This window comes from Xenopus laevis, chromosome 6S, assembly GCF_017654675.1.
Source record: "Xenopus laevis strain J_2021 chromosome 6S, Xenopus_laevis_v10.1, whole genome shotgun sequence".
NCBI lineage: Eukaryota > Metazoa > Chordata > Amphibia > Anura > Pipidae > Xenopus > Xenopus laevis.
Window position 1 is genome coordinate 27,124,003 of NC_054382.1, and position 72,089 is coordinate 27,196,091.

The 72,089-nt window shown below is 37.7% G+C and overlaps 2 protein-coding genes across 8 annotated transcripts; one reads left to right on the forward strand and one right to left on the reverse strand.

The window, feature by feature from the left end:
• Nucleotides 1-1,926: 1,926 nt before the first annotated feature.
• LOC108720096 (protachykinin-1) lies at nucleotides 1,927-23,634 on the forward strand. 4 transcript variants are annotated; one of them, XM_041567484.1, is made up of 10 exons: nucleotides 1,927-2,350; nucleotides 2,845-2,995; nucleotides 7,916-8,018; nucleotides 9,648-9,671; nucleotides 11,587-11,634; nucleotides 14,704-14,748; nucleotides 15,514-15,558; nucleotides 17,046-17,090; nucleotides 17,438-17,484; nucleotides 23,453-23,634. In XM_041567484.1, exons 1-10 carry the CDS (start codon nucleotides 2,052-2,054, stop codon nucleotides 23,468-23,470), a joined length of 825 nt encoding a protein of 274 aa, XP_041423418.1. In that variant the 5' UTR covers nucleotides 1,927-2,051; the 3' UTR covers nucleotides 23,471-23,634. The 4 variants fall into 4 exon arrangements, with proteins under 4 accessions (XP_041423418.1, XP_041423419.1, XP_018124976.2 ...); XM_041567486.1 differs by lacking the exon at nucleotides 1,927-2,350 and adding an exon at nucleotides 2,361-2,662; XM_018269487.2 differs by lacking the exon at nucleotides 17,438-17,484 and having other exon boundaries at nucleotides 1,946-2,350.
• A 6,763-nt stretch (nucleotides 23,635-30,397) lies between these two features.
• On the reverse strand, nucleotides 30,398-56,616 carry tac1.S (tachykinin precursor 1 S homeolog). 4 transcript variants are annotated; one of them, XM_041567258.1, is made up of 7 exons: nucleotides 56,391-56,616; nucleotides 55,935-56,176; nucleotides 42,493-42,592; nucleotides 41,532-41,555; nucleotides 39,928-39,951; nucleotides 37,489-37,542; nucleotides 30,400-30,946 (listed from the first exon to the last, which is right to left on the reverse strand). In XM_041567258.1, exons 2-7 carry the CDS (start codon nucleotides 56,037-56,039, stop codon nucleotides 30,894-30,896), a joined length of 360 nt encoding a protein of 119 aa, XP_041423192.1. In that variant the 5' UTR covers nucleotides 56,040-56,176; nucleotides 56,391-56,616; the 3' UTR covers nucleotides 30,400-30,893.
• Between the last annotated feature and the right edge of the window lie 15,473 nt (nucleotides 56,617-72,089).

A 72,089-nucleotide genomic window follows, 5' to 3' on the forward strand; every position in this document is an offset into this window, starting at 1 on the left:
TGGGAACCATACACATTTGTCTTGCCATATTGCATTGCTACACTGCCTTTTAACTAAGGTTAGTAACATTCCTTATTTCACCATATACTGTATATAACTCTGCCTCCTTTCTGATTTCTGTTTAATATTAAGTTAAAAACAAGAATATTGCATCTAGGGAGCAGAACCCTAGAGAGATATCAGGGGAAAACAGAATAAAACGGGGGTTGATATTAAATATGTAATTATGTACTGGACATTAAGAGAAACACAAAACATTAGGGGGCCCATTTACTTAGCTCGAGTGAAGGAATAGAAGAAAAAATACTTAGAATTTCAAATGGTCGAATATGGCTACTTTGACCATCGAATAGGCTACTTCGACCTTCGACTACGACTTCGAATCGAACGATTCGAAGTAAAAATCATTCGACTATTCGACCATTCGATAGTTGAAGTACTGTCTCTTTAAAAAATACTTCCACCCCCTAGTTCGCCACCTAAAACCTACCGAGGCCAATGTTAGCCTATGGGGAAGGTCCCCATAACAATTTTCTGATCGAAGGAAAATCCTTTGATCGATGGATTAAAATCCTTTGAATCGTTCGATTCGAAGGATTTAATCGTTTGATCAAATAATTATTCCTTCGATGTAGGAATAGCACTAAATCCTTCGACTTCGATATTCGAAGTCGAAGGATTTACATTCGGCAGTCGAATATCAAAGGTTAATTAACCCTCGATATTGGACCCTAAGTAAATCATTGTAATAAAAAAATTATTTTTGGTTTCAGGTAAGTCAATACAATCACTTGGGGGTGCCTAACATTTGGCACCCCCAAGTGCATGAAGCCTTTAAATTTTTGTGTGGGAAAAACGCAAGCAAAAACACCAACTGATTCCAATGCATTTGTGCAAGAAAAAGCAATAGGCCCATTGACTGCATTTGGTGCAATAAGAAAATGTTCATGAAATGTTGGGTTAAGGCAAGAGATGTAAAAGGGTAATATTTACTTAAATATTAAAATTCCAGTTTGATAAGATTATTTAATAAGCCACTTAATTTGATATAAACTGTCTATTGATTAAATATTCATTCTGGGGGTATAGTTTTCCTTTAAGGGGTGATATGATAATTATGTGTAAATATATAAGGGGATCATATAATAATCTCTCTAATGCTTTATTTACCAGTAGGTCCTTCCAGCTGACACAAGGTCACCCATTCCGATTAGAAGAAAAGAGGTTCCGCCTAAATATTCGGAAGGGGTTTGTTACAGTGAGAGCTGTGAAGATGTGGAATTCTCTCCCTGAATCAGTGGTACAGGCTGATACATTAGATAGCTTTAAGAAGGGGTTGGATGGTGTTTAGCAAGTGAGGGAATACAGGTAGTGATGGGCGAATTTATTCGCCAGGCGTGAATTCGCGTGATTTGCCGCCAGCGAATAAATTCGCGAAACGCCCGCGAAAATTCGCCGGCGTCAAAAATTTTTTTTTTCCCTCTGAGGCAAATTGGAAAAGCTTCAAATGGGGTGTTTTTCCTTCCTCTGGATCAGCAGTTGGATATAAATAGACTTAAAACGCTGAACCTGATGAACGTGTGTCTTTTTTCAACCTAACTTACTATGTTACTATTTATTATCCCTGAGCAGAATCATTCAGCATTATCACCCATTTGAATCCTTACTCCCAGATGCAAATTGCATGTGGGGAAATAAGGTTTATTTCCTTGTTCAATTCTATCTATTTGAGAACGTTTTAATGAAAAATTTGAGGGTGGTAAATTGCCTATATCTGTGATGTGCTGCTTAGACCTGTTAGTGATAACAAGGAAAACTTGATTTAGTGATAAGCAAAACCATTTGATAGACATGTTTGCTATTAAAGTCTTGGCTGGATAACAACAACATCCCAATAAATGAAACGCGTATGCTGGGAAATCCAACTTCCTTGATGTGGTTAATCTTACCTGAATAAAATAACGTCCAATTTCCTTTTTTCCTCCTTTGTTAAATCCTCAAACAAATAATATCCGATGTTTTCATATTAGTATTTCCCTAACACGTAAATAATGCTCCGCAAAGCTGAATTTGTTTGTATTGCTTTATTATTAACTTTCTTTTTATTAATCCTCACTTCTGCATATTATTTTTTCCATGTCAGCTACAACCTAGAAGGAAATAATGTCTCAAGGCAAATTGTGCTCTGTATCATTTCCAAACACCCCGGGCACATTATAAGTAACCCAGTGCATGTGTTTAGCAAGTCAGTTGCATCAGATCACGAAGGAACGTGTGCAGTTTTTCCATGGGCAGGTTTGGCACATAGAAAGAATTGGCTGCGTATGGTATGTTCGTCATCCTGTGACTGGTAGGTTTATAGGTAACCAAGCTATTAGTTCTAGTCTGCTGTATGCTGGAACATGTTTTCCACTGGTATGGCTCTATGCAATGAACGAGTGGGGAACAGAAAGACAGAAGCTGACCAATGATAATCAAATATTGATAAAGACATTTGTTTGGAGACAGTCTTTGAGCCTTGTCTCTGGTAAAAAAACAAAAAACACACCAGGTTATTAGATTTAGACAAATGAGTCTAATATGCTCTATGACTGAGAATATAAATAGGAGAAAGTTGCTCGTTTACACATGCTTGGCACTAGAGCAAGACACGTTTCATTTTGTAAGTATGGACTACAGTCGCTGTTTTGTACTTATACAGTAATTCAGCTCACAGAAATATATTGCTTAAACATTCACAGTCGGTGGGACTTATATATACACAGTATATATGCTGCATGAAGAAATGAGATCTCTCTGGCCGGGACCAATGTGTTAAAGAAGTGTTACTACATTTCTTTATAGGTTTGTTTATTTATTTTGTGATAAGTCCCAGATCAAGAAGATGAACACCGTCCTGGCTTGTTTAATTGTGCTTCTGACTGCGTCGCAAACTCTGGCTGAAGAAATGGAATTCAATGAAGACAGTTACTGGCCATACAGTGACCAAATTCAGGTAAGTGTATATTATAAAGGCATTCTGCAATTTAGGCCTATAAAGTACAGCATTATTCATAGTTCATTATTTAATCGCTCTTCCAATGATTGTTCTGTTATTTTTAATAATAATAATACTGTTAATAATAATAATAATAATCTTATTTTTAATAACCAAATACAAATTTTTAATAATAATATTTTTGTTGATTAGCTGTTTTTGAAAGAGTAGGATACCCTGTCAATCCATCCACAAACTGTTAAATCAATAAATGTAAATATGTTTCTATTCTATAAAGTACTTTTTTTTTTAAAATCGAGAAAATATTTGAATAAATGTGGCGGTGGGGTGCTAAAGAACATAGTCCACATCCCAATAATTTAACTAGGCAGCAATGAAACCTTAACGAATGCTTGATTAGCTTGAAGACATTTCAAGCAGATGCATCTGACATAAATCCTCAAGGGAATATGGGGCTGGGAAAGAGTGGATGAGAAATGCATTAAGCTTAAATCAGCCTAATGTTTATTTCATTTCTTACTTCTTCTGGTTTAAGAGCTATATGCTTGATTTAAGTCATTCTTGCACAGAGAAGTTAAAAATACTTTAGTGTATAACAATTATACTAAAGGACTAGAGTACTGTGAAATGTTTGTACAATATAACATAACTTTCAGCTTGAATTCAAATGTCATTCACTATGGGACCAATTCATTAACTTCAAGTGAAGGATTCGAAGTAAAAAAACTTTGAATTTCGAAGTGTTTTTTTGGCTACTTCGACCATCGAATGGGCTACTTCGACCTTCGACTACGACTTCGAATCGAAGGATTTCGAACTAAAAATCGTTCGACTATTCGACCATTCGATAGTCGAAGTACTGTCTCTTTAAGAAAAAACTTCAACCCCCTAGTTCGCCACCTAAAAGCTACCGAACCCAATGTTAGCCTATGGGGAAGGTCCCCATAGGCTTGGCTAACTTTTTTTGGTCGAAGGATAATCCTTCGATCATTGGATTAAAATCCTTCGATTCGTTCGATCGACCGATTATTCCTTCGATCGATCGCAGTATTTGCACAAAATCCTTCGACTTCGATATTTGTAGTCAAAGGATTTTCATTCCCAGTCGAATATCGAGGGTTAATTAAAAATTCGATAACTTCGGAGCTTTACTCGAGAAGTACGTATTTTTCTGACTTTTCCGCAAATACTACGAATTTTTCAGACTTTTCTGACTTTTTGATCCAAAATCCCCAAAATCATCGGATATCGGTAGGGACAGCATTGCAGACACTGGGACCTTCCCCTTTGACTTATGAAGGACCTCGAGAACTTTGAAATGCTGGATTTTCGGAGTCTGACTTTTTAAGACGATCAAACTTTAATAAATTCCAAAAAAAATTATTTTTTTATAGTCCAGAAACTACAAATTATTTGCATTTCCGATAGTCGGAGCTTGATAAATAACCCCCTAAATAAACCCAATAGGCTGCTTTTGCTTCCAATAAGGATTCATTATATTTTAGTTTGGATCAAGTGCAAGCTACTGTTTTATTATTACAGAGAAAAAGGAAATACATTTTTCAAATTTGGATTGTTTGGATAAAATTGAGTCTATAAGAGACGGCCATTCTGTAATTCGGAGCTTTCTGGATAACGGGTATCCAGATAACGGATCCCATACCTGTACAGTGAAACCTTAATTTTACATCCCATGATTTTTCCCTCATTTTAAATCACCTTTTTGTGGTCCTAATTATATATATTATATTATATATTATGTCTAATACATTTCCTTGATTTTACATTTTCCTGGATTTGTACACTATTTTATTCTGCTAATCCCAATCAAGATAGTTTTAATTACCTCATAACTATTACTGTAACCTTTACATTTATTGTTTTTCATTCTACCATTAAAACCACTTTTCAGCCATCAAATGATATTGTTTAATTACAGTCAAAATCTAAAAACAAAAATCTGGGGGACGATGGAGAAACTTTAACATTGAGGGGCATATTTATCAAGGGTCGAATTTTGAATTGAAAGAACGTCGAAATTCGAATTCAAAAAGACCAACCAAAATTAAGTCAAAGTTTTTTTTGGGTCAAATAGGTCCGTTTTCGATCAAATAGGTCCTTATTCGGCCAAATTCGAATCGTTCGAATCGAAGGAATATCGCATTCGAACAAATTCAATTCAACGTTTTTCCCAAAAAAAACTTTGATTTTTCACAGTCCACTAATTGACTCCAAGTAGGTTCTAGGAGGTCCCCCATAGGCTAAAACAGCAATTCCACAGGTTTTAGATGGCGAATGGTCAAAGTCGAATTTTTAAAGGGACTGTACATGATAAATTTCGATATTCGAATTTTCACATTTTTTTCAAATTCGACTTGAATTTGGACTATTCCCTAGTCGAAGTACACAAAAAATAGCTCGAAATTCGATTTTTTTTTTTCATTCGAAAATTCACCTCGACCTTTGATAAATCTGCTAAAAATAATTTAAACATTTAATAAATTGTTTTGCTACCAATATGGATTTATGCAGCTTAATTACCAATGGAATTCATTATTCAAGTATAATGAATTTTTTTATTACTACAGAGGAAAGGGAAATAATGGGCTTCAGGATAAGGGATCCCATACCTGTAATAATAAAATAACACTGTGTTCATGATGGTAACTATATTTCTGGCAAAACAATCCTGTTCTGTTTATTTGATGTTTAATAATTTTTTCAAAGATTTAAGACATGGTGATCAAAATTACAGAAAAATCCCATATCTGGATAACTCCAAGTCCCAAGAATTCCACATAATAGCTGAGCTATACTATAATTTTTTATAATGTAATATATGACCATAACTGTACTATAACTGTCGTTTTTGCCAAATTATTAGTCTGCTTCTTTAATCAAGATGCTAAGAGTTAAATAAAAAGTTTTGCTGCTGTTTTTTTTTTATGTCAAAATGCCAAAGTAAGGTTAATGTAAAATAGAAAAGATACAGGCAGCAAAATTGATAAAGAGAATAAGACAATTCAATTATGAAGGACATCTTTCAAAATAACATTTCCTTAATTCTGAAAAATTGCACTGCAGAGGAATTGGATTACAGATATTTTAATTACCAACATAATGCCCTTATGGAGAACTATTCATGCCTCATTCGTGGCTAATAACATTCTTCTATGTCCACTGAGCTCCAGCTGAAAAACTCCATTGAGAAAGTTCATGGCATAAATAAATGGATATACAATGTGCATTGGCCCCACGGAGATTATACAGAGAAAGCACAATACAAGAAATATAAGCAATTTGAATTTCAAGTTAAAAGCAGACAAGTTATTTATTAGGGATATCTATCAGATCAAATTAAATTGTTTTTCCTGGTTGAAATAAATATAGGTATGGGATCTGTTATACACAAACCCGTTATCCAAAAATCTCACAATTACAAGGAGACCATCTCCCATAGGCTTCATTTTAATCTAATAATTCCAATTTTTAAAAATGATTTCCTTTTGCTCTGTAATAATAAAACAGTACCTGGTACTTGCTGGTAACTAAGCTTCCCGAATCCATGCTGGTTGCAAAACAATCCTACTGGGTTTATTTACTGTTTAAAGGGCAGTTTTATGCAGTGCCATAACTAGAGGGGGGCGGGTCCTGGTGCATGATGCGCAGCCGGGCCCCGTCCCCCCTCCGTACATGACGGATTTCACTGGCGAGCGGGCTGCCGGGGGGCCCTGAGGGGGTGCGGGCCCTGGTCCACTCGCACCCCCTGCTCCCCCGGTAGTTCCGCCACTGGTTTTATCAAAGGTCGAAGTGAAAATTCAAATTAAAAAAATTCGAATTTCAAGCTAATTTTTGTGTACTTCGACTAGGGAATAGTGCAAATTCGATTTGAATTTGAAAAAAATTCGAATATCAAAATTTATCATGTGTTGTCTCTTTAAAAATTCGACTGCCGAATTGCTGTTTTATGAGAGACCTCCTAAAACCAATTTGGAGTCAATTGGTGGCCTTTGAAAAATCAAAGTTTTTTTTTAAAAAAATAAATTTTGAATGGAATTTTATCAAATGTGCTATTACTTTGATTTGTACAATTCCAATTCGATCGAAACTGACCTATCCGATCGAAAACGGACCTATTCAAAAAACCAAAAAACTATTTTTTGATTTAATTCGAATTTCAAAGTTATGGGAGTTAAAAAAAACTCCCATCACTTTGGAATTCAAAACTTGATAAATCTGCCCCTAAATGATTCTTAGCAGACTTAAAGGTAAACTATAGCCCTCAAACAATGTAGGTCTCTATAAAAAAGATATTGCATAAAACAGGTCATATGTAAAACCCTGCTTCATGTAAACAAACCATTTTCATAATAATATACTTTTCTAATAGTATGTGCCACTGGGTAATTATAAATAGAAAATTGCCATTTTAAAAATTAAGGGCCACCCCCTGGGATCGTATGATTCACTGTGCACACATCCAAACCAACAAACCATACTTGTTAGGTCACATAAGCCAATTAACAGACAGAGTTGTGTCTTTTGCTTCCACACTTCTTCCTGTTACAGTTAGAGTTGTAGTATTTCTGGTCAGGTGATCTCTGAGACAGCACACAGACCATCACAAAATGGTGGTTCAAGGCAAGAGATGTAAAAGGGCAATATTTACTTAAATATATATTCCAGTTTGGTAAGATTCTTTAATATGCCACTTAATATGATATAAACTATCTGTTGCTTAAGTGTTCATTTTGGGGGTATAGTTTTCCTTTAAGGTATGTTAACCCAAATTATGGAAAGATCCCATACCCTGAAAAAACCCAGGTGCCAAGCATTCCAGATAATGGATCCTATACCCATATTGTTTTACAAATTATTATTTTCTTACAGCTTTGCATTTTCTTCTTTTCTACTTAGGCAGATTTTGTAGAAGGTCCAGTATTTGAAAGGTATCTGCTAAGGCCTGAAAGGAAACCTAAATCTGAAGTATTTTATACATCAATGGGAAAGAGGAACAGTGGTAAGAAAGCAATTTGCTTTGACTTTTAAGTCAAATAGTTTCATGTTGTTTTTTATTAATATAGTTTTACATGTGTTCTTTTAATTATGGGCACGATACCATCATTACAAATCCAACTTTATGGTTCTCCAAGATTTATCTTAGCAGATAAATTCTTTTGGGTTCTAGATAAAGTAGGTATGCACCGAATCCACTATTTTGGATTCAGCCAAACCCCCTAATCCTGCGCGAAAGATTCGGCCGAATACCGAATTTGCATATGTATATGCAAATTAGGGGTGGGAAGGGGAAAACATTTTTTACTTCTTTGAATAAATCTGGAGAGGGCACTCAAATAAAGGCAATCTTCCAACAAGTCGTAGAAATCAAATAAAAAAGATTTATTGTGTCCTCTGCCATACGCGTTTCATTTTACAAACACTTAATCATAGGCTATGCTTTAGTGTTTGTAACACGAAATGCGTAAGGCAAAGGACACAATAAATCTTTTCTTCTTGGTTTCTACAACTTGTTGGAAGATTGCCTTTATTTGAGTGCCTGCTCCAGATTTATTCACGGCTGTCCGCTCCCCTTGCTGAGAACTCAGGGCGGTGCACCACTAAATGTGGTGAGTAAATACTCCACTCTATGAAAACCCCTTCTATGTTAAATCACAAAATTTTTTACTTCCTTGTTTTTTGACAAAAAGTCACGCAATTTCCCTACCCGCCCCTAATTTACATATGCAAATCAGGATTCGGTGCATCCCTAAGATAAAGGCAATGGCCAGGTGGGCTCATATTTTTATCTTTTTCTAAAAAAAATTTACATTTTACTTAACATATGCTTTCCCAAGGTTCTATTAAGTACTATTGCTTATTAGCCACCTAACCAGACACCCTTAGCTATTAGGCTAGTGACACACACTAAGATTCGGGGAGATTTAGTCACCCAGCAGCAGATTGCCTCTTCTTTGGGCGACTAATCTCCCCGAAAAGCCTACCCGCCGGCTAGAATCTAAATTATCGGCGAGATGGCACTCGGAACGCTTTATTTTCCGAAGTTTCTTGTGAGGCAACTTCGGGCGACTTCGGAAAACGAAGCGCTCCGAGCTCCATCCTGCCGGATAGAATCGCTGGCGGGATGGCGCTCGGAGTGCTTCATTTACTGAAGTCGCCTGAAGTGAGATTATTCACCCGAAGAGATCTAGTCACTGGGCGACTAGATCTCCCTGAATCTAGTGTGTCATTAGCCTTAGAGAAGAGAAAGCCATAAATCACCAGTAGAAGAGAAAAAAATAAATATTTATATATTACATTTTAAATACTCCTGTTCAGTTTGATATCACTGACCTGCAATTTACTAGTCAAATAACTGCCAATATAAATATTATTAATATTATTATTAAATTATTATTATAAATATTATCTAATATGAGACTAAAGTACTTTACTAATAGCCCATGTCCTCTTGTTATATGACTGACTATGTCTTACTGCCAACAAACCTCCATTTTGGTCACATTCACTGTTATCTGATGGGTCATTTCTGTATTTTAAAAATCACCCCACCATATCTGCAGAATAGTCCTAAAAACAATGGAAGTTATTTGATTGCTTCCTACTGATCATATACATTTTCTCTTTCCAGAGAAAAGGGAAACCTCTTTAAAAAGTAAGTATATGATTCTTATAATGTGTATGGCAAAGCTATATCTATGCAAAGTAACAATATTCTTCTATACAAATGAGGCAGAGGATAGTTGTTCCATATCTACACATGTGTGTTTCATTTAGTCCCACTGAAGGATAACATTTAATTCAAACATTATTATTGAAATTCCAGATTAGGCTACTTTACCACAATTTCCAGTCCACTTGTTCTTCTTTTAATCAATAGAATATTTATTTTTTTCATACATGGGAGCATTGACTTCACGGGGCAGATTTATCAAAGGTAGAGGTGAATTTTCAAATTAAAAAAATTTGAATTTCGAGCTACTTTTGTGTATGACTGTAGACAATTTTTGTGTCGACTAGGGAATAGTCCAAAGTCGATTCGAATTTGAAAAAAATTTAAAAATTTGAATATCGAAATTTATCATGTACTGTCTCTTTAAAAATGTGACTTCGCCCATTCACCATCTATAACCTGCCGAATTGCTGTTTTAGCCTATGGGGACCTCCTAGAACTTATCTGGAGTCAATTGGTGGACTTGGAAAAAATTAAAGGTTTTTTTGGGAAAAACTTTGATTCGAATTCGATTGAATGCGGTATTACGATTAGAAATCGGGCAACTACAGACATATTAGATTGAAAACTGACCTATGCGGCCAAAAAAAACTTCAACCTAATTTTAGTTGGTCTTTTTGAATTTGAATTTCGAAGTTTTTTAAATTCGAAATTCGACCCTTGATAAATATGCCCATGAACTTACACCCCATTCGCTTGTATATTTTATCACAATTGAACCAGCCCAGGGACCTGATTAAGCGGTATTGTTCGAAATTTATTTAAAAACGATTTTTTTAAAAAAAAATTCGGGTGAAAAATTGAAATTTGAATTCAAAAAGTCCAACCGAAATTAAGTCAAAGTTTTTTTTTGGTCGAATAGGTCAGTTTTCAGTCGAATAGGTCCGTATTCGGCCAAATTCAAATTGATCGAATCAAAGGAATAGCGCATTCGATCGAATTCGATTCAAAGTTTTTCCCAAAAAAAATTCGATTTTTCGAAGTCCACCAATTGACTCCAAATAGGTTCTAGGAGGTCCCCCATAGGCTAAAACAGCAGTTCGGCAGGTTTTAGATGCCAAATGGTCGACGTTGAATCTTTAAAGAGACAGTACGGGGCACATTTACTAAGCTCGAGTGAAGGATTCGAAGGAAAAAAACTTCAAATTTTGAAGTTTTTTTTTGGGTACTTCGACCATCGAATAGGCTACTACGACCTTCGACTTTGACTTTGATTTGAACGATTCGAACTAAAAATCGTTTGACTATTCGACCATTCGATAGTCGAAGTACTGTCTCTTTAAAAAATACTTTGACTACATACTTCAGCAGTTTAAACCTACCGAGGTTCAATGTTAGCCTATGGGGACCTTCCCCAGCACTTTTCTAAGTTTTTTATGATCGAATAAAAATCGTTCGATCGATCGATTAAAATCCTTCGAATCATTAGTTTCGAAGGATTTTATTGTTCGATCAAACGATTTTTATTCGATTGCTCGAACGAAGTATTTGCGCTAAAATCCTTCGAATTCGAAGGATTTTACTTCGAGGGTCGAATTCGAGGGTTTATTAACCCTCGAAATTCGGCCCTTGATAAATCTGTCCCAAATTGGAATCTAATTTGGACTATTCCCTAGTCGAATACACAAAAAATAGCTCAATATTCGATTTTTTTTCATTCGAAAATTCACCTCGACCTTTGTTAAATCTGCCCCTTGAATAAACTCAAAAATTCGAATTTTTAAATTTGAAATTCAAATTCAAAATGAAGATTTTCAATTTGACCCTTAATAAATCTGCCGGTATCCATACCAAAACGATTCTGTGCATATTTCTGAAATCCTTTTTTGTCATCTAGGGAATAAAGTCTTCTTTGGACTGATGAGCAAGAAAGGATCAACTTCTGGTAAGTATGATACATATTTTATAAGATAAATTTGAGATTGTCATAACATTTGCATTCGTTCTATTCCATCAATGGGGGAGTTGTGAATTCAATCAATTATTTTTTTTAAAAAACTTCAGTCACTCTTTACTGCTGTACTGCAAGTTGAAGTAATATCACCCCCTCCCTTACCCCCCCCCCCCCAGCAGCCTAACAACAGACCAATGGGAAGGTAACCAGATAGCAGCTCCCTAACACAAGATAACAGCTGGTAGATATAAGAACAGCACTCAATAGTAAAATCCAGGTCCCGTTGCGACACATTCAGTTATATTGAGTAGGAGAAACAACAGCCTGTCAGAAAGCAGTTCCATCCTAAAGTGCTGGCTCTTTCTGAAAGCACATGACCAGGCAAAATGACCTACACACCAATATTACAACTAAAAAAAATACACTTGCTGGTTCAGGAATTAAATGTTATATTGTATAGTGAATTATTTCCAGTGTAATTTAGAAATAAAAACTGTATCATAAAAATCAGGACCCCTTTAAAGAGTATTAGGTGATTAATTAACATGACTAAACATATCTAATATGTTGCAAAGAAATGTATTATATTTTCAAAAAAATATTTTTGCATGATTAGAATATTAAAGAGGATGACCAAATCCAAGTTACTGATAAAAAGAAACTTTAATAATGCCTATTCCGACTATTTGTGTTATTTCATTCTTCTCGACGCAGAAGGAATGAAATTATGTTCTATCGGCTCAGAGATACTCCTCGTGTAAATGTATTTTTGTCTAAAATGTACTGAGAGGTTAAAAAAAACAAACATATTTTCATTTTAATCAGGCTCTTATATAATTACCATCATTAGAAAGTCACCCATTTAGAAGGTAGAGAAACAGAAATAAAAGTCAGATTGAAATTTAGCCATTAGGAGATGCAGGTTAGATGTAGCATGTCGCTCACAGAAGTAAAATGTAATAATAGCTTGATCAGAAATGTTCCCCATAGAAGATCAGTGTTTAGAAAGGCTTTTAGCGGTTGTCATTACAGTACATAACACAGGGTGCAATGAAAGAGCACTGCAGATGTAAAATAACGTTAAAGGGGAATCCAGCAGCAATTTCAAAACTGTTTACACACAAGATACCTTTTCATCATAGCATGGGCTTTCAGTTCTAAATCTTATTCAAGCAGGAGCACAAGGGATGCATTTCATACTTGTAACCTCTTCACTATATGGGGCACATTTACTAAAGGGCGAAGTTACTAATGCTGGCGATGATTCACCAGTGTGATGTAATTTCGTTACTTCGCCGATTTACTAATGGACGCAGTCGTCACTTCGCTAGTGAAGGAGATAGACGCTAGTGAATTCTCGCTCTGGCGAATGGACGTAACTCCACAAATTCACTAAGATGCGGATTTTACTGAACGTTACCTCTTGCACCAGACTTGCCTTCGCCAGCTCAGACAAGGCAAAGTGCAATGGAGTGCAAAGACTTCCTCAATTTTTAGTGGAAACATTTTCTAAGTCCCCAAAAAACGCTGGTGTCTTGCTTTTTTCAGAGTGATAGCCTTCAAAAGTGCTTAAATTTTTTTTTGGGGGTAACCAGGTTCCCCCATACATTTTCTAACACATAGAACATAAACTATACAATGGGTTCATGTGTAGGGCATTATAACAACTCTATTTTCCTTATTAAGGTTCCCTGGACTTGTGTAATGTAATGTATTTGCTGCAACAGATACGTCCATTCAACTTTATAATTTCCCCACTGTATGCAAATTAGCCTGAGCAAAGACCTCTAACGAAGTTGCGCTAGGTATAATTGAATGCTAGCGCATCATCGCTTTGATTGCCGACGTAACGCTAGTGAAAATTAGCCAGCGTTTGGCGTCCTGGACGCAACTTTGCATTTTAGTAAATTAGCGTTGTCTGAGCCTATTTTCGTCTGGTGAAGTGTAGCGAATAGCGATGGGTGTGAAGCTGTCGCTGGCGAATTTTCACAGGTTAGTAAATTTCCCCCTATGAAACAAGGAGTTACACACTCCCCAAGCTTCAAAAGTAAAATATCCCATTCACCTTCAAAACTCCACTGTACCAGTATTAAAAGTATTTTTTTAATTTCCCTTGGATCAGTGGTGGAATTGCCGTGGGTGCAGGCGGTTCATTTGCACCAGGGTCCCTTTGTGCCGCCGGATGCTTGTGCCAAAATTTCGTTCAGGGGGGGTTTGGGGCCTGATTGCCCAGCCTGCACATATTTCATATTACTACATATGAAATGGAAATGTCCTTAGAGCTCCAATTCATTGTGCCAAAGGTTTAGCATGAACTTGAAGTGCTCTCTTTATTCACACACACCAAATAATGATTCATCCTAATTTTTTATGATTTTTTGTTTCTCTGTAATAATGAACAACAGCTTGTACTTGGTAACTGAGCTGCATGAATTCCTATTGGTGACAAAACAATCCTATTGGGTTTATTTAATGTTTAAAGGCTATTTAGCAGACATAATGGATGGTGATTTAAATTAGGGAAAGATCTCATATCTGGAAAGCTACAGGTACCGAGCATTCCAAATAATAGATCCATTAACTGTATTACATTACTAACACTTTTATTCAGTAGACAATATAGGTCATTTAAGAACTGGAAGGCAGGGTGAAAAGTGCAAAAAATTGGTATAAAGACCTGCAGCTCCCCTGTGAATACAGAGTTGGCTGTACTTGGTAGCAGTGTATTCATGAGGAGTGAGAGAGGGGAGGCACGTAGACTTCTATAACAGGTGGTAAGTTGAGAACTGTCCAATGATGAGCTCTGCGGGATTTTTTTTATGCAGCATGAGATGCAGAGCGCGGCCCCTTATTTCCCTTCCACTACAGAAAGTAAGTAATAGTAAATTAACTTTTAGCATCCTTCCATTTAGGATAACGGTTTTACATCTAATAACTGCTTGAACCCCATATTTTTTTTGTTTATAGGGGAGGTGGATGTAATTTAAATTAAAAAAGAAATACAGTCCATACCAAAAACAATTCTGTGCATATTGCTGAAATCCTATTTTTATGCTATAGGGAATGACTTCATTGGTCTGATGGGCAAGAGAACATTAACTACTGGTAAGTGTTTATTTTATCAGTTAAATTGGAAATCGTTATTTGCATTGCATTGATTCTATTCTAACTATCATAAATTCTAAATTTTGAGAAAAAAAACAACCAATCAAAATTTATTTTAAAAAAAATTTGAATCTTTTAAATTCGAGTGAATAGGATCGACCTGCAAACTTGAATCGATTTGAGTTTTTCACATAAAATTTTTTTTTTCAAAAGTCCACAAAATGACTCCAAACCAATTGTAGGAGGTCCCCCATAGGCTAAAACACCAATTCGGCAGGTTTTAGATGGCGAATAGTCTAATTCAAAGTCTTAAAGGGACAGTACATGATAAATGTAAAAATTAAAATTTTTGTTGTTTTTTTTTTTTAAACTCAAATCGAATTTGGACTATTCCCTAGTCGAATTACACTTAAATAATCTCAAAATTCAAATTGTCAATTAGATCCTTGATAAATCTGCAGATTAAATTACACTAAAATTAGTGTATTAGTCGAATTACACTAAAATAATTTCAATATTTGAATTTTCAATTCTATCCTTTCTAATTTCTAATTTAAAAATTTCCAAGTTTATTTCAGTGTAATTCGACCAGGGGCAGACTAGGGGCAGATTTATCAAGGGTCAAAGTTATTTAAAATGCCCATGAACTTCCATGAACTGGGAATTCATGTTTGAATGAGAGGTGGATAGAAGTTAAAAAGAAATACAATCCATACCAAAAAACGATTCTGTGCATATTGCTGAAATCCTATTTTTATTATATAGGGAAAGACTTTGTTGGTCTGATGGGCAAGAGAGCATTAACTTCTGGTAAGTGTTTATTTTATCAGTTAAATTGGAAATCACTATTTACATTGTATTGATTCTATTCTATCATTGGGGAAGTCATGGTAGAGTGGATCCTCAATATCATATACAGGTATGGGACCTGTTATCCAGAATGCTCAGGATCTGGGGGTATGGATAATGGATGTTTCTGTAATTTGAAAAATTTGCAAGAGAGGGGAAGCTTCCGAAAGGCAGCCATAGGCTGCAAAGGCCCAAGAAGCCCCAAGCTTATATATATAGATATATATATATATATATATATATATATATATATATATATAGATATATATATATATATATATATATTCCAATGTAAGAAAGCACTCACAGCTACCACCATCAATTTAATGTGGAAAAGGTTTATTTCTGCAAATTCACATCTATGCATTTTGAATCTGCATTTTTTTGCCTTTTGTATATGCTTAAAGGAATTGCTGCAGGTCACTATGTCCCATTTAAGAGCACAGTCTCCCTGTGAACAGGGCAGCCATCAGGGGGGACAGGGGGGAGAGTTGTAGGGGGCCCCAAGGGTAAGGGGGGCCTGGCCACGCCACACTTACTTGATTAGCCGGGCCCCCATCTTTCTGAGAGCTGCTGACTTCGGGAAGGCATGGACGTTAAAGGGGCCCTGGCCACCAATTTTTTTATAATGTGGGGGTGGGGGCCCTGGCCACCAATTTTGGCCACCAATTTTTTTTTCTCATGTTGGGTACTAGCCACCAATATTTTTTTATGGGGGGCCCTGGCCACCAATATCTTTTTATTTTTTATTAACATGTGGGAACCCTAGCCACCAATATTTTTTGTTTTTTTACTGTGTGGTGGGGGGCGGACCTGTAGGTGGGGCTTGCGGTGGGCGCAGCCCAGGGAATTATATCGGATGTGGCCCTGCGATTTCTGATGGCGGTCCTGCTTGTGAATACAGCATTGCTTGTATTTGGCAGCAGTGTATTCATGAGAGAGGGCAGGCACATAAATCACATATATATATATATGTGTGTGTGTGTGTAATGGAGGGCAGGGTGCAAATGCAACACATACCTTCTTTTTGCACTTTGCATCTGCTTAAAGCAATTGCTGCAGCTCACTGTGCCCCGTTTAAAACCTGCAGTCACCCTGTGAATACAGCATTGCCTTTATTTGGCAGCAGTGTATTCATGAGAGAGGGCAGGCACATAAATCACAGACAGGCAGTAAATTGAGAGCTTGCCAAGGATGTGCTCTGCAGGATTTGATATCCAGCATGAGGTGCAGAGCTCAGCCCCTTAATGCTCTAGCACTAAAGCCTGTAGTAGTCATAAATGAGCTGTTATCAGTCTTCCATTTAGGATAACTGTTTTACATCTTATATTGCTTGATGCCCATGTTTTTCTAGTTTAAGGGGGATAGAATTTAAATTAAAAAGGAAATGCAATCCATACCTAACATGATTCTGTGCATATTGCTGAAATCCTATTTTTATGATATAGGAAATAACTTCAATGGCTTGATGGGCAAGAGAGCATTAACTTCTGGTAAGTGTTTATTTTATCAGTTAAATTGGAAATCATTATTTGCATTGCATTGATTCTATTCTATCATTGGAAAAGTTATGGTAGAGTGGATCCTCAATATCGTATACAGGTATGGGACCTGTTATGCAAAATGCTCAGGATCTGGGGGTATGGATAATCGATCTTTCTGTAATTCACACCTTATATCTACTCTTTATTATATACCGTATGGCTGCTGCAAGTAGGCAACTAAATGTTTGTGTGTATATACAATATATATATTCCTTTCCTGCTTTTATTTATTCTTTGGATATATCTAGTGCAACCACTTTGATATTACTGATTCTGCATTGCGCTCTCTGCACTAGCGATGCAGCCTCCGGCCTCCCCTCGACCCACTCCAGTTCTCGGAAAGGTAAGTGCAGGGTGTGGGGGGCGGCATCCGAAAAAGCCACGATGGCCGACGAAACCTCCAGAAATGGCTTTAATGATATATCTTTATGCATGGGAATCCAGCAACGGAGGTGTTAGTTGCAGTTCAGCGTGTCACTTCATTATGCTTCTGTTTACACCTATATTCTATTCGTTCATACTGTTCTACCTTTTCTAATTGTTTTATACACAGTGTTATGTTTTGGGGGAAGGGAAGTTACACACTGTGACGTAATGTCTGTGATTCGCACCACTGAGGAGGGTTTGTGTTACTTTCATCCTTTGAGAAAGGCTGTGGGTGCAGCCAAAATGTCAGGTTCACATAAATAAACATTCCTTTGTTTATATATATAGTGAATAAAGTACCCCCTCTTGTAAAATATAAGGATATTATAAGTAACCGAGGAGTTTCATGACCATATAAAAACACGAGGCCGAAGGCCGAGCGTTTTTATACAGGTCATGGAACTCCAAGGTAACTTCTAATATCCTCATATTTTGCAACTAAGGGTACTTTATTTATTATAATACACACGTTTTAGTGAGTCATGTGACAAAAATAAGAACTCACCGTTTATAACTGATGACATCAGAACTCACCGTTTATAAGGATATAATTTACAAGATATTCATGGCTTTTGTGTATTATATATATATATATATCCAAACAAAGAAGTCCAGACTCCAATTGCAAGTAAAAAAGTCCTTTATGTGCAAAAAATTGCTGCAACGTTTCGAAGCTCCCGCTTCTTTGTCAAGCATCACATAACATCATGTCATCATTTCCTTTTTAAAGGTAACTAATTAACACACTCAACAGGTGAATTCAAGTCTCACAAGATTTAACCCTCGCTGTACTTAACTACAATTAGCTAGTACAGGCAATAGTACATATTCAGCACTATAGACATCTTAACATTTTATATCATATAACATTATTGAGTCAATCATGATAGGGTCAGAAAAGAGTAACAGTATCTCCCTGTGTGCTAACATACAAAGTCCCTTTGCCCACCCCATATTCACAAAATTCATATTTACATAAATGCATACAAGTCGTATTCCCTATTGAGACCTCTAGGATGCAGTGTCTGTAATGCATGTATCCAAAATTTCTCCCTTCTTTGGAGTAACAAGAGTCTGTATATATATATATATATATATATATATATATATATATATATATATATATATATATCCATCAGTAAACAGACCGCACTAGACAGGACATGGTTCAAAAATAAAAAAGAATTAAATTTATTTAGATCAACGTTTCGGCTCATCTACTTGAGCCGTCATCAGGACATCTATATATATATATATGATGATTTATTTATATATATATATATATATATATATATATATATATATATATATATATATATGTATGTGTGTGTGTGTGTGTGTGTAATGGAGGGCAGGGTGCAAATGCAACACATACCTTCTTTTTGCACTTTGCATCTGCTTAAAGCAATTGCTGCAGCTCACTGTGCCCCGTTTAAAACCTGCAGTCACCCTGTGAATACAGCATTGCCTTTATTTGGCAGCAGTGTATTCATGAGAGAGGGCAGGCACATAAATCACATGACAGGCAGTAAGTTGAGAGCTGACCAAGGATGTGCTCTACAGGATTTGCTATCCAACATGAGGTGCAGAGCGCAGCCCCTTAAAACTCTAGCACTACAGCCTGTAGTAGTCGAAAATTTACTTTTACCATTCTTTAGGATAACAGTTTTGCATCTAATACTGCTTAAAACCCATATTTTTCTCGTTTGAAAGGGAGTGGATAGAATTTCAATTAAAACAGAAATAGAATATTGCTACTAGGGATGCACCAAATCCAGGATTCGGTTCGGGATTTGGCCAGGATTCGGCCTTTTTAAGCAGGATTCAGATTCAGCCGATCCTTCTGCCCGGCTGAACCGAATCCAAATCCTAATTTGCATATGTAAATTAGTGTCAGGGAGGGAAATCACGTGTTTTTTTTTCCACAAAACAAGGAAGTAAAAAATGTTTTCCCCCTGTCCCACCCCTAATTTGCATATGCAAATTAGGGTTCGGATTCGATAAGGTATTCGGCGGAATCTTTCACAAAGGATTCGGCCGAATCCAAAATTGCATCCCTAATTGCTACAATATAAGCGGCATACAGAGAAACTGAGCATAATACCAAACATCTAATTCCGACTCATGATTGTATGCCAGTATTAAAGTGAGTCCCTTCTAGCCTGAACTGTATTGTACTGTAAGTCGCGTAGTGTATAATATATTTTTCATTGTGAGCCATTTGTATGCCAGCTCTCTGTGCGTATAACTTCTGCAAACATTGAGGTAATTTTTCTCCATATTATTTGCAGATAACATGCCTCTCTGCAAGTCGAAACAGCAGCCCTTTATTTTAATTTATCTGTTTAATACATCATTTACCTCTTTATAAAGAACCTATGATTCACCCTCTCAAACTCACAGTTGTTTGCTTTCATTGGTTCGGAAAGTAACAGAATTTGCTTGCATAATAGAATTTCATTTGCATCACAAACATCATGTCCTGAGGATTTTCCATGTTGCCTAAATAAAGCTACAGCTTTTGTAATAACAACTCTGCAATTAGTGGACACACTAATAAAAAAAAAAAAAGGCATACTGCAAGGCACAGACATGCAGGATGATAAATACAGTTTGCATCTCGTATATTGTTTCTTGCATATGATAGAAAATATTTTTTCCCTTTTCATTATGAAATTAACTAATTACTTTTATGCAGTTTGCAAACGTGCTATTGTTTGCCAAGGCCTTTTTAATTTCATGTGGTTTGGGTTTGTCATTGTTTGGATGAGAATGGAAGATTTAGGGGCACATTTACTATTGGTCGAATATCGAGGGTTAATTAACCCTCGATATTCGACCCTCGAAGTAAAATCCTTCGACTTCGAATATCGAAGTCGAAGGATTTAGCGCAATTCGTTCGATCGAACGATTAAATCCTTCGCATCGAACGATTCGAAGGATTTTAATCCATCGATCGAACGATTTTTCTTCGATCATAAATTGGTTAGAAAGCCTATGGGGACCTTCCCCATAGGCTAACATTGGTGCTCGGTAGGTTTTAGTTGGCGAAGTAGGTGGTCGAATTTTTTTTTAAAGAGACAGTACTTCGACTATCGAATGGTCGAATAGTTGAACGATTTTTAGTTCGAATTGTTCGATTCGAAGTCGAAGTAGCCAAAAAAAACTTCAAAGTATTTTTTATACTAATCCTTCACTCAGCTTAGTAAATGTGCCCCTTACTTTCCAATGCTCTTTAATAACAATCTAGCCCTCAGTCGGAATGTTCATTATCCAGCAGCTTGCATTCTTTCAAGACCTTTGTTGTTTTTTTTTTTCTATTAATTCTTTTCTTCTATTTTAGAAGAAAATGGAACCTACTCAAACAACTGAATCTTAACAGTAATTTTAGGGAATGGATTTGTCATTGTAGAAAGGCAGAGCAGGATACCTTTTAAGCAAGATATCACAGTGCATTAAGTAGACAGAAATTACCTTGTCTTCTTGGATGTATTGCTCCCGTGTTTGGCTGCTGTAATGGGATAATTCGAGAACTCAGCAGAAAGGAAACGTATTTAACAGTTTGCTTAACAATTCCTTTTCTTCCATTCTCTCAGTTTTGTAATTTTGGACCTTAAATCAGGACTGCTGGAGATTAGGGGTTACTCGGAATGGAACAACTAGGGAGGGCAGATTTAGCAATGGTTGAGATGTAAATAATAATCTTTCTCAGTGAAAAAAGAAACAGTTTTCTCACCAGTGTTTTGGGAGCTCAAACCTGCCGAGATTCATTCAAATCCATGGACACATCTTGGTTTGTTTGAATGAATATATTTTTGTTGGTTCACTTTCTTAAAGGGATACTGTCATGGGAAAAAAAAAATTCAAAATGAATCAGTTAATAGTGCTGCTCCAGCAGAATTCTGCACTGAAATCCATTTCTCAAAAGAGCAAACAGATTTTTTTATATTCAATTTTGAAATCTGACATGGGGCTAGACATTTTGTCAATTTCCAAGCTGCCCCATGTCATGTGACTTGTGCCTGCACTTTAGGAGAGAAATGCTTTCTGGCAGGCTGCTGTTTTTCCTTCTCAATGTAACTGAATGTGTCTCAGTGGGACATGGGTTTTTACTATTGAGTGTTGTTCTTAGCCAGGGAGCAGTTATCTTGTGTTAGGGATCTGTTATCTGGTTACCTTCCCATTGTTCTGTTGTTAGGCTGCTGGGGGGAAAAAGGGAGGGGGTGATATCACTCTAACTTGCAGTACAGCAGTATAGAGTGATTTAAGTTTATCAAAGTACAAGTCACATGACTTGGGGCAGCTGGGAAATTGACAAAATGTCTAGCCCCATGTCAGATTTCAAAATTGAATATAAAAAAATGTGTTTGCTCTTTTGAGAAATGGATTTCAGTGCAGAATTCTGCTGGAGCAGCACTATTAACTGATTCATTTTGAAAAGATTCTCTCTTTTTTTTCTTTTTTATTGTTAAAGCTTTTTTTCAAGAAATATTATCAGGTGTAAAAAAATATCCAGAACAATTTTAAAAATTAAAAAAATAATTCTTGGACATTTAATTGAAAATTAATTGAAGATCAGTTACTCCTTACTCCAGCAGACACTGTTTTTGTTTTTCCTATTGTTACTTTCCTAGGTGCCTAAAAATGCAGGATACCCCCCATCTAATAAAGAGAATACATATCTCAATAATGTCCATCCTGCAGGCCTCCAACTGTTATTGACCTACAATCCCCTTTATCTCATTTACAGCCCCAATGGGCCCCTTTAGGGCGGTGACACACGCTAAGATCCGGGGAGATTTAGTCGCCCAGAAAAGCCTTCCCATCGGCTACAATCGAAATCGCCGGCGGGATGACACTCGGATTGCTTCGTTTTCAGAAGTTGCTCAAAATTTCCTGGTGAGGCAACTTCGGGTGACTTCACATAACAAAGCGATCCGAGTGCCATCCTACCGGCGATTTCCATTGTAGCTGGTGGGTAGAAGAGGCGATTTTTTTTACTGGGCGACTAAATCTCCACGAATCTTAGCGTGTGTCACCACCCAGTAGGCGCCAGTCGGCGATCCTTTCCGCTCTGGTGCTATTGGCAAGATGGCGGGGCCCAGGCTACACACGTGGCACGTTCTCATGCCAATGCATCAAAACGTACGCAGCGTCATGACGCCGGCACATAAAAACGCACAGCATCACACTCGTTTTGGCGGCAAAAATCTGCCTATAAAAGATGCAAGAGCCTTGCAGACCTTACCCGATTATGGGTTCAACTTATTGTATTCCTGGGTGTGTTAAACTACTTCTGACCTTGATTCCTGATCTTTGCCTGGATTGACAACTCTACTTCTTTAGCCCTCGGATACCGTCAACTGTGTTTGGAACCTGCTGCTTCCTCCTTGGTCCGCAACTCCTATCGGAGCCTTCAGGCCCTGACAACAATAGAGATGAAGAAATCTTTAGTTTGACATGTTGGAGTTAATGGCACAATGTCATTCTATTTACATACAGTAGATCATTATTGTGGGTTTATGCTGTGTGATATCAAAACAACGTTTGCTTCATCTTTATGTGTGTAAAACAGGTTTGATGTTGCTGGGGGGGGCACTTCTAGTAACTTCAGTTCACTTTGTTCACTATGAGGGCTCAGTATCTTGTATATAAATGCAGATGAGGACATTTTTATATTGGAGTCAATAAGGTGCACTCCACATTTACTATAATGTCATGTCATTCTGGCTTTGCTTGAGACTCTCTTGTGTGCCATAGGCGTATTGCCAGTGCCAGATACAAAACTCCTCCAACATGAAAGTTCTCATTTGCTACATATGATTTTATAATGTTGTTTAAATCATCTTTAATTCTTTGCTAACTGAGGCCTCTTTCCCTTTCAGAGTCTGAAGAAAGAATGAATGATTTGTACTTCAGCAGGAGACGTAAATAACTGTATTGCAACTACCTATTTATTTACTGTGTCTTAGAAAGTGCAACTTAGGTCCTTAATGTAATGACTCATTTGTGTAATAAAATAGCAGTTGTATGAAGATTACAGATTCAATAAATAAACTATTTCTACCATTGTATTGTATCGATGAGTTTACCACTTTTTTAAGTCACAACCAAAATATATCAAAATACACAGAAGAATACTGTGGGACACAATGAATCTCATTGCATTTATGAAGAATACATTTTTTATGTTGTCAGTATTCATTTTAGAGTTTGGAGGTGGTATTTTCAGGGATGTGAATGGCTGATTCTTTCATTCTTACTTCAGTGTATTTGCAAAAAATAAAGTGTACACCAGAACCTATAGGCAGCAGACCCATCAACTAAACAAAAATAATTGGGAGCACATAAATAATGAATCTAACCTTTAGAATGCTTGCCAAACCACAATGGTTACCCATAATCATGATAGCTCTTTCATAAGACCCATTGCCCAAGTAGACCATACACCACCAATATCTCAGTTGCACAACAATATGGGGCATAGATTCCCATCCCCTGGCAAACATTCCTTCAAGCTGTGACGATGAAAGGAACTGCAAAACAAACCTCGACTCACCACCCAAAGCCGACATAAAAGGGTGGGTTGCTTGAATGCTGCTCACTGTGCTAACCAGAACAAGAAAGAAGTCCCCATCTCCCTGCACTGAACTTCTGCAAGCCTTAGTCTCCTGCACACCAGCCCCTCTACCTGCACCATAGCCTGCACCAATAGCTTTCACATCATTAACCTCTTCCTTGCCTGCTTCTCCAACCAATTTTACCTTACATTTTTGCCTGCCTATGCCAGTCAAGGCATCTTTCCTCCCACACTGCTCCCCCAGTAGGACCCCATTCAGTGGACTCAATGAGAGAGCAGTGTATGTCTATCCCACTTGGACAGTAATTCCCAAAAATTAGGGGCTGGACCTCTTTGGGAGACCCAGAGCAAGAGGGGTCATCATGTTAGTGTGTCATTCAAGTCTAATTCTTGTTTGCCTCCCTGAAACTATAGAAAGGAGGTTGTTACGTCAATATTGCAATCTATCTGTACCTTTGTTTTGAGCTAAGGAGGTGCATTGATCATTAAGAATTCCACAAAAAAGAACCATCTCAAAAGATAGCCTTACGCACTTCGTGCCTTGTGGGCATTAAGTATTTCTTTTGAGTCTGCCATGTGCTAACAGGCTCAAGAACACCTTGGTACGTGGTTTTATATAATCCGCATACAACAACACATAGTTTTTTGTATTTCAGAACAGTGTAATGGGATTGACCTCTTTCCACTTATTCACATTTCTTTATTCATTATTTTATTTCCAGTGCACTGTATGCTCAACACTCTGCTTCCCATGAACACATACTGTATACTCTAAGTAGCGGAAAACATGGAATTTCAGTTCAGTCATTTAAATAGACATGAAATGTAAGTGCAGCGCTCACAATTTGTACCCATCAGAACATTATGCTCTTTCTTTTCTAACACTGACATCAAAACAGCCAGGCATTGTAACTTAAAAACGTACAAGGATTTGAGATCAGATTGAATAGAAAATGTTCATCACTAACAATCGCTGCAGGTTGCATACTTGAAAAGTGGAGGTCGATTAATTCACATCACAGGAAAAAGAAAAGCTTTTAGAATATTTTAACCTAGCGGTTATTTTCAGAAACAATTTAACGGAAGTGATTATGTTTTCTGCATGTGCATTTCCAATCACTAGAAAAGACTTCAGGTATTATTATTATTATTAACATGTATTTATATAGCGCCAACATATTGCGTAGCACTGAAAAGTAAATGTGATTATACAACTAAATCACCTGAATTATGTACATAGAACATATGGTGTTACATACAGTACATCACAATCAATACCTGTACAAAAAGGTGAGGAAGGCCCTATGCAGAAGGTGTGGGAGTGGGCAAGATCGAATTAAGTGGGTGAGAAATGTACTGTATGTGGTGTTGCGTTTGGTAGTTAAGCAGAGTGAGGGTAGGCTTCTTGAAAGAAGTGCGTTTTCAGAGATTGCTTGAAAGCAGAAAGGTTGGGAGAAAGTCGGACAGACCATGGGAGAGAGTTCCAGAGGAGGGGTGCAGCCCTTGCAAAGTCTTGAATGCGAGCATGTGAGGAGGTAATGAGAGAGGAGTTGAGTAGCAGGTCAGTAGAGGAGCGTAGTAAGCGGTTGGGTGAGTGTATAGCGATGAGTTCAGAGATGTAGGGTGGGGCAGAGTTATGAAGTGCTTTGAAAGTCAGTGTCATTAATTTGAATTTGATTCTGAAAGGTAACGGAAGCCAGTGCAGGGATTGACAGAATGGCGAGGCAGAGGAGGATCGGTTGCTGAGGTGTATGAGCCTCGCAGCAGTGTTCATTATGGACTGGAGAGGTGACAGTCTCTGGAGGGGAAGGCCAATTAAAAGAGAGTTACAGTAGTCTAGACATGATATGATGAGAGAGTGAATAAGAATTTTGGAAGCATCTTGGGTGATAAATGATATTTTGGATATGTTGCTTAGGTGGAAGTGACATGATTTAATAAGTGACTGGATATGAGGAGTGAGTGACAGGTCAGAATCTAGTATAACCCCAAGGTACCAGGCCTGGGAGAGGGAGAATAGTAAGGGTCCAGGACAGAGCCTTGAGGAACTCCAACAGAAAGAGGTAGGGGAGAAGATGATACTCCGTTGTAGGAGACACTGAAGGAATGATTGGTGATGTAAGAAGAGAACCAGGAGAGGGCTGTGTCATGAAGGCCAAGCGAATGGAGGGACTGGAGGAGGAGAGGGTGATCTACAGTGTCAAATGCGGCTGAGAGATCAAGCAGTATTAGTAGTGAGAAATGATTGTTGACTTTAGCGGTTAAAAGGTCATTAGTTAGTCAAGTCAGGGCAGTTTCCGTGGAGTGTTGTGGCTTAAAACAAGATTGTAGGGGGTCCAGCAGGTTATTGTCAGAGAGAAATGAGGTTAGTCGTTTGTAGACTAGGTGCTCAAGTAGTTTAGAGATGAAAGGTAGCATAGAGATAGGTCGGAGGTTGTCAAGATTGGAGGGATCAAGAGAGGGTTTTTTCAGAATGGGGGTGATAAGAGCATGTTTTAGTTGAGAAGGATACAATCCAGTTGAGAGTGAAAGATTAAATAGGTGAGTTAAGGCTTTGATTAGATAAGGATTGGTATTGCGGAGAAGTTTTGAGGGAATTGGAACAAGCGGGCAGGTGGTAAGGTGAGAAGAGGCCAAAAGCTTTGAGACTTCCTCATCAGTGACAGGGGTGAAGGAGCACAGGGGAGACTGGGGAGTGTGGAGGGAGGGTGGTGGAAGTCTAGGGGTATTGAGTAGTGTAATGTCCCTTCTGATAGTGTCAATATTGTTTTTGAAGTGCTCAGCAATATCTTGAGCAGAGATGTGCATGGAGGGGGTGGAGAAGGGGAAAGGAGAGTGTTAAAGGTGGAGAAAAGTTGTGCTGGTTTTTTAGAAAGGGAGTTAATGAGTGAAGTAAAGTATGTCTGTTTGGCTTGGAAATGTTGCTCACGAGCTACCGGTTGGGGATCACAGAAGTAAGCAAATGTATTCCATTTCTGTAGTCCAAAGATACCAGACCTATAACCAGTCTAACTGCACTAGACTAATTAAAACAAATATCACCAAGAGAAGGCAAGGGCTGTGCTCTGGTTCCTTCGGCAGCACCGGCCCTGGGTCAGAAATATGGTATTACTTTTATCTGTACATCATTGTGTTTTTATCCCACCTTGCAGTTTGTGATGGAAATTATCTCCCAAAACAGGTCAGTTTTCAGACTTACCTGTGTCAGTAGCTCGGCAAGCACCCAACATGAAGAAGATTAGGCCACTAATACAGAGACGAAGGATCTTGTGCCACGCCTAGTTAATCAGAATTCTGGAAGGCTTGTAGACTCAATATTTGAATTTTTCGTTCAAAATGCCAAATTGTTTGACTTTTCATACAAGTATGCATATTCCTCATAGGCATAAGGATTACTGTAGCAGGGATTGGGCTTGTGCCTGTTTGATTGTAAGGAATTAAGATTCTTATTCTGTACAGGTATGGGATCTAAAGGAAATTCAGCTCCCGTAGACTTCGTTTTAATCAAATAATTGCAATTTTCAAAATGATGTCCTTTCTCTCTGTAATAATAAAACAGTACCGTGTACTTGATCCCAACTAAGATATAATTGATCCTTGTTGAAAGCAAAACCAGCCTATTGGTTTAATTCATGTTTAAATAATTTTTCTGTAGATTTAGGGGGTTATTTATCAAAATCTAAAATGTTCTCACTATTTTCTGAAAACCACTCCGACCAATTAGGCACTGATTTTTCCAATATTGATCAATACGTTTTCAAGAAAAATTCTTGTACGGGAAAAGACTCATAATTGTATTATTAAAATCATAATTGTATAATTTTTTCAGATCTGAAGCCCGAAAACTCAGATTTTTTTGGATTATCGCCAAACAAAAAACAAAATTTCAGATTATTGAACGAAACCCATTGCAGATCAGGATAACTTCAAAATGTCAATGGGAGATCTGCCAATGACTTCTACATGAACTAGGCAGGTATAAGTTGAAGTACCTTTTTATTTTGACTTTTAACAGCATCAGGATTTAATAAATCTAGGGAAAAAATTGGGGGTTTTTTTCAATGAAAAAATTATGATTTTCCCCTTTAAAAATCAGACTAAAAAAATATCTGACTTTCATAACCTGCTTAAAGTATGGAAATCCAAATTACAGAAAGATGCCCTAATTTGGAAAACCCTGTATCTTATAGCACTTGGATGCAGTTCTGCAGTTGTGAGCTGAGGGATAGATTATACTTTTATTTGAAATCATAAAACAGGGAGAAAACATCATAATAATCATTTGACGGCTAAAACATGTTCTCGAAAATAGATGCACTGGAGGCTAGAGCATTCATCATAAATGATAGATTTTATATTTGTCCCAGTGAGACGATTGTGGGGGAAATTGAAGATTTTGTGAAGAGATTTTGAGAAAAGGCTGAAATACTCACAAAGGGATATAGGGATAAACCTAATTGGGGTGATGTGACACAGGGACCTGAAAATATCAGAAAAGGACTGGGAGAGGAAGCAATTAAAACTGGAATAGCTGAATTAAAGTTTTTTCTAATAAATTCCCAGGAATCTGGTAAAACGAAATGTAAATAGAGATTATTACCATGAGCCAACAGGGAAGATAATGTAATATACTCTCTGAATTGGTATACAGACTAAAAGTTGGCATTAGATAGGAGCGGGTCTTTGCCCAATTTGGTCACTTACATTCTGGGACAAATAGGGTTGATTCTATTGTCTGGCCCACAGCCAACGATTGGATCATAAAAGCTGCTTATGATGGGCATCAGGAGAGGACCACATTGTCATGCCAATGTGATCTCTGTCTGGTGGGATTTTCAAACCTGCCTGATAGATATCTGTCTTCAACCAGATCAGAGAGGATCCATACATGGGTAGATAAGCTGTCCACTCTGTCTAAAGAGGCCAAATTGTCATCTTAAACCTGCCATTGTATGGCCAGCTTAGGTGTACGCTATTGCTTATTTGGCCTATGATACACGGCGTGAATTTCAGGCTTTTTGCCCATTGTGGTTTTAACCACACAGTAAAACACCAAAAATTTCCCTAGGTGCCTCCTATAGAGTTTGAATGATAAGTACTTGTGCTTAAAAATGGAAAATGCTCTAGTGCATGTTTTTGGGCTGTACATAAGGTCAAGTTTAATATTAAAGTGGTAGTTTAGCCTTCGGTGACTGTAAAGTAACTATTTATGTTTAAAGCACAAGATTAAGGGGGTTATTTATCAAAGTCAGATTTTTTCTGCTAGGACTTTTAAAAGGGGAAACCACCATTTTTTCGTAGAAAAAATACCCCCGATGGTGTTAAAAGTTAGAATAAAAAAGTACTCCAACTCAGAATTGCCGAGTTCATGTAGAAGTCAATGGCAGATGTCCCGTTGATTTCCTGATCTGTGCTGGGTTTCTTCCAATTATCCGAAAATTTCTTTGTTTTCTTCGTCAAATCCGAAAAAGTCACAGAGTTCAGGAGTCAAATCCGAAAAAAGTTAAAGTTTTCTGCAGAAAATCCTAAAAATCTGTATGATTTGGATTTTTTTTGGTAATTTTATCGATTTTCTTCCAGCACAAGAAATTTTCAGAAAAATAGATAATATGATATGATTGATAAATAGGGGGGGAAAGTCCATGCGGATTTGGTCTGAGTAGCTTTCAGAAAATAGTGAGAACTTTTTGGATTTTGATAAATAACCCTCTAAATGTCTGGCCAAGAAAAAAGAAACAAGCACTTAATTGAACTGATTTACAGCCCAATTAGATGCTCCGGAGGAACTATACTGTGAGCTAGACTTATGAAAACATCTTTGTTTTTTTTTAAATTTGCCATAATTTCTAGATGATTGTTACTTTAGAGTTTCAGGTTGAGCTTTGGATGCCAGCTCCTGAATATGTGTTTAACAGTCCACTGAAAGTTTTGAAGACTTGAAGGGAAAATGGCCTTAAAAACTGATTTGCAGGAAAACCAATCCTGCCATTTTGTGTCAGAGACTTTTTGCTTTAGACTTTTTGGTTGTAGCAAACAGTCTTCCTAAAGGGAGACTCTGTAGGAGGTGTAAGAATGTGAACCAAAAAACGTATCTCAGGGGACAGTGACCCTATAGATACAGCAGGACTACCAGCATAGTCAGCTTGATGAGGTTCTGCAACATGAGCCGTGCCAAAGTCTATGCCTGTCCATTGTTCCATCCAAAACTGACCATAACAACTGTACAATGAATATGCTACCGACACAGAGAAATGTTGCAAAATCTCAATTTTCTTTTATTCAAAGTGCCACTGTCAGAAAAAAATCTATACTGTGAAATGAAGACTTTGGATTCACATAAAAAAACATGCTGCAATGATACTAATTGATTCTCATTAACAAAGATACAAGAGCTCTTGGAAACATGGAAACATTGAACTCACTGCACTCCACATTGGTTGTTCACTGCTTCATATATATGAAAGTGATGTTTCGATTCAGCGTCACAACAGGCCACGCCCCTACAAGTCATTCCTGTGCTTTCTTTTCGTCAATTAGAGAGTCTTAACTGAAGCGTCACGGCACACGTAGTATCATTGCCACACAATTAAAAATAATAGCTTTATTGAATATAGAAGCTAAAACAATCAAGTCTTAAAATAAATAAGGTGTTCATTTTACTGGATATTAACATATTACACTTCATCTTCCAGGTCACTGAATGGAGATTAACAAATAGTAGAGGGAAGCTGGAGGGGGTGGAAGTCTCATTTCCTTCTGGTATCATAATAATTCATTAGTGAGTTTCTTTCTGAAGATCCTGTAGGGAAAATGAATGAGATAGTATTGTAAGACATTGTAATGTGAAAATACTTCTGATTTTTTTAAATATAGTGTTATTATTGATTAATAGGACACAGGTGCAGACAGGCCATGGATACTTTCTTAGTGGTACTGTATTCTTATATGGACAAGTCCATAGCAATAAAGTCTCATTGGAGTATTGACAATCATGGACCTCTGAGGTTTAGCCATTACAGAACATGTTGCATCTACTGCAGTTACCTTTATTAATTACAGGTATGGGACCTTTTGTCCAGAATGCTCAGGACCTGGGGATCTTTCTGTAATTTGGATCTTCATACCTTGAGTCTATTAGAAAGCCATTAAATAAACCAAATAGACTGGTTTTGCTTCCATTAAGGATTAATTATATTTTAGTTGAGATCAACTACAAGGTACTGTGTTATTATTTAAGAGAAAAGGGAAATCATTTTTAAAATTTTGGATTATTTGGATAAAATTAAGTCTATGGGAGACGGCCTTTCTGTAATTCGGAGCTTTGTGGATAATGGGTTTCCTGGTAATGGATCTGATACCTGTATTACTACTTACGTTTTCTATATTGTTTTTATTTTATTCTTGTATGCATTATATTTCATATATATTTTGTGTGTGTAAACCTCTGTTATTGTTATTCCGACAGCTAAACTCTTTGCCCTATGTCTCCTTTACTCTTGTGGAAATAACATACTGTGTCAATAGGAGACATATGTGAAATTTCCTTTAACCTCATGATAACTATCTGCCAGATGAATTAGCAAGTGACGATCAAATATTTCTATAACACAGTCAAAGTTGTCTCATTTAATTTGTTCCATATAAACAGTCACAAACATGTTATGACATATATTCATGGATATGCTGTATCTATAAGGAAAGAGTAGTAAAAAAAAATAGTTCAATGAGAATGGAGATAAGAATGGTGGTAGAAGAACACTGAAGAAGAAATAAGTAAGTAATAAAAGGCAGTATGCTTGGCCAGGACTTGTAACCCACAGATCTATGGGAATGTTATAAAACAAATGTTGCTCCTTGTCATGGGAATAACAGTAAGTAACAAGGCATTTTATTTTTCACGACTGCTAGTCATTAAAGTGGCATGTTTATTCCCTAATTTTTCAATCTGTTACATTTCAGAGTTTGTAAAGGCATATATATATATATATATAATATAAATTGGCTGCCAACTACAAGCCAAGAGTATAAATGGAAAGCATTACTGTTATTCTTTTTAACACATAATCTGACAGAATAACAGCTGTACATATTATAAGAAGCAGCTCAAAATCAGCCGTGCATGTTGTGTTCAGATTAGTGCTGCTCAGCATCAGTAGTATTGAGTCAGTGTCAGGGAAAGTGGTGAAAAACACATTTGATGTGGAGATGGCCTATAGACCTGTGTTAGGTAGCACTTCATTCAAGAGGCGCAGGCAGAAGAATGTACAGTAGGTGTAGGCTCAAAGTAAGGCAGTAAGGATATGGCTAGCTGTGCCTCTTCAAGATGTACTCCTCCAAGGGCCCTCGGAGGCATGTGTATCCTTTTCATACTTGAGCAGGAAGCACCTAGCACTTAGGGGCATATTTAACAAGGGTCGAATTTCGAATTTAAATTTCAAAAAGACCAACCGAAGTGAAGTCGGTGTTTTTTTTGGGTCAAAGCAGACTATATGTGCGGCTGGGCAGCATGGCGCCCCTTAATTTATGCTGCCCTAAGCCCCGGCCTTTGTGGCCTCACAGCAAATCTGGGCCTGCCCCCTGGGGTCATGAATTACCCCTCTCGTGTTTATTGGAACTGAGACTATGCACATATAAAGTATTTCATGACATTATCATGTATATAGGGTTCATTCATGATCTCAGGGGGTGCAAGAGCACTAAAGGTGGTGCAAGAGCATGCCTCTTAGTGTTCATACCAGAAGCACTTGTGCCTGCTGCTTTCTGCACTAAGCGCTGGATATTTCAGTGACAGGTACAACGTCAGGAGGCACAGCTAGTCCTGTCCAATTGTGGGCCTTTTTTTGCGCTTTGGTTACTACATGGGCCACTGTAAATGACCCCTTATGTTTCCGCCCACCATCCTAAAGTGTAGTCTTGTTTATTACAGATTAGGATTCGCCATTCCATTGTATTTGTTTAGCACTCTCTGGAGTAGGGTCTACTTGAGAACCACATGAACACCATAAGAGTCTGAGATGCTGGATCTCAAAGCTCCTAGTTGGAGATTCCTATTGTAATTTGAGGTCAGATTAGGGCAAAACAGACTTCCAACACAATGATCTATTCTAGAAACACCCAGCTGTTTGTGCAAAAGTGTACTTTTGGTACCTTAAGCCCCAAGTTAAGAATTACCGGTAATATAACAGCACAGGCTAAAGGAAACATGGAAACACAAAACTAATAAATAGTGAGACACAATACAGAGCAACCACCTTCATTTACTTATTACCAAATATATGGTATTCCCTGTTTAGAGGCTGAATCTCTGTATTAAGACCAGAATAATAAAATAGCTGAAAATGTCATAGTAATCGTGCCCAATTCAAATTGATGTAAAAGTGCAGCTGTGTGCATTTTAAAGTGAACCTGTCATCTACACATAAAAATCTGTATAATGAAAGTCCATTGCAAATTAAACATGGAACACAAATTCTTTTTTTTTATTTAAACATCCAAACGGTGTTTTAATATCTGAGCTGTCAATGAAATATTATCTGTCCCACCTCTATTCCTGAGGCATAGAGGTGGGGCAGTCATTTACTTTCACTTTCCATTCAGCACTTCCTACATTGCACTGCCCTTCTCACATTTCCCCTTCCCTACTCAAGCTCTATACATTGTGTAGGGCACTGAGCATGGGCATTAGGTCCCCTATTCTGGTGCATACACATGATTTTGGGCTGATACACAGTTTGTCTTAATAACAGTGTCCACAAAATGGCTCCTGCCTGCTGCCTGTGATTGTATAATTCCAAGACTGAAGGAAACTAAATTTAAATAATAAATATAGTGTAAGTAAAGTTAATTTTGCTCAACTAACATGATAGAAAAGAATTTGGAATTATTTGTTAGGGTGACAGGTCCCCTTTAATGAGAGGATGAAGTTGCACCAAATTAAATTGGAAACGCATTGCACCATGAATAAAACAAAGTGCTTGAAATCACATTTTTCACACTGCATTTGTGGTCATAAATTAGTCCTATAGTGTTTTGGGACCTTGATGTGTGATTATACATTCAAAATCATATGGACACTGAGGTCGTAGAGAGACATCGATTTAAACAGCATTAAACAGCAATGGAATCATAGAGCCATGATGGATACACAAGGAATATTACATTAATGCTTACTTTAGACATAAACATATTCATGGATATGGTTCATGCTTTATGAAGTTAATAATTAAATCATCCTGTTGATTGAAAATTGAGCAATTTCAAACTCTTCTTATAACTTCAAATATCCTGAATTTGCCCTTTTTTCTGCAGCCGCAGCATTCATGTTGCCTACAGCATTTCAGTTCTCTCTTTCCACTCATTTGCATATTAGTTCACAAAATTATGAAATTTATAAGAAAGTACTCAAGGGGCTGTTAATTACGCCACATATGAAGTGTGATCTATAATTTTATTTTCCTATGTTGTTAGGCTTGGATATCTTATTCCCCTAACTTTGCCTTGCATGAAAATGGGTCAACTAGTCTTGACTAACAGATCCAGTGAGAGGCTAGCATGGGTTTCAGGCACATTTCATGTCACAGGAATCAACTCCAATTTTGATTGCTTTAAATGTCTATTTGGACTAATTATGCCTTTGGAATGGTTTCAGACAAATAAGGCACGATCCCTGCATGGCATAAAAAAGCTTTTATGTTTTAAATTCAATCCAAAGGTCTCCATGAATAGGTCTCTTTCTGCAACCCATCACTACACTCATGTGAAAAATAAAATATGTAAATTACTATATGTAAAATTATATGTATTTTACATAGAAATATATAGTAATGTATGTTTTTTAAATCAATGAAAAACCTAAGTTGCTGCATACAATTTCTATAGATGGTCGGGGACTCACTGACTTCTCAGAAGGCACTCTGCTTTAAGTTGTGTAAAAAAAGGTTGTTCTGTGTGATATCAAACAACAACTCTGACTTGTATAGACACAAATATAGTAAGATTAATAACAGACTTATTTTGGTAAAGAAATTCAAAAAGAGGTTGTCTGGAATCAACTGAGAGAGACTACAGTCTCTTGGACTGGTTAGTTACTCATCTGGCTATTCCATTTATCTGAATTATATATATATAATTTACAAACACAAGTCCAGTATGCAAAGTACATTTTTGGATGCAAAGCATATATTTGCCACAATCCCAGCATATCTGTAGCCACGCTCTAAGTTGCACATACATCACTTGCGCCTGATACATGAATATGAATGCAATTGAGCTTGTATTTCGATACAAATTGGGTGCAAGTTGCTTTTAGCATTTTGTAAATGGATGTTGCTCTCTGGAGAAGATGCTTCAAATGGGGGTTGCATCCTTTTCACTAGGCACATATCTAGTCAGCCTGTTTGTGCAGCCCACTGGGTTTAGCACCCGGTTCAGAATGTCAGTACCTCCAGAATTCCCCAATTTCACAAGACACAGTTTTTCACCATTCTTCAGAATAGGTAAGATAGATGCATTGGCAATAATGTGGAAGTGCAGGAGCACATATTGAGGCAAGTAACTTAATGAACTGTGTTAATACATGCTTTCTGTCCCCCGATATATTTTTTATGTTCCATATTTCTTGCTGCCAAATCTCCTTCTTGGCAATTACCAAATTTGATGTCGAGCCAGCACAAAAATTAATGAAAAGCATTGCTGTAGTTTTTCATTTAGGTTTAAACAACACGGTCCCTTGCTCTTTAATACTAATGTGGTAAGTCATAAGAGATGTTTACATTCAAAGAGCAGAACCTTAAACTCTGACTGGTTATTGTTTGCTATGGTTTACTACACGTTGATAAAAACTTGGCATCTGGTATACATTCCCCCATTAGCAACTAAATGTTTTTTACTTGATGTGAAAAAAAGTTTACTTTCTTAGGTCCAGGAGTATATCAATAATTTGTTACAATCCTGCCTATAATCAAGTTCCTATTCCTCTTGTGTCTCTACTGCCACTGTCAATGACAAGGGTCATGCTATAATTTAACACAAATGGCAGCCTGATGTGTAGAGAACAGCCTTGCACTAGGTAACCCCTCTGGGTCTGTCTATTTGGGGGGGATTTATAGAAAACAATAACAAGGGTATCACTGATACAAAGGGTCACAACCAAGGTGCTAAATACACCACAAACCCCTGGACTCACAAGAACAAACACTAAACTGAGAAAATGGTGTGATACAATACCTTGACACCAAATAAGTATAAATACATTTATTATGTATAGGTTACAAAGGTATATTAAAACAGGTAGTACTTATACTGTACAGTTACTCTGGCTGGCCAGTAATACAAACAATGAGTAAATGGAAGGTTAGATAAGAAAAAGGGAGACACTAGGGTTAGGGTATTAGTGGCATGGACAACCTTTTTTTGGGGCATCCCCATCTCAGCCACCTCCTTGAACTAATCTTATATACTGTATTTCCTTCATGTCCGAGAACAATCAATGTTATAGTGGAATGCCCTGTTTTAATATTTTGATCCCTACCTATCTACATGTAATAAATGTACAGTATTTATAATCTTTCAATGCAAAGGCACTTCGGCACACCACTTTCTTAGTTCTGTTTGGGGAATAAACGATCCCAGAACAATAAAATGGTAAAATAAAAACAAACACATCATTCGGCCGAACCCCCGAATCCTTTGTGAAAGATTCGGCCGAATACCGAACTGAATCCGAATCCTAATTTGCATATGCAAATTAGGTATGGGAAGGGGAAAAACATTTTACTTCCTTGTTTTGTGACAAAAAGTCATGCAATTTCCCTCCCCACCCCTAATTTGCATATGCAAATTAGGATTCGGATTCGGTTAAGCCGGGCAGAAGGATTCGGCCGAATCCGAATCCTGCTGAAAAAGGCCGAATCCTGGCCGAATCCCGAACCGAATCCTGGATTTGGTGCATCCCTACTTTTAGTATGAAGCAGAAAATTTGCAAGTGGTATGTGCTTTGCCCAAACTTTCTATTAGATAGCTCCCCAGTTGAACTATTTGGTTGCCAGGGCCATAGACTCTCAGATATTTGGAGGCATGAGCCTAAAGAGAAATCAAAGTATAAAAGGTAAAGATAACAGTGAGAATCTAGTCTCACAATCAGTCTTCTTTCTAGTTGCGATAGTCACTGTCCCTTGACCCCTGATGTTCAATTTTAATTTCAGGTTGTAGAGAAAGAGTAAATAGAAAATGACATCATTAAGAATGATGCACCAGTTGCAAAGTCAAATAAGAAAATGAAAAAGTTAATTTTGACATTAACTTCCAATTACCCTCTCAGTGACATACAAGGGGAATACATACCGGAGTTTAAAGATCTTTTGCCCATAAGTCCAAAAAAGGAACCTGATTTATATCCTGAAAAAATATAGATTTGATGGGTGCTGTTTTATTGCCATTCAATGTCTATCATTTAATTACTTATCCTACAGCTTCAAAAGTATATTAATGTAACACTATAATGAAATGCATACCACTTTACCTGATAAGCACACAGCTATTGTAGGATTGAAACACTAATACACAGATGTAGGTAAATAGCTTCCATTTCTGCTAAACTATCTTGTTACAGTATATAATAATGCTCCTAATCTCAATTCTTGTGAGCTATGTCTGAGAAAATACATACAGTACATCCATCAAATGCTCCATTTTTTATAATATTATTGTAATCAGTAGTAAGCAAATTGCTTAGACTGATGTCTTGCTCTGTGAGACTACTCTCAATCTGTAAGTGGTGTTGAATGACACTACATTATCCATTTGGATTTACACAGTGTAACTCATTTTTATGATGCTGACACCTAGAAAACAAAATGTAATATTGGAGAAGACACTGCATTATTGTGTTGGTTTAGCTGCCCAGAAAAAGTGGGCAGGTGGGGAAGGCACACAGGCATCCTCTTCTTGCCCCTTACCCATCTCCAAATTGCTCATCATTTAGATGCACAGGTTAGGGAGTGTTAGACACACAGACCACAATGGGGTACTGTCCTGGTTAAGACTTTGCTGTGCCTCCTAATACTGCTTTGCGCACCAAATGCAAGATTTTTCTTACGGGTGCCAGTTAAGTAGCATTAAGGGGCCCTCTATTATACTTGTGCCCTGAAAAATAGTAATAAAGTTTATTATTTCTATGTTGTTGTTCTTTAAGGGACAGATGTATTAAGGGTCGAATATCGAGGGTTAATTAACCCTCGATATTCGACTGGCGAATTAAAATCCTTCGACTTCGAATATCGAAGTCAAAGGATTTTGCGCAATTCGTTCGATCAAACGATCGAAGGAATAATCGTTCGATCGAATGATTAAATCCTTCGAATCGAACGATTCGAAGGATTTTAATCCATCGATCGAAGGATTATCCTTCGATCAGAAAAAAATTGGAAAGCCTATGGGGACCTTCCCCATAGGCTAACATGGACTTCGGTAGCTTTTAGGTGGCGAACTAGGGGGTCGAAGTTTTTTCTTAAAGAGACAGTACTTCAACTATCGAATAGTCGAATAGTCGAACGATTTTTAGTTCAAATAGTTCGATTCGAAGTCGAAGTCGTAGTCGAAGGTCGAAGTAGCCCATTCGATGGTCGAAGTAGCCAAAGAAACACTTCGAAATTCGAAGTTTTTTTTTCTCTATTCCTTCACTCGAATTTAGTGAATGGGCCCCTAAGTCTCAAAAGAATACAATGAGTTCCTCTTAAATGCAGATATGTAGAGGTTCAGTCTGAACTGTGAGAATGACTTGGCTTTCAGCTATATATATATATATATATATATATATATATATTCCTAACACTGTGGTATTAGCTATTTAACTAGACCATATAACGACATTTACTCATTGGTTGCTACAAATGGATTTGTTTGTTATCGCCCAGATTTTTTTAGTTCATTTTATTCTGTGACCCTACACATTTTTGTAATTTTCCTTCTCACTTATATATCAGTTGGCAGCTACACTGACCCAACTAAACTCTATTTAACAAACACAGGTTTAATGATTTGGGTCATTTAGGAGGCAGATTTATCAAGGGTCGAATTTCGAAGTTAAAAATACTTTCGAAATTCGACCATCTAATTAAAATACTTCGAATTCGAATATTGAATTCGAACTTTTTTAATCGAATTTGGCTATTCTGTGGTCGAAGTAAAATCGAACGATTAAATCGTTCGAATCGAACGATTCGAACGATTTTTACTTCGACTTAAAAAATTTAGAAAAATGCTGTAGAAGGTCCCCATAGGCTAACATAGCACTTCGGCAGGTTTAATTTGGCGAAGTATTGAAGTTGAAGTTTTATTAAAAAGACAGTACTTCGATTATCGAATGGTGAAATATTCAAATGATTTTTACTTCGAAACGAAGTTGAAGTAAATTCGAAGTCGTAGTATCCTATTCGATGGTCGAAGTATCCAAAAATTACTTTGAATTTTTTCTTCGAAAATTCCCTTGAATTCACTTCGACCCTTGATAAATCTGCCCCTTAGTGTTCACTGTTGCATCAGTTGTACGATAGACATCAGATTTGCAGCCCTTTGGTTACTATGCTGTTGACTATGATGTAGTTCTCAGCAGCTATACGGATTTGATTTGACTTTATCAGCTACCATGCTTCATTTAAACTCATGCCATGAGGTTCTAGTATGTCTAAACATAACTCATACAAAATATAAGTCAATCACTATATGTCATTTGATTAATAATTCATTTTTTTCCTATACTCTAATGTGTTTATTTCAACTTACGTTTGCGAGATATTTGACCAAATCCTGGAAGAAGAAAACAAAAGTGAAATGCCCACTTACAATGCCTTTAATGCACTTTGAACAAGATGTACACCGGCATTACTATAGAATACTATGATTTATCTAAAGCACAGAAGAGCTTTGGTCCCTGCAGCGGGATTCATACAAATAATTCCTATGGAGGGGCCATGTGTACTGCTACACAAAGAGCATTTCCGATAGTCCCTAGTATGGCGAATTTGACCCATTTTGTTTTGCCAAAAATCCGAAATGTCGCCGACGCCCATTAAAGTCTATGGGCGTCAAAAACATTTCGCCGCCCGTCTTTTTATTTTGACGCACAATGCCATACAAGTCTATGGGCATAATTTTTTTGACGAAACAAGGCGAAAAAATTCGCCCAGTCCTAGTCCCTACTGTGAATTAGTGCTCAGAGACAGCACTTGGTAGCATATAATAGTAGCAGTACAGGATAAGGCCATAAGAAAATTTTCAGACATATATTGAACTTTAGGTGCGAGCAGTCAGCAGATATAAACCTAAATTAAAATATCTTGCTTTTTTAAACCTAAAGGCACATAGGTTTAAACGATGGGAGTTACTTAGATCCACAGAAAAAAAGCCTGGATCTTCGAAGAACAGGTGGCAAGTGGATAAGCTGTAGTAGTAAGGTGACAAATGGGAGCCAATCATTTAAGAGCTACGTCATCCCTAAGGAACATTCTTTTTATTCCTGTTCTTCTTCAATTGAGCCTCCCCTGTTCCAATAATCATGCATAAGTATAGACTATTGCGATTAGTGGAGGTACTTTATCTACATGCTCTCTTCAAGATTATTTCATGATCCTGCTCTTCTTCATGACCCTGCTTTAATTACCCGTTATTCATGTTTCCTATTGGTTTTAAATCAAACTACCATTTTCTACTTCAAAGTCTGTGTGCCTGTGTTCTAGCCATTTGAGTGCCATGTGGGATTCGCATAGGCCAGGGATCCCCAACCTTTCAAACCTGTGAGCAACATTCAGAAGTAAAAAGAGTTGGGGAGCAACACAAGCATGAAAAATGTTCTTGGGGTGCCAAATAAGTGCTGTGATTGCCCACTTGGTAGCCCCTATGTGGATTGTCATCCTAGACTGAGGCTCTGTTTGGCAGAACACCTGGTTTTTATAAAACCAAAAATTGCCTCCAAGCCTGGAATTCAAAAATAAGCACCTGCTTTGAGGCCACTGGGAGCAACATCCAGGGGGTTGGGGAGCAACATGTTGCTCACGAGCAACTGGTTGGGGATCACTGGCATAGGCCATGTATAGTATGCGAAACCATATTAGAAAACTTCTTATGTATAGTTTTTGATACACTATAATTCTTGTTTTTACATCTTAGATAATGGTTTAAAAATGGATAGGCACAAATATCTGGAGCAATGAAATGTGTGAAAACTGTGTTTTTAGAGAAGGGATGAATAAAGTGATGCAAAGCAAATACAAAGCAAGAAATGAACTGCAACATACATATTTCTTGATAAACAAAAACATTTACAGTTCTCAGAAACTGTGAACCTTATTGCATAGAACGTGTATGATCACTGGTGTTGTTCAACTTACGTTTGCGAGAAATTTGACCAAATCCTAAAAAGGAAAAAAAAATGAATTATTCTCAAATAAATATATTGCTAAATAGTTTATATAAGATACTTATCCTTCTCAAGACATATTAGAATAATTGTAGTGACATGTTTAAAACCTAAGACCAACATTTTCCCATGAGCCTTTCCTTAAAAGTATTTCATCATGCATTCCTAATTGCAGTGTAAAATAAACAAGTTGCTTCTTGAAAGTCATTTGTAAATCTTCTCTTATTCATGGACACAAACAAAATGATCTAGCGATGCAGGTTATACTTTCAAATTAAATGATCATCAGTCCATATTAGCTGAGGAGCACCAATATAGGAGTATTGAATAATCTCACCCACCTGATCATTCAAAACAGAAAACCCAGATGGCTTCACAACTGTAAACATTTTGCAGGGGAAATGTAAATGTTCCATAAAATAGCTATTAGTAGGCTTAACTTACAATTTAATTGGCACCCAGGATAGAATAGCTTCAAGGAGACAACCATGAAGCAAATACCAGACAAGTAAAGCAGGTTTATAGAGTCATAGCGTTGAGACATTAGCTACTATGTGGACCATTATGTCTCTATTGGCTGTAGCTTTCTTCTGCGAGGAGCAAACTACCATGAAGCATTTGTTTGCAGAAAGAGAGCCATAAGGCCCATCACTGCAGATAACCCAACTCGGCTGGTTAATTAGGATTTGCCACTGAAACTTGCCACAGAGAAAAGATTTAAGAGAAAGACTCTATGCTCTTTAGAGTATTATTTCCTAGTTGGTGATGTCAGTATCATTTCATAAAATAAATACTGCGTGTAATATTCAAAATGATAAATAATGGCCAAAGATTAGAATTGACTTAAAAAAAACACGCCCGTTTTTTTATCAGCTTAACATAATAATATGTCAAAAACAGTACTGTAAACCAAAAAAATGTAAGGTCCATACCGTCATTCCGTTTCCCCATTAGGCCATAGAACTGGTCAGGTCTGGGTTTCCTTGCAATCCTTTGCAGAATTCTTTCGATTACAGGCCCTTGTATTTCCTCCTAAAGTTTTAAGAAATATGTTACCATTGGACAGCTATATTGAAAATAAACATTTTTTTAAAAAGATAAAAAAAATGCTTATGGTATTTGCTTACATTTACAAAGTGTATTTGTTGGGAGATATTGTATATTTACCATTTACTTAAAAAGGGGCATTATTAGTAGATGGGCTGTATTCTGTACAGTATATTTGATTTTATGGGTTCCCAGACAGTGTATTGAATAGGCAAAAACAACATTTCAGTCAATATAAGTTTAAACCCATCCCTGCAGAAGTTGTTCTTCAGAAGATCCTCAAACTTAAATGTGGAAAAAATGAACTCCAGCGCCTGAGACAAAGCTGACAATCCTTTGTATAATATAGTATAGTATTACTATTGCACATTTGCAAAAATGTGTGTAAAATCACATCTACTAGTAATGCATTTGTATCATTCATATATACATGAACAACAACATACACATTTGCCAAAATTCATCTATGGGAATCATTAAGTCCATTCTGTGAAAAAATCCCAACCTGTAAATAATAATTCACTGATATGGCGCCTTAGTACTGCACATCAAATACCTACCTGGCATTTCGAAACACATTAATAACAGAAGTTGCTGCAAATATATTATACAGACTTATTCTTGGTCTTAGTACTGTAAGATTATATATCACTTTAACTCTATTGCTATTTCTATTCTAGTAGGTATTTGGTACCTACTTATAGTTAGATAGCACAACCAGCAATAAATAATTAGGTAATCTTACCCATACATTCAACTTGACTGAGTGGCTGGTGTTTTCTGTTTTCAGGACCTTCAAGTTGGAGTAATCTTACAGTACTAAGACCAAGAATAAGCCCGTATAGTATAGTTGCAGCAACTTCTGTTATTAATGTGTTTCGATATGCCAGGAAGGCATTTGATGTGCAGTACTAAGGCGCCATATCAGTGAATTATTATTTTATTTACAGGTTGGTATTTTTTCACAGAATGGACTGGATAGTAAAATGCTATAATTGTTAAATGATACAGGACATTTAGGGGCAGATTTATCAAGGGTTGAATATTCTAAGTAAAAAATACTTCGCAATTCGACCATCGAATTTAAATACTTTGAATTCGAATATCGAATTCAAACTTTTTTTCATCGAATTTGGGTATACTGCGGTCGAAGTAAAATCGTTCGATCGAACGATTAAATCGTTCAATCGAACGATTAAATCGTTGTAAAGTCTCCTGAATTTATTCCTTGCCTGTTTTAAACCAGATATCTCCCTTTTTATGGTTTGTACGTACAGTAAATATCCCCTTGTTTTTTATGGTTTCTACATTTATGACATTCTATTCAATTACCCCTGATTTTTAAATCTCTGTTCAGTTTGAATGTTAAAAAAAGAAGGCCATCACACTACCATCAAAATATCATATTATGTAATCGGCTGTCAGCAGAAGTCAGCATAAGCAATGAAGTCAAAGTCACATTATACATTAGGGAGCTCATGAATACATTTTCAAAAAATGTTATAATTTATAATTTGTAACTACAAACCACTTCATGTTTGAGATTTACTGAGTTGAATAACCTTAATGCTCCCTAACTGACTGCTGTGTGGTTTAATGTATTTTAGAGTAACATAATGGGAAATTGACCCTATGAGAGCATGTTTAGAGGCTGGGATTCTGCAGTGAGATGCTGTTGGGAATAATGCATGACTAGCACATTGACAAGACGCAAAGCTATTTCAGGTTTTACATGGTGCACCATGCACTGCCGTACTTGATAGAATGGGTCACTATATATTTAGATGAGACCACTCCATGGGGCAGATCCGCTAAGCGCCGAATTTGCACTAGCATCTGCTTCGCTCACATCGCAAACACTTCGCCAGGTGTAGATTTGCCAGGACAATGCAAATTCACTAAAATCCAAAGTTGCGTCCAGGGCACTGAACGCTGGCGAAGTTGCGCTAGCCTTACTGTGACAAGCGAAGCGAAGTTGCGCTAGCGTTGTCTAATTTGCATACGGTAGGAAATTAAAGTTGAATGGACGTATATGTTGTAGTAAATACATTACATTACACAAACCCGGGAAACCTTAATAAAATAAAATAGAGCTGTTATATTGCCCTACACATGAGCCCAGTTTATAGTTTATGTGCCATAAGTTAACAAATGTATTCGGAAGCCGGGTATTCGAGTAAAAAATTTACGATCTTTTGCAGCCTATCACCCTGAAAATGAAAAGTCGCCAGCGTTTTTTGGGACTTAGAAAAATTTTTCTTTCTACTCTATTGCACATCACCTGGTCTGAGGTGGCGAAGGCAAGTCTGTTGCAAGAGTTAACGTTCAGTAAAATCTGCATCTTAGTGAGTTACATCCCTTCGCCAGAACGCAACTTCACCAAGCATAAAGGAGCGAATTACTGCTAGAGTCTATCTCCTTCACTAGCAAAGTTATGCCTGCCCCTGTTAGTAAATCGGCAAAGTAACAAAATGATGTCACGCTGGCGAATTTTCGCTAACGTTAGTCACTTCGCCCTTTAGTAAATCTTCCCCCATATCTACAGGAAAGCAGCCCAGTGGAAGCTTCAGAACTTTCTGCAAAGTTCATGCAGGGTTGGTCTGGGCAGGTGACATAATCCATAATCCATCATCTCCACCACATAAAAATCCATTATCAACAAATTCCGAGTTACACATATATCTGTGGTTTTCATAGATCAGGGCTGCCCATGTAACAGGTTGCAGGCCACATCTGACCTGCAAGTGTGTCTTTTGTAGCCAGCAACTCTGTGGTCAATTCATTTCCTTCACCTTTTGCTTTTTCTAATATGATATCTAAGGAAAATCACTCCTACTACAAGACCTGCAAAGAACTGTATTGAGTGGGGGCTGCACACACAGCTCAGACTCAACCAATAACCGTGTGGTTTCCTTCTTTGCTGCAAGTGATCTGTCTTAGTCATTTATATTGATAATACCATCATGGAAGGTAAAACTATATAAAAAAAGAAGATAAATAGAAGTTATCAAAGTTATCGAGTTGGAGGAGGCAAAATAAATAAATAAAATTGTTGGAAAAAATGAAGACCAGATTTGGGACAGAGAAAGAAGAGAAGCACATAAATAAAAATGACAAAAATGAAGAACAAGGAAAACATAAAACTTTTTTAAAAAAAAACATGGAAACAGGAGACCAGAATGGGGTTAGGAAGAAAAGGATGGAACAGACAAAGTCTAAGCAAAGAGGGAAAAGGAGGCAAAACTTAAAAAGAAGAGAAAGGGACACCAGAATGTGAGGTGTAGGAAAGTGAAATGGGAGGGATTTGAAAAGCATACAGAAAAGAAAAAGGGGAAACAGAAATGGAAAACAAAACTGAGATAATTTTGTGGGAGAGGGTGGAAGAAGCAGATAGAAGAGAAGAGGAGAAGAGGAGATAAAAGACAGAAGAATGGAAAGAAACTGTAACTACAAAAGGAAAGCATAAATAAGGTGTTTATAGTGCTTTCAATTGAGTAGAGGAATCCGTGATGCACACAACATATGTAGGCTGTGTGTGATTAAGAAAGAAATGGTTTGAGAAGAGGTATAGAAGTACAAATAAAATCCAATACTTCTGGTTAAACATCCAACAATTATTTGCACCTATACAATAAATGCTATAGATATAATACAAATGCATCAAATAAAAGGCTTGTAATTGTAGGGTGCACATACTAATTGCTATTTTATGAAGCTAATGTTTATTTATTGAAGAATATATCATTTTTCTTTCGTTCAGCATTTAATATATCAGAAAGCAAAGTTATATCTTATAACCATATTGTAACAGCATATCCCTGATCCTGTCCCTTTGTGATGTGCAATGTTGCTATGGGATTGTATGCCAAACAGCACACAAACAATATTACAGTTCCCAAAACCCTACCATCAATAATGCTCAGCCTGTCAATTGAGCTGATTGTGTCTTTGAGGCAGGGAAATTTGACAAACACTTAAGGGAATTGCTCTTTAGAGATACCCAGAGGCTGTAAGAAATAGATTGACAATATTAAGGTGGGTCATTACTGTATTTCAGACATGACTCATATGTGTGGTGAATAAGTAATGACATTTTATTCATATATTAATGCATCTTTATTTAATTCCTATGTAGATTTCTGCAAAATTAATTAGAGTTTCCTGATTGGATTATTGACACATCTCCAATAGGATAAAATGAATTAGGATTGGTTCATTTTCGGAATTAATTCTCTTTCCTTTCTCTAGTCTTCCTCTCAGTTCTATTTTTCAAAGAGTCAATTTATAGTGATATTTTACACCTCTGATATGGAATATCTGTTACAGCAGGGGTAGGCAACCCGCGGCTCCAGAGCCTCATGTGGCTCTTCACCCTGCTTGCTGCGGCTCGGTCTTGCGGCTTTGCCTGTCACGTCGTCTATACAGCCCTCGCAGCTGGCGGCTTCTTGAGTGGGCGACACAGTAAGCGAAGAGCAAGGCCAGCCGTTGGCCATAAATATGCCACTGAAACCACACATGACCGTCAACATGCGTTTTTCATCATTTAGGTTACTTTTCCCAACATGCACTTCTCATTGTTCTTGTTCCCCATAATTCTGCTGGTTTGGAGGAAGACATCTCGGAAGATTTTAAGCCAAGTAGAAAAGCTATTAACATTTGCAAAATGGAGCCAGAATGACCGTCAATACGCAATTACGTCACCGGCCTAATACGCCGTAAAAACCATTAGGATTAAAAAAGGTTAAATCTTTTAAAAGTTTATAAGCTGTGTTATGTTTTGCGGCTCCAGACTATTTTTCTTTAGTGGAAGATGGGGCAAAATGGCTCTTTTTATAGTAAAGGTTGCTGACCCCTGTGTTACAGTATGCAGTTGACCTCTAGGCAGCCTTTAGGATGCTTGGAGGGTTGAAGTTTAGCAACACTTCGGGGCAGATTTATCAAGGGTCGAAGTGAATTCAAGGGAATTTTCGAAGTAAAAAAATTTGAAATTTGGTTTTTATCGATTTGCTGTACCCAATTGCTACATATATAATAGAAAGTCCATGTGTAGCAACATCATATGCTATTCTCTGCTACATCAATATTGACACTGACCTGTCAATGTTAGTTTTTGTTGGTAATGCCTGGTACAATGTATCAATGATTTTTTTGTTACATAAGGATCCCTCTCCTTTAAACACTAACATTCATCTTTCAAAAAAACTTGCCTTCAGTTCCATTTTGTCAGAAGAAACTGTAGATCATTTATTTAATTTAAATCACCCTTCGCTGCCCAGATAGACCAAGAATCATTAAGTCAAATTAAATTCAGAACTGAAATTAGCCCTTACAGTAATTCTTTATTAAATCCCATCCATAAAACCTAAAACAGGTCAAACATATGGCTAGAAGTCAGTAATGTTATTACATGCAGAATGGATGAGCTGGAATAAATAAGAATGAAATGGGACGAGCAATTGATTATAGTTTCCTCTGGGTTATTCAGAATAATGAATTAAAAATTTTAGAAATTGAATAAAATGGAATGTACAAGAATAAAGTCCAATGCAAAAATTCAAGACACTAAAATGTGTCTATAAACAATGGGTTTTTATTGGCCTTATTAGTATATCATGCTGGGAATTTAAATTGATTTACTGTGGACACAGCAATTACCTTTATCATGTTAACGTCATTTATCCATAAGTCCTATTGGTTTATTGGAGCTCTGATAAATAGTTTTGTCAATGACAACGCGCTCAATTGAGCCACTCTTAGGATCAATGATGAGATGATCCCAAGGTGACTTTGTGTTGGGTTACACTGTCCAGGCAAACACAATATTTTAACAGAAAACAACACAGAGTGTTTAGAAGACAGAATATTATTGAATAGAAAAGATTAGTTAAAAACGGTTCCCCAGTTGCATTATATTTCATATGCAAGCATGCATGGCTATACAGTTTAGATCATCACCTAAAGATGCAATATAAATAACAGTGATAATCTGATAGTTAGCTACATACATTAGGCAGACAACAACTGCTCAACAACATTGTGTGTGTTTGTGAGATGTTATCCATACACTAACACTGATAAAGCAGCTATATATTTCTGTAAGGAACCCATCACTGACAGTGTACACCAGTAGCAATATTCCATAAGATAAGTAGACCAAGTTGTGCATTAAAGTCACTTTGTCATCAAATGCAATGATCCTAATGACAAATTCATTCAGTCTTCACTAAACTTCTCACTTGTCTTACTCAAGGGATGCTGCAGACCAAAGTCCACAGCTTGTGTAAGAAAAGTCCACCCATTTACAATTATTGATGAACATAGAGGTGGACTCCATAAAATTACTTGGGTGATGCTGTATATTTAAGCCTGGCTTAAACGTCAACAGTGCAAAACAAAAAACTGAAATTGTGGTTTATGCATATATAGAATTTAGCAATTGCAGGTCAACCACAACTAAAGGTGGCCATACACGGGCCGATAAAAGCTGACGACAGACCGAGTCGGCAGCTTATTGGCCCGTGTATTTGGCCCTCCGACAGGCTTCCCGGATCGATATTTGGCCGAAAGTCGGGAAGATGTCGATCAGACGGGACTAAAAATCCCGTCTGATCGCGCCCGCATCTGTTCATTGATGCGGTCCAGCGATCCGACCACCCGTTACCCATCGTTAGGATCCGATCGTTGGGCCCTAGGGCCCACGATCCGAACAGCCCAATATTGCCCACCTCAAGGTGGACATATCGGGGAGAGATCCGCTCATTTGGCGACATCGCCAAACGAGCGGATCTCTCCGTGTATGGCCACCTTAACTCGCAGGCATTTGGCCATGCTAGGTGACGTGAGAAGGGAAAGTTAAACAAAAGATAACAAAGCATTTTGCACCTCATTTAGGGGGTTATTTATCAATGTCTGAATTTATCTCAGTATTTCTAATATCAAACTTCGAGCAACTCCGAATTCCCGAATGGACCTTATTTATGAAGTAAAAAACCCGGAAAAATAGGGTCGGGCAAACTTCGGAGCTTTCCCTGAAAATTCTGAGTTTTCCACAAAAACTAAGATTTTTTCGTAGTTTTTTGCATCAAAATCATCGGATATCGGAAAGGACATCAGCACAGACACTGGAACCTTCCCCATTGACTTATACAGGACCTCGAGAGCTTTTAGATGCTGGGGCTTCTGATTCTGAATTTTTAGACCATCGGACTTTAATAAATCTCGAAAAATTCGTGTTTTTTTTTTTGCTCCAAAAACTACCAATTATTTGAGGTTTGGATATTTGGAGCTTGATAAATAACCCCCTAAATGTGCACTACAACCCCACCAATATAAGACTGGCTGTGTATGTAAGTAATATCAAGCTCCCAATACAGAAACTATTCAACTTCATATAGGCTTTTGCAGGCAGAGTTCAGTGGGAAGTCTGGAAGCCATTATATTCACATGAGTGCAGCAGTCACTAAAGGATATCAATATATTATTCAATATATTATTAGAGTTCCTCCAGGGTCAAACTTCAGTTGAAACATCAGCTAATCATTTGCATTGCAGATTTGCCCCAAGAGAACACCAGCTAACAAGACAAGAAGAACAACCAGACATCTTATGTACATCCATGTATCATTATCTGAAATTAAATTTATGAAACAAGACTGGGTGTACTCTGAAATACCTTAACTTGGTCCTATAACAATGACTTCATGGAGTAAAGAGCCCATCAGGACATGTACAAAATGATTGCCCTTAAAGGGAGAAATTGCATTATACAAGCTATGGAGGGATCCAAGGCCATAAAATTATCCCTACTGTAGATCAATTAAGACAGCCATTTGACTAACTGACACTAATTAGGCTAAAGTAGAAACACAAACAAAACAATCCATGGGGGGAAAACACAGATTGTCACAATCAATCCTTCCCCATTATTTATCAGATATTTAACTGCAGCACTATTATTCAACTAAAATCAGATTTGTCCCATTATACTTATTTGTCCCATTATATATGCTTCTTTCAACTTTAGGTTTCCATCTTTTCCTTTTTTCTTAGAGTCTCCCTCTGACAAAAACAATGACGTTGGGTGGGTGTTTACCTTCCCTGCCCGCTTAACTGCGTTATGCCACATGGGGCAGTGTTTTGAGAGTTAAAGAGATGTTCCAGAGACAAGATTATTGCTAAGAATATGAGAATTACAGTGTTTAGGGCACATAGTTGATTAGCAACTAAAACCATTTTTAAGTAATAATCGTGGGGATTGACTATTTTGATTGACACATTAGTCTATTGGTAAAAACAAGTTGATAAAATGTCCCAAATTGTGGTGAAATACAAGTAAAATGACATACAATTTACCAGTATCTCTCACCTGAAATGAAGGCACTTGGCAGACAACTAGCCCGTTGGTAAGCAAGGCATTGGCATCATTTCAGAGCACTTACCATGTTTTTCCAAATGGTGATTGGGATTTTACGGGAAACTTTCTTGCTCACAACTAAACAACTAAAGCACATGTATTGATATCACTGTGAGAAGGAAGAGGTTCATTGGAAATTCCCAGTATAATTCACAAAATATGCACCAACTATAGGAAAAATGGAATGCCAAGCTTTTTGCTGGCAATAATAATGCCTTTACAGTATTTGTTCTGTTATAGCAGTGACTGAGAGATGGGTGCTGTCTCTAAAATAAGTCAAATAGACAATGAGAACTGGGATATTTTCCTCCAATGCCACTTCATACAGTAGCGTAGACAATGCAACTCCCATACAGTACAATGGAAAGAGGTTGCCTGCAGTTAAAAGCTTTTTAGGGGGAAAGATAGTCATAAAAATTCCTGCTGCACTCTACAGGAATGGTGATGCTTATGCCACACCTAGTTCCTTCATGTTTTCTGGCACCCAGATCACCCCTGCTCAAGAGTCAGTATTGGTTTTCATGTGGCATAGCAGTTATAGACTGTAATCCATTATCCAGAATGCTCGGAACCTTGGGTTTCTGGATAAGGGATCTTTCCATAATTTGGATCTCCGTATCTGGTTTGCTAAAAATAATTTAAGCATTCTATTCCAAGCAAGATAATACAACCTAATAAAATTAAATAAAACATTTTTGTCCAGACCATGGCAACACAAATGATCCCGAATCATGCATATGCTACTGGGACATATGAGTTATAGTTTAGTAATAGCTGCAAAATGCCTTATTGCCTTCCATCCACCAAAGATAATAAGGGTGAAATATGGGATGAAACTAAGCTCTGTGAAGAAGATTGCAGGCGATCCGGAGCACTGGGGAGCTTCGTGTTCCCAGTGCTCCTCAGCAAGCGACTGGGAGGAATGCCGCCCCTAATAATTTGCTGCCCTAGCCCGGGCCTTTGTGGCCTCGCCACAAATCTGGGCCTGTAGATACTGTAATAAGGAATTGAATATCATATGGACAATGTTTTGCATAGAATTGCTAAATATTGCATGCATATATAATATTGCTGAATACATAGCAAAGCATTTTTATTTTGGATATTATAAATGAGTAAAAGGATATGTATATACTGTAAAGATGTACAGGAGTATGACAAATTACCTATTGGCTTAATACAACTTTTGCAAAAAGAAAGACTTACACTCGCACACCCTGGCCGTCCAGACTTCAGCGACTCCCAGGTGCTCGATGCCAGAGGGAATGGGCAACCTCAGAAACAACGTAGAAATAGGACACACCGGCACAACATGGGTAATTCCAGCAGGTAAAACCTTGCTCGTTTATTGCGGATGCAATGTTTCGGGGCGTGACCCCTTTCTCAAGCATGCTTGTTCAGTAGTGATGGGTGAATTTATTCGCCTGGCGCGAATTCGTGGAGAATTCAACGGCGAAAATTCGCAGACGTCAATGGTTTTTGATGCCGGCGACAATTAAACGGACAGTCATTGACTAATGTGCGTCAAATGACGCCAGCGTCGGAAATTGTCGCCGGCGTCAATTTTGATGTCCGCGAAATGACGCGTGAACAAATTCGCCCATCACTGCTGTTCAGTACTGCAATTTATTTTATTTTGTGATCATTTTCTTTCATTGGCACATTATAGATAAGAAATTATCTTTAAGAAAGTTAAATTAAAAAATGAAGAGGGATGGTAATAGGTTCAGGCAGAATGGACATTTGCCCTGCCCCCCAAGCACTACAGGAGCCATTGTGAGGACATGCTCAGTCCCAAATGTATGTTCAGATAAAGCACCAACTCTCTTACATTGTCTTCTAGTAGAAACTAGAAGACTAAATTAATTATATATATCCAATTGTATCATCAATAGACAGGTGCTGGTATCTGTAACCTTTCCAGATACAACTTGGAAACAGTACATGGAATTTCTGTCCATTGTGATGAAAAAGTACTTCCTAAATATAGCTTGCATCTCTAAGCTGCACCATGCAAATATTAGCACTTCTCAATGCCCTTCCTGAAATATTTAATAGTGCACATCTATGTATTATTCTCTGGGTATTGACAAACCTCTACCTCTTGTTCAACAGACTGGGGCTAAATACAGCTCAACTGCCTTCTGCTGGAAACATATTCCACTATGTGCTTTTTCCAAACTCTATTGCTTTCATGAAAACTGCTCTAAAGCAGTGAATATTTTTTGTGCCTATTTAGGGGACCATTCTAATGCCATGCTGAGTGCATAGAAATGGCTTTCTGTTTTTCTAAAGAAGTAGAAAGGTGCAAGGTAGCCAACTGGTTATGGAAAGTCCTTCAGAATTATATTCTTAAAACAATGATGGCCATTGTTTTTGGCCAGCATCTCATCAGTTCATTCTTAACTAGGTTAATGTTATAATTGTCATCCTGCTTAAGTCTAGGAATATTAAGGAAAACTAAAAAATGAGTTAATGACTTAAACTGAGCTTCGGGGAACATCTGGAATAATAAATAAGCCCCAAATGCCACTAAGCTGGACTTTAGACTGTGCCCACCCCAACCACTGCTTTGGGCTCCTCGGGGGAAGAGGTGCAGACTGACAGATAGTAAATATAGTGTATATATTGTATCTTTTACTTTAAAGCACCCAATCAATATGAGGTGCGGAAGAAATATGTTCTAGCTGAGGTCATAAGAGGCAACAATTGGGAATATTGTCCGACAAAGGAAAAATTAGATCATTTATATAAATAGGCAATATTTTGCTTAACATGTGTATATAAAAAAGATGATGTGTATATGTTGGCGTATGTTTATGATATTTTTTGAGCACAGATGCAAAGCCTATGCCTTAATGAAGGTGCCTTTTTGTGCTGTCAATTAATTGTCTGGATGGTTAGTAAAATCTAACTCCTGACTATGTTTCAGTAAAAAAATAGGCTAAGGTCTAATATTTATGGTTAAATAAAATAAACAGCATTACACTGAGTGCTGTGTTTGCGGATTTCTAAAGCAAGAACAGAGATACTTACAGAGATACTAATAAATCTGTTAGATATGGTTGATTTTCACTTTCCAAAGCAAACGTGCTTTACTAAACTGATTGTATTGGGTTTTCTTACATGATTTTGGCAGTAAATGTTAATAAAGCAACTGTCACAATGCTGAGATTTCTTTCTCCCAAAAGATGATTTCATTCACAGGACACCGGAGACCTGGAGCTGATGTCAAACAGGTTTTGCAGATTTATGGCATATAGATCAGGACTGTGTTTACAGATCTCAGATGTCCTAAGGAGCACATTCATAAATATACCCCACGGGGGGTTAAACACCAAAGGAGCAAGTCAAAAGCAAAGGAAGCAAATGCAGCGTGTTCAACTCTCCCCCTGTGCTGAAATATTTATACATTCTGGGAAATAAAGGAACAACGATGCTACTTCAATAATCTTAACAGATTTCCTAAAATATTTCACAGGCTAAAGTCAGACTAGAGGAAAGCAGTTTATCATTGTGTGAATTCACCAATTATCTGAAGCAGGAGAGGAAGACACTCACTACAATTACCTTAACCCTGAGATCATTAGGAAAACTCGTTTTAACACTCCAGGGAAAAACCAGTGTTCATTTGCAACAGGCAATAACAGCAGCAATCTGGGACCCCCTTGGCGTTAATAATTCATGTTGTTTGCCAGTTTTGCAAGTTATTTGTACACATGGTATAAAAGGTGTACTGTAAGGGGCAGATTTATCAAGGGTCGAATTTCGACTTAATGGGAGTTTTTTTTAACCCCCATAACTTCGAAATTCGAAAAAAAATACAGAAATTTATTATAAAATGTGACTTTTTTTCTGCGGGTGAATAGTCCGTATTCATTAGAAATCGTATCGTACGATAGCTCATTTGATCAAATTAGAATCAATGTTTATTTAAAAAACATAAAAACTTTGATTTTTCAAAGTCCACCAATTGACAAGTTCTAGGAGGTCCCCCATAGGCTAAAACAGCAATTTGGCAAGTTTTAGATGGCGAATGGTCGAAGTCAAATTTTTAAAGAGACAGTACATGATACATTTCGATATTCGAATTTTCTATTTATTTTGTTTTAGCTCGAAATTCTAATTTTTTTTACTTCGAATTTTCATTCAACCCTTGATAAATCTGGCCCTAAATGTATACATTTTTTGTATTGTGATATAGGATACCATCAATTTATTTGAGGAAAGCCTTTTTGTTTTATTTTGCAGTGACAGGTAATTGTATAGTAATTCTTAAGCAGGACATAACATATTATTACCAATACACCTTTGAGCAAAACAAAAGATCAGATCAGTACCTTTCTGATTGCCCAGCTCTCAAAGATTAAGATCTATTAAAGAGATTCTAATAAGTCAAGTTTGGGAAATGTTATTATTCTGTTATTTAAAGCTGAATTTATTGTTGACATATTTTCTACTCTCTCTGCTAAATGACATATTGCAGGAAAAGGGAAAAAGATTAAAAATAAACACAATTACTTAATTTTAATGAACATGGCATATTGGTGGCTGTATTAATGTTTGGTTCTGTAAAAGCAAAATCAATGTTAGTTACATGTAAATAAATGCCTGCTCTCATTAGCACAAAAGCATTGGGGGGGAAAAGTATAGAAAGGAAGCAGAAGTAGCCGTTATATGGTATAATAATGATACTGTCAGTTGTGCAATTTGTGGAGTTTACTGGCTTTACATTGCTGATGGCACTTGTTTGCAAAAAATATCTCTCCCTCTCTCTCTCAATACATATACACACTGTATGCATATTCTGCCTATAGGGTTTAAATCTATATATTATATACTTTTGATTACAAACACAATTGCTGAAAAGTCGGTTTAGCCGTAGCCTTTAGCAGTATTCGTTGAGCATCTCACCTGAATTTGGTCACTGTAAGGCCAGTCTTCATTAAATCCAATTTCTGCCGCAAACACTTGTGCTGAAACCAAAAGAATCACAGCAAAAGCTACAAGGATTTTCATGGCACCCTATGTTCACTGTAAGAGGCTGCAGTAAATTGCCTTGCGCAGTTTCGGAGACAGGTGCGGAGAAGACACTTAGGTGCACAAGGATCAGTAACAATATTTAGCAGCAGCACAGCTGTGTGGATCTGTATTTTCTGCAACAGACAGAAAGGAGGAGAGAATGACTAACTATTAAACAACAGACATAACAGAGGAAAATAAACTAATACATTTCTATTTTAATGTATAAGGAATAGAATAATGAAGATCAGTTAGATTCAGTTTTTTCTTAAATCTTAGATTTCCTGTAAATTTGTTTCTGAGATCAAGCAGTTTCAGAGTCCGGAATGATAAGCTCTATGCACTTACTGTACTCAGTAGAAGAGGCTGTTCTTCTGTTACCCACCCAGGCTCATGTGCATGTGAATACAGTGTCTATCTGAATACACTCTGGAGAGCTCTCCACTATATATAAGTGGAGATGGGCAGGTCCAGGGGAGCTTCGTGTTCCTAAATCTAATTACTGCACTCAGTCTATTTACCAAATGAAGCAGGGGAAACAATATGACGTATATTCCCCAGCAGTATTTCCCATCAATATTCCATTACAGAATTTAGAGGTTTCCCTTCTTATTCTTTAATTCTACCTCCTTTATTCCTCGGAAACATGAAGTGACACATCCCCTGGAGGTGACCCGCTGATAGCCATGACTCCGCGCAATTTACGAGACGTGACGTCACTTACGAAAATCTTTGCACTCCAAACTGATGAATCCCTTTCTTCTCTTCCTATAGAAACAAAATGAAATTTGGTGGCCTTTGTCACCAATAATAAATCATACAAATCTTTATCTCAATGAAGTTACTGGTTAATGCCAGGAGTCAACTATTTAAATATTTAGTATGGAAATCCAGCAATGGGGGTGATACTGTACATCGGGATCCATTGGGCATTTAAAACGGTTCTGAAAATAACCAGTGACCCCTATAACTAAAGATTTCCTCTACCCAGGAGGGAGTTTTTTTCAATAATGTTTCAACACTGCAGAAATGAAAATAACTATTTTAAATTACTTTGGACTAAGAGAAATCTGGGGAGAGAAATATATGTCTCAAAGCAGAATCCAAGTTGAAATGACCTTAAAATAAGGCTTTAAGACATTATTTGTGTTAAGTATTTATATAGCACCAACATATTCCACAGCACTGCACAAAAGAAAGGTGCACACATCAAATATACAGATTGCATATAAATACTGATTAATACAAGAGTTAAAGATGGCGCTACTCATTAGAGCTTACAATCTAAAAGTTGAACCATGTCTATTCTGGGCTTGTAATCATGCCAGAAACTTAGACCAGTCTTGTGGGGAGAATGCCACTTGGGGGAGAAACCAAATTAAATCTACGCATACTACGCATGCGCAGTAGAACTAATTTGCCGACTTTTTAGTTGAAGTTCGGCTTTTTGTTCTACTGCGTATACGCAACCGGGCAAAGAAAGAGGAAGCAGGAAAAAGATCTCTCCGTGGTGCTCACTGGTATAACCCCGGGCCGGTACAGTTTTCTGCTGATAGGAGCACCGGCCCAGGGTTTCAGGTAAGTCAATACAATCAGCTGTGCCTAACATTTGGCACCCCAAGTGCAAACAGACTTTCCTTCTCCTTTAGGCAAAATGAAAGTCAACAGAGGTTTACATAAAAAAGGCTGGACTTAATCAGGAGACTGATTTGCAGCAAAACTCTTAGCAATATGCAGTGCATTCTGAGGAGTAAAGAATTAAATCCAGGACAGTATTTTGTTTTTTGTTGGATCATCTGTGTAACTGATCCCAACCTCCAGAATGGAAATTTAAAACCTCTAAACGGGGTACTCCACTGAGGATTAAATGTATTATAATACACAAAAGCCATGAATATCCTGTAAATTATATCCTTATAAATAGCTCTTTTTTTTGTCACATGACTCACTAAAACATGTGTATTATAATAAATAAATTACCCCTTGTTGGAAAATATGAGGATATTAGAAGTAACCTCGGAGTTCCATGACCTGTATAAAAGCACTCGGGCTTTGGTCTCGTAGTCATGGAACTCCTCAGTGACTTATATTCTTATATTTTACCATAAGGGGTACTTTATTTTGCATAATCTTGCATATAATAAGACTCCATAGTGGCTAGTTACCCTTAAAATTTAATGTGCCCATACTCTGTATTAAAATCAATTGGATGAATTCAACTAAGGAAAAATATACTATTTATTAAAAATATACCGTTTATAAAACCCTCATTATGATGTGCTGCAATGGTGTATTGACGAAACTTGAGTGTGAATGTTCCTTTTCATATGAAATTCACAGAAAGAAAAAAGTAAAATTAACAGAGGAATAGACAACATTTTTCTCCAGCCAAGAAAAAGACTAGACTCCAATGGGTGATAAAAATTGGCAAACTTCAAAAAATTTGTTGCACGGCAAAAAAAAATTTGTTGGCCATAGACTTCAATGCATTTGGCAAATTTTTTTCCGTTTCGAAAATTTTCGGCAAAGAAAAAAATTCGGCCATCACTAGTGGAGATTGCTGTGGGTTGAGCAGCTGCTAGAAGGACCCTTGTGCCAGCGCTTGGTCTATCCCACATACTGGAGTTGACCAGCTGCTTCAAACGATAATCTGCCTTTAAAAATAAATATTACAGAACATGAGGGGGCCGATTCATCAAGGGTCGAATATCGAGGGTTAATTAACCCTCGATATTCGACTAGGAATTGAAATCCTTCGACTTCGAATATCGAAGTCGAAGGATTTAGCGCAAATTCTGCGATCGTACGATCGAAGGATTATTCCTTCGATCGAACGATTAAATCCTTCGAATCGAACGATTCGAAGGATTTAAATCCAACCATCGAAGGAATATCCTTCGATCAAAAAAACTTAGGAAAGCCTATGGGGACCTTCCCCATAGGCTAACATTGACTTCGGTAGCTTTTAGCTGCCGAACTAGGGGGTCGAATTTTTTTTTAAAGAGACAGTACTTCGACTATCGAATGGTCGAATAGTCGAACGATTTTTACTTCGAATCCTTCGATAGTCGTAGTCGAAGGTCGAAGTAGCCCATTCGATGGTCGAAGTAGCCCAAAAAAACTTCGAAATTCGAAGCTTTTTACCACAATACCCAAGTGACATCTCCCAATCAGGATATCACACAGGAAAATAAGAATTTATTTTTCACTTTTGTATTGCAAAAATGAAAAGAGCTAGAAATGCATATCTAAAAATGGGATTATACAATAACATAGATTTAGAATTCAATTATGATGGATAATTCTTTCCAGACAGATATGATATAACAATGATATTTCATAATTGCCACTGGCTCCATTGGCAATAATTGTGGAGACCCCCAGAAGAAGTCTTGTGGCTTTTGCATATAGAATATAATGGTTTCCAGGCTCGGATTTACAAACGGGGCCCCCCCAGGCCATCTCTGCTCATCTCCCCCTCTCTGTCCGCGTCCCCCTTCACTTCTGCTTCCCCCTCCGCATCTGCGTCTCTCTCCCCTTCCTGTCTCCCTTTCCTTCCCCCTCCGCAATCTCTCTCCTCTCCCCGTCCACCTCCCCTTCTGCTTCCCCATCAGCTTCTGCTTCCCACTACCCTTCCCCCTCCGTGTCTCTCTCCCCTCCCCGTCTGCCTCCCCTTCTGCTTCCCCCTCCGCAATCTCTCTCCCCGTCCACCTCCCCTTCAGCTTCCCCATCAGCTTCTGCTTCCCCATCCGCGTCTCTCTCCCCTCCCCGTTTGCCTGCCCTTCTGCTTCCGCCTCAGTTTCTGCTTCCCAGCATTATGCTGCAGGCCAAGCTTCCATTTGGTTGTAGCACCCCCACGCCTATGTCTTTAAAAGGTGGTCTTTTGCCTTTAAAAACTGGTGTTGGTCTGGGTAGTCTCTTTTCTTGAAAAGCCAAGCGAGTCTGTGGAAGCAATGCGGTGGACCTTCCCCATAGGCTAACATTGACTTCGGTAGCTTTTAGCTGCCGAACTAGGGGGTCGAATTTTTTTTTAAAGAGACAGTACTTCGACTATCGAATGGTCGAATAGTCGAACGATTTTTACTTCGAATCCTTCGATAGTCGTAGTCGAAGGTCGAAGTAGCCCATTCGATGGTCGAAGTAGCCCAAAAAAACTTCGAAATTCGAAGCTTTTTACCTTCGAATCCTTCACTCAAAGTTAATGAATCGGCCCCGAGGTGTTAGTACCAGACTTTGGTCAATATATGTAAACTCACGTGCCACATCTAGCTCTAGGCTCAGATTACAGTAGGGAGGGGAGGAGGGAGGAAGGAGAAGGGAGGGGGGAGAGGAGCAAACTGAACATGTTCAAGCTCAAGCCCTGGAGCTTTAAGCTGAAAACAAGTCTGATAAAAAAGCCCATGTGTACACAATATATGGAAAGAAATTTGATGTTTCTTTTGAAAGAGGACTCAGAGCATCAGTACTTTGAGGGTTTACTGGTGCCTTACTTAGTTTTAATTTTTCCTTCTCCTTTAAATGCATAGTGGAATGGCAAGGGCAGGCAGAAGGGGAAGTGTTTTTGTAGCTCCCCTCAGCATTGCACCCTAGTCACATGCCTCTGCCTCTGCTGCCTACCCCTACTTTCCTCCCTGAAAACCCTTGATTAACATACCTGACTCAATTTTGCGAATCTGTACTTTCTAGAATTTTTATGTTTTTTTAGTAATATTGGGCAGTACAAATCAGCAACAACAAAAAACAACATTTTCTTCTGACTTTGCCAAGCAAACTGAAGGGTAACCCTAAGAGCATGTTAACCATAATATATAGTAATCAAATACTTGTAATGATACACACAGAATGATCTCTGGCACGCTACATATTACTGCTATATTCTTTTCATTTTCAAAGAAATGTCTGAACTGATTAAATATGACACATTGCTGGGTTTTTTTCTTGAAAGCTTCTAATGCAAGTCTCAGAATTCCTATTTTCCCTTGCCTCCCTTTCTCATTGATGAAACACATTATACGGAAGTTCATGGGAGAGGTTCTCTAAGTTAATGAGTAGCAACTAAGGCCCATTAAAATCCATTAGTGACATTTTTTCTTTGATATTACGTTCAAATTTCTTGTATCTCTTTTCCTTCTCCCCCACAATACCCAAGTGACATCTCCCAATCAGGATATCACACAGGAAAATAAGAATTTATTTTTCACTTTTGTATTGCAAAAATGAAAAGAGCTAGAAATGCATATCTAAAAATGGGATTATACAATAACATAGATTTAGAATTCAATTATGATGGATAATTCTTTCCAGACAGATATGATATAACAATGATATTTCATAATTGCCACTGGCTCCATTGGCAATATTTGTGGAGACCCCCAGAAGAAGTCTTGTGGCTTTTGCATATAGAATATAATGGTTTCCAGGCTCGGATTTACAAACGGGGCCCCCCCAGGCCATCTCTGCTCATCTCCCCCTCTCTGTCCGCGTCCCCCTTCACTTCTGCTTCCCCCTCCGCATCTGCGTCTCTCTCCCCTTCCTGTCTCCCTTTCCTTCCCCCTCCGCAATCTCTCTCCCCTCCCCGTCCACCTCCCCTTCTGCTTCCCCATCAGCTTCTGCTTCCCACTACCCTTCCCCCTCCGTGTCTCTCTCCCCTCCCCGTCTGCCTCCCCTTCTGCTTCCCCCTCAGCTTCTGCTTCCCCCTCCGCAATCTCTCTCCCCGTCCACCTCCCCTTCAGCTTCCCCATCAGCTTCTGCTTCCCCCTCCGCGTCTCTCTCCCCTCCCCGTTTGCCTGCCCTTCTGCTTCCGCCTCAGTTTCTGCTTCCCAGCATTATGCTGCAGGCCAAGCTTCCATTTGGTTGTAGCACCCCCACGCCTATGTCTTTAAAAGGTGGTCTTTTGCCTTTAAAAACTGGTGTTGGTCTGGGTAGTCTCTTTTCTTGAAAAGCCAAGCGAGTCTGTGGAAGCAATGCGGTGGTCTTGGCAATCTGTCTCCTATTAAAGCTAAGGGTAGGTGAGGACTAAGCCCTCTGACTGAAACCAATGCCTAGGTCAGGAGACACATGTCCCAAGAAATGCTACCATGCAGGGAGATACCAGTCTAGGAAATTTATGACCAGACTTAAAAAGTTAGGTACCATCATATTGAATTCACTCTAGGGCAGGTTTAGGAATTACTGATTAATACACATTATGAAATGTTTTGGGAATATTTAAAAAAAAGTGTCCTCTAGGGGGCTTTCTACCCCTTACATAAAATTGTTAGTTATCTTATGCAAACACATAAGGTAGGTTTTTAACAAGTAATATCAGTATAGTTTGAATACTTCCTTGTTAACTGCTGAAAAGCAATACACTCTGGTAAGTACACATCTAAAGTATATCTTAACTTGCAGCACTGAAAACTAAACCAAGAATTTGGAATAAGTCACCAAAGCCCCACACTATGACCTACTTCTGCTTTCATCCTATCACTTGGTGCGAAGTGAGCTACCATATAAAATGTATGACATGTTACCTAAAACTCTGCTCCATTCCATTTTCCAGTTGGTTAATAAAAAAAAACAGAGAGAAAAGAGAGAACTAAGGATCTATTATTTGTAATGCGTGGACCTGGGCTTTTCAGGTAAACAATCATTTCATAATTTGGATCAGCATTCCTTAAAGGAGAACTAAGCCCTAACTAAAGAAGTAGGCTAGAAATGTTGTACATTATGTTTTGGGCTTCTGTACCAGCCCAAGGCAACCACAGTCCTTTAGCAGTAAAGAGCTGTGTCTCCTGAAAGAGATGCCCCAGTAGCTCCCCATCTTCTTTTCTGCTGATTCACTGCACATGCTCTGTGCTGCTGTCACTTACTGAGCTTAGGGACCCACTCACAATATACTGTACACAGAATATAAATGACACAATAAAATGCTGATTAGTAATTAATACATTTGCGACAACACCTAAGTGCTCACTGACACTTGGGGGCAGATTTACTAAGCTTGAGGGAATAATTCGAATTGAAAAAGATTCGAATTTCGAAGTATTTTTTTGGGTACTTCGACCATCGAATGGGTCAAATTCGATCGAATTTGATCGAATCGAATCATTCGAACGATTCAAAGTAAAAATCGTTCGACTATTTGACCATTCGATAGTCGAAGTACTGTCTATTTAAAAAATGCTTCGACTTCATACTTCGCCACTTTAAACCTACCGAGGTTCAATGTTAGCCTATGGGGACCTTCCCCAGCACTTTTCTACGTTTTCTATGATCGAATAAAAATCGTTCGATCGTTCGATTAAAATCGTTCGAATTGTTAGATGCAAATGATTTTATCGTTCAATCGAACGATTTTTATTCGATCGATAGAAGTATTTGCGGTAAATTCTTCTAATTCGATATTCGAATTCGAACGATTTTTACTTCGAGGGTTTTTTAACCCTCGAAATTCGACCCTTGATAAATCTGCCCCTTGAATCCTGGATCATTGCTGCTTTTGAGAAGCTGAAACTTTAGGCTGGTGCAATAAGTTCAGTATATAAAATGTGGCATTTTTAGCCATTTCCTGTTTCTCTGTACCTTGTACTTGATCCCAGCTAAAATATAATAAATCCTTATTGGAGCAAAACCAGCCTATTGGGTTTATTTAATATTTACATGATTTTCTATTAGACAAGTTATGGAGATGCAAATTATGGAAAGGTCCATTATCTGGAAAACTGCAGGTGCTGAGTATTCTGGATTACAGGTCCAATACTTTAATAAACATGATCAGTCTTCTTCATTTCATGGAAGTACATGGAAATACTGCATTGTAATTTAGCCACCATAAATAATAGTAAACAATGTAACCTATGAGCTGAATGTTGGATATAAACACCAGATAACACCACAGCTTCATTGTAATCAGCTTGAAAAAAGAACTAACATGTTCTGAAAGCTTGCTATGATTATATTAGTTAGCCAATAAAGGTATCACCTTTGTACTACTTTGTTATTTTTTATTTCAAAAGGGTTGCCCTATCACATTTTTACTGGCTAACACGGTACAGCAACTTTACCTGCAATTTAAGAACCCGCCAAATTCTAATTGATATGGAAATCCCCGTGTCTCACGAAAGAGCCAATACCAGATATTTATAGTTTTATGGAGATTTCTAACTTCATAAATATGAAAGCCAGGGGTTCACTGAACAGTTTGATGCTCGGTCGGTACATATAGAATTATCAAAGTATCAGTCATGACAGTCACTCCAGCTACAGCAAAGTCAACACATTTACAACATCTTGTGTGTACTAAAGCTTCAAAAATATTTCTTCTGAATCTAAAATGGTAATGTGTCTTTCTACTCCAAACTAAGCACTTTTAATAAAATATCTGAATACAGCAGCTTATCTCTCTTGCCAATAGGTACCATGATAAAACATCCTAAATATGAATGCCAGGAGTCGGCCAAACAGCGCGATGGAGAGATTCCAAATTTAAAATAATGCAAATTGTCAAGGAAGTCATTTCAGCTACTGCAAAGACAAACCACTTGTTGCATTTAATGTGGAGGTAAAATCCCCAAAATATTATTAAGCGTGGGTCATATTGAAGCACTATGAGAAGGGGAGAAACAATAGCTGTATCAAAGCAGTTCCATCCTGAAGTGCTGGCTCCTTCTCAAAGTTTAGAATCACACACAATGCACGGCAATGGCTACTATTGAAGTGCGGGCCACGGATCGGGCGGGTTTGGGCCAACCTCGCATTCCTCTTCGCGGGTGGCGGGCGGGTGCGGGTGGAACTCTTCTCCTGCTCTCCCCGCCCGCCACCTTCAAATGCCAGCTTTCGACTTCTGGCTTCCGGCTTTATAGCCGTGCACCTGCTTGCCCCACCCCTTTTGTGATGTAATCGGTGGGGCGGGTCGGTGTGGGTCTATAAAAGGAACCCAGAAGTCGGATGCGGATGGATGTGGATGGACGCGGGCTGAGGGAGGGAGGACGGTTTAGGGTCAGGTGCGGGAAAAACCAGGCCCGCACATCGCCTGCTACAACACCAATATTACAGCAACAAAAAAATTAATTTGTTGCTTCAAGAATAAAATTTTAAATCGCAGAGTGAATTATTTGCAATGTAAACAGTGTAATTTAGATATAAAAATGAAAACATAAAAATCATGACAGAATCCCTTTAATACAAATATATAATTTAAACATAAATTAAACCCAAAATGATTGTTACTCTATAGTAAGGATTAAATATATAGCTAGGATAAAATCCAAGCTACTATTGTGTTATTACATTCCAATCATTTTTAACAATTTGAATAATTTGATTAAGATTGTCATTATGGTAAACAGCCTCCCCAAAATGCTGAGCTTTCTGGATAATGGATCCCATAGAAGCAGAAAACCTAAAATTTTATCATTGATCAAGTTCAACCTTTTCCTAAAAACTGGATTCTTGCATTGCCTAGAATTTAGAAACCAGCAACTTAGATGTAAAAAGGCTGAAGCTGTATTTAAACATTCATTATCATTTGTAGAAACACACTTAACTGTGACATATACATAGAGAATTGTGTTCTCTCAGTAGCCCTGTTTGTCTGCTAAGACTGTTTAATGATGATTGTAAAGGAAGCATATTATCACACACTCAGGTCTAATTGATTAAGTAGAGGAAGGCCTGGGTCACAGTAATTTGTGAGCGCATCTAATCTTTCCTATTAGCTGTGAGTATGAGGGATTAGTTGCAATTGCCAGTAGAACTGTTTACCAGATTAATAAATGCGTTCAATAAATATTAATCACTAAGTGGCTATACAATATGCTCTGATCAAATTAAAAATAAATTAATATTATTGAAAAGCGGTATTTTGTTTTTTAGCAAGTTCTGGTCAACTTTTTAGAGTCTTCCCTGTGAGTTAAAGTGGCAGGTAGTGGTAAGAGCTTGAGTAAATATGGATTCTTCCCTTCTCTTCCAACCCATATGGTTCTTTTATAGGTATAGGATCTGTTATCAGGAAACCCGTTATGCAGAAAGCTCCAGATTACAGGAAAGCAATGTCACATAGACTGTATTTTAATTAAATAATTCAAATTTGTTTAATTATTTCCCTTTTTCTGTAGCAATAATAATAATAATAATAAAAAAACAGTACTTTGTACTTGATCAAAACTGATATATAATTAATCCTTATTGAAGGCAGAATTAACATATTGGGTTTAATTAATGTTTACATTATTTCTTAGTAGACAAAACATGGAGATTCAAATTATGGAAAGATCCCTTGTCTGGAAAAACCCAGGTCACGAGCATTCTGGATAACAGGTCCCATATCTTTATCCAATTTTAACACTAGAGTTCTGCACTGAAATCCATTTCTCTAAAGAACAAACAGATTTTTTTATATTCAATTTTGAAATCTGACATGGGGCTAGACATTTTGTCAATTTCCCAGCTGCCCCTGGTCATGTGACTTGTGCCTGCACTTTAGGAGAGAAATGCTTTCTGGCAGGCTGCTGTTTTTCAATCTCAATGTAACTAAATGTGTCTCAGTGGGACATGGGTTTTTACTATTGAGTGTTGTTCTTAGATCTACCAGGCAGCTGTTATCTTGTGTTAGGGAGCTGTTATCTGGTTACCTTCCCATTGTTCTTTTGTTAAGATGCTGGGGGGGAAAAGGAGGGGCTCATATCACTCCAACTTGCAGTACCGCAGTAAAGAGTGATTGAAGTTTATCAGAGCACAAGTCACATGACTTGGGGCAGCTGGAAAATTGACAATATGTCTAGCCCCATGTCAGATTTCAAAATTGAATATAAAAAAATCTGTTTGCTCTTTTGAGAAATGGATTTCAGTGCAGAATTCTGCTGGAGCAGCACTATTAACTGATTCATTTTGAAAAAAAAAATGTATTCCCATGAAAGTATCCCTTTAAGCGTAATGAGTAATTATCTACCTGCAAATGATGAACAGCTTTATTTCACTTCTGCTAATATATCAAATCCCCAGAGGATCTGTTCAAAGCCTTTCTGATTTAGTAGCGTTGGGCTGGTGACTTGCCATGTAACCACAACCATTTAGTAGGGCAGAAATAGCTCTCTGCATTTTGTATGGCATCTATAGATCGGCTGTAATTAGTGGCCAGTTCACACATGTTTATTTTACAAGGTAGTGAGAGGACCTGCGTATCTGTTTCCTTAAATTAGGAACCAAAGACATTGCTTGTTACCCAACAGAGCAACTGAACAGGTCCAAAAAGGTAGGCAACATCCACCATAAGGGCAGGTGAACTTCAGCATATATATTTTTCTTTTGAGCTCTTTCTCATATGCTGCTTTTATAAGTTATATTAGTGCCCATTACCTTTACAAAAATTTCATTGCTGCACAAAAATTCATGTATTGAACTGAAAATATGTTTTACTTACAAACCATATGGCTGTAGAATATTCAAGCTTACCAGCCTCCTCGAGGGAAATCTTTACAGTAACTGCATTTCACATGGAGTTGTACAAGCTAAGCTTTCTATGTAATTTAAAGGGTAGCTAAATATTCTAATAAATGGAATGAGGATAGCTGGTCTGCCTAAAGATTTTTTGTTTTTAACTTAATTTCCATAATGTCCATAACTACTCAATCGAATGAACGAAAGGACGTAGCAATATAAGAATACATGCTCAAACACAAAAAGTATCCAGTAACAAGTCAGTCTTATTTATTCTTGCTAGTTAGTTACCACTGCCACCTACAGGCCACAGAACCTAAGTCTTCATTCTTCAGAGATCAGCTTTCTGAATTCCGCTTCTATGTTCTTTCAACTCTTTTGTTCAGATGTTGTTGTCCTTGATGCTTTTCTGTAATAAAAATGCCTTGTGTGCTCCATTTACAAGCGACTGCTCTGTTATTTTACATAAATGATAACAGTAACAATGTAACGACGACAACAACAACAAGGAATCAATTTGATTGACAGTTATTCAAGAGCATGCTGCAGGTCAGGGACCACAAGTTGGTTTAAAGCGATCAAAACTGGTACACATACAAAATACACTTTAATTATTTCTGTAACAATTGCTAGGTTTACTATTCTGTTTAAAAGTATCAGGGGTGTTACAACATCCCATTCTGATGTTTGTCCAAAAGGGGAACTGCAACTTGCTTAAGACAATGTACTCAACTTAGAAATATTTGATGAACTTATAAGACCTTTAATGTAACCTAAATTCAGTTGTATCTAGTCCATGCAAAAGGTGAGTTTCTTAAAGTTTTTAGAGATCTGGTAACTAATCACTTAAGTAACATCAAAGCATATCAAAAGCATGCCAAAAGCTAAATATTAAGCAGTGGAGGCTTTAACTAACAATCTAAAAATGAATGGAGAAGTACATAGATAAGAGTACTAATCAATGGGAGATCCCAGTCCTGGACTACCAACTTTTAGCTATTTTTATATATGCTGTGAACATGGGATTCAAAATGAAAGAAACAAATATGTCACCTGGCCAAAATCCCTAACAGTTGATTAAGAATTAGCTAGTTAACTAGGGTTAGGTTAGGGGAGTGTACACTGTTCTTTGGATCTATCTGCTCAGCCTTTGCTTGCTTGGAGAAACTGCTAACCAACTGCATACAAGGTATAGGCAAGAGTAATATTTATAGTGCTGGTATGGGACCTGTTATCATGAATGTTTGGGACCTGGGGCTGTCTAGATAACAGATCTTTCTGCAATTTGGATCTTTATACCCTAAGTTAACGAAAAAATCATGTAAACATTAAAAAAAAACCAATACGCTAGTTTTGCTTCCAATACGGATAAATTATATCATAGTTTGGATTAAGTACAAGATACTGTTTTAATATTACAGGGAAAAAGGAAAATAATTTTAAATATTTGGATTATTTGGATAAAATGGAATCCATAGGAGACGTCTTTCCACAATTCACAGCTTTCTGGATAATGGAGCCCATACCTGTTTATAAAAAGCTATGGTCTAGGCATATTCTTTTAACTGATCAAATGTAATAACTGTGCAGTCAGTGGATCCCAGGTAAGTGCATTTATAAGAAGCTCTTCTAAATTTTCTTGTTAACCCACAGTCCCATATTTCTAATATGGACTCCATTAAACCAGGGGTTTGCGTGCCAGCTAACCCCCCCCCCCGCCATTCACAGGTTCCCGTCAGCACGCTGCGAATTAGGTGCGCAAGAGGTTTAAAGAGTGCTTTTGAAAAAACTAGACTGCAGCTGGGCAGCATTCTTCCCTTAAAATCTTGCTGCCTTTGTGGCCTATCCACAAATCAAGGTAGGATTGCCACTTTTGGTCTGCCAGGCAGGGGGGTGGAGCCTCGATGTAATGGGGGCGGGTCAGTGACATGGCATATCTATGATGCGGTGATCGGCCAGTCGCCTTTTGGAAAACCGGGCAGGCAGTTTTGACTCAGACAGCCCTTTGAAAAAACTTTGCTGTCCGAGTCAAAACCGAACAGATGGCAACCCTAAATCTGGCCTGTTAATCCAATAACACAATCCAATAACACAATACTTTCTTCTAATGAAGGTATCTTCATAACTTTATTCCATTAAAACTCCAGTCATTCTGAGATTTCATCAGCTTCAGAAGAATCCCACTTTCCTTTACTCAAAACAAAATGTTCTTAATAATTGAATAGCTTACTCTGTACACTGCTTCTTGATAGAATGAATTCAATTAGGTTAAAAGTAATTTTAATATGCATTGGCTGGGGTAATATTTCAGTGAAGTGAAAAGATTTTGATTATGCCTGTGTGTTAGACCATCCATTATTAGACTAATGGGATTCATTTCACTTTTATCGATTAATCAACACAGAAAAGTCAGCCAGACTGAAATATACAAAAGTGTGGTACATGACTGACTTTCAGCTGAGAGATCTGGAAACTGTCAGTTCCTGGTGCCAGTTGTTGGGAAGATGCTAGTCACATTCCACTAGAAGAGGATGCTCAAATTCTTAATTATTAGCAGTGATAGTCTAAGGACTAGACATCCATATTTTAGGAAGGATAAAAATGTTGAAACCCGGCAGTGCATTTCACAACCCCACTGTCCTGACTGTGAAGAGCCACCTACATTGCTTCAAATGAAAGTTATTTTCCTCTAAAGGGGTGGCTTCTGGTCCAATGATCCATTTTATGGAAGAATAGATCTCCCGCTGTCTATAATGTCCTCTAATGTACTTATAAAGAGTGTCCCCTTGCAAGCATCTTTTCTCCAGAGAGAACAACCCCAACCGTGACAATCTACCCTCATGATAACCTTCTCTGTCCCCTCCCTCAGGAATTTGCTTTGACTATTGGCTCATGGGCATGCTCAGTTCTTTTCAGCTCAGACTACTAAACACACCCTCCAGTCTAACAGCCAATGAAGAGATAGAATTGCTGGTTCCCACAGAGCTGTCTCATCCTATTTTTTTCTCCTAATCACTTCTCCTGAGCTCAGCTTATTAATTTTACAGTGCTCAACCCAAGCAGAACTTTTTATCAAAGTTTGTTGTACCTGTGTAAACCTGCATTGCATGAACTTTACAGCATACATGTCCTGTTTGCAGATGTCAATGTTATTGATGATGTGCCAGAGAGAAAATGGCCTCCTGGCTAAAAGCTGCTATTTGTTTTAGGAAAATGTGATGGTGCTGGCAAATGGAGGGGGTATATTCAGTACAAATGATGTGGCCTGGTGGGGAAGATATGCCCAACTTATATACATGGTAGGAAAATGTAGGCTTTACATGTCCTCTAACCTGCTGGCTGGAGATAATGGTTTACTGCAGGGGAGGTATAAACATTTAGGTAAGGAAAATTTAATATTTCTTCCAAATTTTTCTTTCTGGGTCACCATTAAGAAAAAAATATAGGACACAATATACTGGACATGGGAAATTATCACAATTCAGGGACAACCATTGGAAGCAGAGATGTGTGCAGAACTAAAATCCTCAACATCATTGTATTAGCTCATCTAGAGAAGAGAGAGTGGCAACTGTAGTTCTGCAGAATCTGAATAGTATGTTACTTAGGGGCCGATTCACTAAATTCGAGTGAAGGATTCGAAGTAAAAAAACTTCGAATTTCGAAGTATTTTTTGGGCTACTTCGACCATCGAATGGGCTACTTCGACCTTCGGCTACGACTATGGCTTCGAATCGAAGGATTTGAAGTAAAAATCATTGGACCATTCGATAGTCGAAGTACTGTCTCTTTAAAAAACTTCGACCCCCTAGTTCGGCAGATAAAAGCTACCGAAGTCAATGTTCCCATAGGCTTGGCTAAGTTTTTTTGATCGAAGGATATTCTTTCGATCGTTGGATTTAAATCCTTCAAATCGAACGATTCGAAGGATTTAATCGTTCGATCGAAGGAATAATCCTTTGATCGTACGATCGCAGAATTTGCGCTAAATCCTTCGACTTCGATATTCGAAGTCGAAGGATTTCAATTCCTAGTCGAATATCGAGGGCTAATTAACCCTCGATATTCGACCCATAGTGAATCAGCCCCTTAGTGTGTATTTGTGTAATTGCAAATTAGCCCATTAATAATATTAGTGCAAAAACGATTATACACTGGAAAACACTAGATCTGCAGACGACCAACTTCTTGTTTGTAACATACAGAAAGCATCAGCTAGCAGAGAACCCTTGTCCACATCACTGTGAAAGTAATTCTAATGTCCTTCAAGCGGCACAACCCCTGCCAAAAAGCAGCTCAGAAACTGCCATCAATTCTGACAAATAAGAGTATCTGTCCATCAAGTAGTGTGTTACCGGCAGTGAAAATATGATTACGTTCTGAACATGCCAATGGGTTATGTGCAGTAGTTGAACACTTGCAAACAATCATTGCTCCTGAATAAACTGGAGGACTGGGGTGCAGAATAATGGTCAATTAATATTTAATTGAAGGATTAAAATAGAGGAATTGCTAAATAGAACTTATTCATTGGTATCTGGTTTGCAATGCTTGAGTGTTCGTGCAGATGGATCTGTGGCACTAATCCATCGAGGCATCCAGTAATGAGTCAGCCAATCTTGGGTGGAT

What these genes read in the sequence shown, in the direction of transcription:
- tac1.S (XM_041567258.1), bottom strand. Translation starts at nt 56,039, where the DNA reads ATGAAAATCCTTGTAGCTTTTGCTGTGATTCTTTTGGTTTCAGCACAA. An exon ending in AATGGGGAAACGGAATGACG is followed by an intron (nt 41,556 to 42,492) that starts GTATGGACCTTA and finishes TTTCCTTTTTAG; the next exon opens with GATTTGGTCAAATTTCTCGC. An exon ending in TGGTCAAATTTCTCGCAAAC is followed by an intron (nt 39,952 to 41,531) that starts GTAAGTTGAACA and finishes TTCTTCTTCCAG; the next exon opens with GATTTGGTCAAATATCTCGC.
- LOC108720096 (XM_041567484.1), top strand. Translation starts at nt 2,052, where the DNA reads ATGCTCCGCAAAGCTGAATTTGTTTGTATTGCTTTATTATTAACTTTC. An exon ending in CATACAGTGACCAAATTCAG is followed by an intron (nt 2,996 to 7,915) that starts GTAAGTGTATAT and finishes TTTTCTACTTAG; the next exon opens with GCAGATTTTGTAGAAGGTCC. An exon ending in AATGGGAAAGAGGAACAGTG is followed by an intron (nt 8,019 to 9,647) that starts GTAAGAAAGCAA and finishes TTCTCTTTCCAG; the next exon opens with AGAAAAGGGAAACCTCTTTA.